Source organism: Neoarius graeffei, chromosome 10 (assembly GCF_027579695.1).
Source record: "Neoarius graeffei isolate fNeoGra1 chromosome 10, fNeoGra1.pri, whole genome shotgun sequence".
Classification (NCBI taxonomy): Eukaryota; Metazoa; Chordata; class Actinopteri; order Siluriformes; family Ariidae; genus Neoarius; species Neoarius graeffei.
The window spans coordinates 90,661,300-90,723,908 of NC_083578.1; the positions used below are offsets into that span (position 1 = coordinate 90,661,300).

Here is a 62,609-nt window from a genome sequence, read left to right on the forward strand (position 1 = left end):
AGAATGAAAAAAATAAAAAGTCAAAAAGATTATCCTGAGATGAAAAGCAACCTGAATGGTATACAGTGTTATGCTGACCTTGTTTTGTTCACATAAATAAATAAATTATAAAACACTGGTAACTGAAGAGCCCTTATCTCATCTCATCTCATTATCTGTAGCCGCTTTATCCTGTTCTACAGGGTCGCAGGCAAGCTGGAGCCTATCCCAGCTGACTACGGGCGAAAGGCGGGGTTCACCCTGGACAAGTCGCCAGGTCATCACAGGGCAAGAGCCCTTATATAATAATATAATAAATTTCAGAATTTATACCACGAGGCTGCAGTTTGTTATTTCTGTTCTGTTAAGGAATTATTATTATTTTTAAAGTATAATTTGAAATCAGTTTAAAATTGTGGAAATTGTTTTTCACTCTGAATGCATACATCAGTATAAAAGAAAAATAGGTTTTATTCTATCCACATTCACTGGATATGAGCAATCGTGCACTCTGATTGGCTACTCTACTACAAGGATATCAACTCATATACAGTGAGTAGAGAAAAACAAAATGGTGGAGCGTGTTGCTGAACCAACCTAGGACGATATAAAAACTACTCGAAAACAAAACCACAAAAAATACAAAAAAAGCAACAAATTATGGAATAAAAGTATTTGATGGTAAGAACATATCTTTTTTTATTTTTCAAGAATTATTATTATCATCACATTTTTCACAAATTGCTCCTGTCATTTCACTGGTTTGTTTACATTCTAAGTGGAAATTATTTTCTCGAATGTTTTGTATAAAGTTTCTATTTATCGAATTTGCAAAAAATTAAAATAAAAATTCTCTGTTTCTCAAAATCCAGTGAATGTGAATAGAATAACACAGTTATTCCACTCAATCTCACCGTACATGGATTATAGCGCTATCAGCTCATGTATAACTCGATTTTGTGGAATAACTGTTAAATATACAGTAAATGACAGGGTTTATATATAATATGTGTAAGGAACATGATGGGGCACTCTGTTCTAGGAAAATAATCAACCCCAACCAGAGTGGTGTGATGAAGTAGATTTACCATTACCACCCTGAAATTTACATCAAGAAATAATTTTCCTATAACAGCACATCCTAAACTGTTTTATTCCTCTTATACCACAACAAATGCCAATGATTACAAATTGTTATATAATAAAGAACAAGAGGAGACAGCGGGGAAACTTGGGCTGGGGGAGACTTGGGACAGTTTGTATTTCCATAAATTAATTTCACCCAATCAGGTTTTAGACGACGTCAGAAGTTAGATGTTTCTCTTTAGAGTAACCGACTTCCTTTGGAGACACGAAGCTGGACACTGCAGTACGGTTTGTGCAGTGAGATATTTTATCAACTAAAACTTCAAAGTATTTTCTCCTTCGCCTCCACCTTCATTCTATGGTGTAATGTACACTGGAGAATTAGGGATTTGTTAGGAATTAAAGTTTGTAGCCAAGAGTTACCAGATATATATGTTATTTACCAGCTGGGAGGTCCATATCGTGAAATACCGTGACCGAGGTCTTGAAAGTACTGAGCGAGGCCCTCTGGGCCGAGGTCAGTATTCAAGGCCGAGGTCACGGTATTTCACGATATGGACCTCCCAGCTGGTAAATAACATATATATCTGGTAACTCTTGGCTACAAACTTTAATTCCTAACAAATCCCTAATTCTCCAGTGTACATTACACCATAGAATGAAGGTGGAGGCGAAGGAGAAAATACTTTGAAGTTTTAGTTGATAAAATATCTCACTGCACAAACCGTACTGCAGTGTCCAGCTTCGTGTCTCCAAAGGAAGTCGGTTGTACCCCGCCTTTCGCCCGTAGTCAGCTGGGATAGGCTCCAGCTCGCCTGCGACCCTGTAGAAGGATAAAGCGGCTAGAGATAATGAGATGAGATGAGAAATTCTAACAGGAAACGAGAGCGTCCGAAAGGGAAAACCGAGCCGAGCCGCCAATTTGAATCCTCATTCACGGCTGTAATGCAAATGGCTTCCTCCTCGGTATATAAGTGCACTTCCATGGCAGGAAAAAAAACTACATTTTGCCACCTATGTAGTCCCCTATTTATACAAAATTGAGTCATTCAGGATTCAGCCATGTTTTTACTCGGCGTTAGCAACAGTTACAGGTTTTTAGCTTTCTCCTGAAATGTTTTATTTTATTTCTTCTTCCTCAGGGTAGTAAAACTCACTTTCGCTGTGATCACTGTCGTTATCGCTATCCATGCTGTAAAATTAATGCTATTTTGAATCCTCATTCACGGCTGTAATGCAAATTGCTTCCTCCTCGGTATATAAGTGCACTTCCATGGCAGGAAAAAAACTAGATTTTGCCACCTATGTCATCCCCTATTTATACAAAATTGAGTCATTCAGGATTCAGCCATGTTTTTGCTCAGCGTTACAAGTTAGAGGTTTTTAGCTTTCTCCTGAAATGTTTTCTTTTATTTCTTCTTCCTCAGGGTAGTAAAACTCGCTTTCGCTGTGAACACTGTCGTTATCGCTATCCATGCTGTAAAATTAATGCTATTCTCCTGAGAAATGCTGGCAAAAATTTATAAGATTTCTGATAATCTTATAAATAAATCTTCAAAAAAAAAGATAAATGTTGACAAAAAAATGCTACTATGTTTGTTGTTGTTGTGAACAAGGGAGTCGCCAGAGGTCCGTAACCGGGGTCCATACCGTAGGATACGGACCCGCTCGCCAGCCAATCAGAGTGCAGGATTTGATGGAAACCGCACCACGAAAAAAATAAATAGTATTATTTATTAAAATTAAACTCTGGGGAAAAATATGGCATGATTATTATTATTTTTTTGGATAAAATGTCCAGATGGGGAGAGTTGGGACAGTTCATCATGTTACAGGTTTTTTTTTTGCTTTGTTTTGTTGTTTGTTTGTTTGGTTGGTTTTGTGGTTTACAAAAATAAAATTGCTTAAAATGTATGTTAAAAATGTGTGCGTGTCCCTGCATGAGATTTAATCTTATTTCATTCCTTCTTGAGAATGGAACTGTTTTGTCGAGTCAGGTTTTGGGGAAAGTGACATTTTTCTATCGCTGTACCAGCATTGTGTGTTCATACAGTTCATATGGTACAAGTTTTGATAATAAATAAAAATTAAACATGTAGGATTAAGCTAGGGATTTTATTTTGTGTTCCAAGTCTCCCAAAATAATGTCCCATGTCTCTCCTCAGTGTCTCATGTCTCCTATGACAGAAAAGGTGAAGTCTGAAGGCCAGTATGTGTGATGAGCTGAGAAACTCATGTTGTTGTAAGAGAGTACAGTAAATTCTCTCTAATGCAATATGAATGTGAAGCGACCTGCAAAGAATTTCACACCGTTTACAAAAGCTGAAAACATGTCCCAAGTCTCCCTGCTCTCCTCTCTCTCTCTCTCTCTCTATATATATATATATATATATATATATTTTTTTTTTTTTTTTTTTATCCATTAATAGCTACATTTAATGTTAAGGATCATCTCACCAGCCTGTCTTTTTAACCTCTTCTGTCCTGAAGATGTTAAACTTAAAGTTATCGTCATGTAACCTGTTCTCAATAGAACCATGTTCTTGATAACATTCTATTTAATTAGGGCGGCACGGTGGTGTAGTGGTTAGCACGGTCGCCTCACAGCAAGAAGGTTCCGGGTTCGAACCCAGTGGCCGGCGAGGGCCTTTCTGTGTGGAGTTTGCATGTTCTCCCCGTGTCTGCATGGGTTTCCTCCGGGTGTTCCAGTTTCCCCCACAGTCCAAAGACATGCAGTTAGGTTAAAGTGGTGCGGCCTTGGGCTGAGGTGCCCTTGAGCGAGGTACTGAACCCCTGACTGCTCCCCGGGCGCTCTGGTGTGGCTGCCCACTGCTCTGGGTGTGTGTGTGTTCACTGCTTCAGATGGGTTAAATGCAGAGGATGAATTTTACTGTGCTTGAAGTGTGCATGTGACAAATCAAGGTTTCTATTCTATTCTATTCTATTTCAGTTCTGTTTCCAATTGTTTGACATCACAGATTAACCCTGCACTGGCCGGGGTACTTTACATCTCCAATCATAAAAACAATGCTTCTTATGAAAAACATTCTGTGTGAAAGTGAGTTTTTTCACTGAACTCAGGTTTCGATGAAGACATTTCGCTTTTCCACTATTTCTTTTTTTTGGCTACCAACAAAAACGTGTATTATATCTTTGTTCAAAGTGATTCATCACCGCAGTGTGTGTCGTCTGAAAGTTTTCAAACGTTTTCAATTTTTCTTCCACTGAACTGAACTGAACTTGGAAAACTGATCACCAACAAAAGTGACTGAAGCTGGAAAATGAAATGATTTCAGAAAAAAACTTTCACCAAAAAATGTATTGATAAACTTCATTCCATTTAAAATAGATCCACACTTCTTCATCTAACCCATGAAAACAGCCATGCCTGGATGGAAGGTAAGCTACTGAAATTAAATTACAATAATTATTAGGCTTAATCACATGAAAATGTAGAGTTTTTCCTTTTTTAGCAAAAAATCATCATAAAATGTCAACTACATTCAATATAAAAAAAATCCTATGTGGCATTTTTTGTCCCTGTTTAGATGTATAGTAGTAACATGGAATAGAACACTCCAATATGTGGGAAATCCTATTTCTCGGAAAATCCCCTCAGCTATGATGTCATATTTGGAACTATCAAAAACTCAGGATGCCATTTTCTTAGCTACTGGAAAAAGAGTGTGTGGATAGATGGCAATATCACTTTCAAATATCACCAGAATTTGCAGAAATTTGGTCAGTTCACCCATCTAAACATTAATTATACATGATGAGAAACAGGGGTACAGGAGGAGTCCATTTCTGTCCCCCAAGGTACAATCTACACTAATGTACCCCCTAAAGCTCATTATTGGACCTTAAGGTAACTATGTGTACCTTTTTAGGGCAAAAAAGGTTCAAATATGTTCCCAAGCAATACATAAAGTGTACAAATTAATACTTTAGAGGGAACTGCCCCAGTGACAAGCTGGTGGACCCCTAAAGGTATAATAATTAAATAGTATTGGCTGGCATTGAGTGGTCTATCAGATTTCTTCCGTTCAGCTAGTATGATACTGAACAAGTTGAAAACAATTAGCTGAATGGAATATATCTGATATACCATCAAAAAAGCCATTATTATTATTATTATTATTATTATTATTATACATACAGATTCCTTTTGGGTGTTCAGCATGTCTTTTCTCTTTCAAAATTCTCTCAAAATCTTCCGTATTTAACAAATTAAACCTGGCGGCCATGTTTGTTTAGAAATTGTTCCAGTCACTCCCTAGCGCGGAAGTTTTATGTCTCCGTCGTGTGACGTCATGTTGTGTTGACAACCGTGCAATATCGTAAACCATATTCAACATTCATTCTCCAGTGGGTACAGTGACATAATACACGTAGGATAAGCGATATGCTAACAATATTGCATGCTATCAAACCAAATGAATGAAACCTGTTAGAAGGGAACAGAACACGTTTTTATTCCATTGAAAAAGCGTCTTGTATGGATAATGAGGGTGTATTGTGTCTGAATATAAACCCAAAAGTCGGTGGAACGCCTTTACTGTTAACAAAACACGACACTGACACTGGAGACTCCTTCCTTCAGTGTTACATAAACATCAGCGCTGCTGTTACAGAAGATGAATCAGCACCTTCTGGCCAATCAGAAACATGAACTCAAGATTAGTGTATGGAATATATGTTTTTTTTTTTAATAAAATACATGTCTGGTTTTTTGATGTAGTGGCATGACTGAATTAGTGCACAAACACCATGGTGTTTTTTTGCATCGCTGCGCCAATCCGCCTGGCCTGCACTGCGCATGCGTTAATTTGGTGCGCATGCGCGGTGTCTGTCTGTCTGTCAGTCAGGCAGGACGGGGGGTTGGGGGGGGGGGGGGAGCGCAGTGCCAAAATGAAGCTGAACATTGACTCCAGTGCTCGGGTTTTTCTCGGTAACCTTCAGAAACGCGCCAGTTCACCTTGATCCCGGTTCACACACAGAAAGAAAAAGCGTCATTCTACATTTAAATTCGGTTTAACTTTAACGAGACGGTAGATTTAATCTCATTTAAGACGTGACACTGAAATGAACGTCACATATCCATATAGACGGGTTATTTATTATTCCTCTCTAATGCATCCACATGGAGAACATCACTGGGTGGAAATCCGTCCCTGCATCAGTACCATGTGCTCATCACGTGCAGGAGTGTGTCACTGCTTTATTATCATCATTATTATCATCATCTGCACTTGTTGACTCTGATTTTTCTCCTCTTTTCTTTGCAAACACTTATTTATCATCATTCTACACCCTCATTCGAGTCTCTGCTGCAGCGCTGGGACTGAAACACAAAATCATCACAGCTGTCACAAACAGCTGGATTTCACTGCATTGTGAAGGGAAGAGCTGATATGATCCGAGCGCGCGCGGATAAGTGTGTGTGTGTGTGTGTGTGTGTGTGTGTGTGTGTGTTACTCACCGGACAGGCCATTCGTTCCAAGGACATTTTTTTACCCACCGTATAATAAAAAATGTGAAATAACACAAACAAACAAGTTCAGAATAATTAGGAGGAAAAAAAAAAAAACTACCGCAGCCTTTTTCACGATCAGACGCGCGCGACCTCCGTGCGGTATTCCGGCAGCTCACGTGCGCACTGTAGAGCGGAACCGGCAGGGAGAGGCGGACCCGGAGCGCGAGGAGGATGCGGATGAACGTGCCCGCGCGCGCAGCCGAACTCCGGTTTTGGGTTTCTGGGTAAGAACGGGGAGATTCTGCAGCTGAGCATCACGGAGAGAGAGAGAGAGAGAGAGAGAGGGACCGGAAGGCGCGAGACACCAATCAGGATGATGATGATGGTGGTGGCGGCGGCTGCATCTAAGCCCAAGGGGAGGGAGATGAGATGAGATGATCTCTCTCTCTCTCTCTCTCTCTCTCTCTCTCTCTCTCTCTCAAAGGTTCCTTCAGGTTCTCCCTCTGATGTAGTCCTTAAAGGTTCCACATTGTAAGTAGAACCTGTTTAGGAATCCAAAGAACACCTGAGGAACCCTTTTTTTCCCATCTGTTGCTCCAGGACCACCATCAGGACCACCACGTTCTCTGTTCTTCAGTTCTCCATTTTGTACAAGAACATCCATATAAAATGTTTGTCGTATTCACAGCCTCACACTGTAAAACATTTCAGCCGTGTTTAGTTCTGTCCACTTACTTTTTCTCTTTAACTCAAGCTCTCATCTCAAGCCGCTTTATCCTGTTCTACAGGGTCGCAGGCGAGCTGGAGCCTATCCCAGCTGACTACGGGTGAAAGGCGGGGTACACCCTGGACAAGTCGCCAGGTCATCACAGGGCTGACACATAGACACAGACAACCATTCACACTCACATTCACACCTACGCTCAATTTAGAGTCACCAGTTAACCTAACCTGCATGTCTTTGGACTGTGGGGGAAACCGGAGCACCCGGAGGAAACCCACGCGGACACGGGGAGAACATGCACTCAATGAGCTCTGAAAAGCGTTTTAATTTGAACTAATCTGTGCAAGTTTTCAAAGGTTAGACTTGAATTATTTAGTTGTCTTGACCAATTGAGACTTTTTCTGAGTTGAAACAAAGATAATCGTCAAATTGAGTTAACTTGCATTTTCAAGGCAGCAGGTGAACTTGCATTTCTAAGTTAAACCAATTTGAAATGTTTTACAGTGCAGTAGCTCCAAGCTCATGAGTCATGATGCAATGTTGATGATTCTCAATAAGGACCTTCAACTTCTCCCTCTAATGCAAGCCTTTGTCGGAACTCCAACAAAGAACCACTGAGGAACGCTTTTTTGTTGATCTGTTGCTCTCATCAAGTGACATCAACCACCAATAGAAATGGACCACAGCTGAGCAGATATTATGGCATGTTCTATATTCTTTGTGTTTACCAGAAGATCCACAAAAAGATCCATGGTTCTCTCTAGCGCTATTAACAACCTCATCAAACAACTGATTTTTTTTTTAATGCAAACTATGACACAACATTGTTGTCTGCCTTTTTACAGTTTCTGCTCTACTTTACCCTTTCCATCAACCACCATGTAGGACCACTGCTGAGCAGATGTTACGTCCCATTTAAGAAAAAAAAGCACATTCTCAACATTCACAAGAAGATCCTTGAGAGCAGTTCTTGTGATCCAAAGAAACCCTAAGGAACCCTTTTCCCCCCAACCTTTTTCACTGACAGTAATGATCCACCATCACAAGGATCTCTGCTTTGCAGATATTCTGGACCATTTAAACACCTCCGTGCATCCTCTGTTCTGTATGTTCCACAAGAACAGAAGATCCACAAGAACGGTTCTTTCTGGTGGAATTCATGATCGTGAAGGCGAAATTTTTTCAGACCACTTTGTTATTATGAGGCAAAGTTGATGTTTCCTGATAGGGACCTTCTTCCTCTGCTGAAGACCTTAAAAGTTCGATATAGAACCCTATGTGTCCTAAGATAACTCAAGAACTTTGTGGTCATGTGCACAAGCTTAACTGTTTGCTGGTTCCTTGTGCAGGTGCTGCATTAGAGAATAAAAATATTTTTAAAATAATAAATAAAATAACAATCCTGCTTAACTGTTGTCATACAAACCTCTTTAGGAACTTTAACTACACAAAGAACCTTCAAGGAACCTTGTTTTTCATCTGTTGCTCCACTTTACGCTGTTGATTAATAGAAATGATGGTGAGGAGATACCACTCATTTATCTTCAGGAAGCACTTCATTCTGGTCAGAGTTGCAGTCTATCCAGAGTGGAATACACTTTGAATGGAGCACATGCATGTTTTTTGGGAAGTAGGAGAAACTGGAGAACCTGAAAGGAACCCGTGCAGACACAAGGAGAACCTACAAAGCTCGACGCAGACAGTAACCATGGGAACCCTGGAGCTGCGAGGTGGGAACAGCTCACTCTGGTGGTATTCCTGACCTCGGAAGCTGGAAATTTCCGACAGCTTCACCTTCACAAGTCATGACATCAAGGTGATGTTTCTTGACATGGTGTAGCCCCTGGAATTTGGGTTTGCGATCGATGATCATTGGAATTACAGATGTGTGGAGTTTCACTGACACATCTGAGGGAAAGGCTGACGTTCCAGATGGTTTTATCTGTGAGCATTTTCATGATTTTAACCATAATGCAGGAATTTATGCTCTGTCTGTGTGTGTGTGTGTGTGTGTGTGTGTGTGTGTGTGTGTGTTATAAGTGTATCAGCTACAGCAGGTTAATAAACGCTGCACTTTATTACAAGGACAAATATTTTATTTAGTATTCGCTTTATGAATCATTCTCTCTCTCTCTCTCTCTCTCTCTCACACACACACACATACACACACACATCTGAGCATTAATTATGCAACATGGAGCCATAGTGTGTGCTCCAGGCTTCTTCTGTCATTAATAAAACCTCACTTACTGTAAAGGAGAAAATGTGTGTTTATATGCGTGTGTGTGTGTGTGTGTGTGTGTGTGTGGTGATCTTTAACTTAATTAAACTCATTATAACCTGTAAAGTGTGTCAGTGACATCAAATGATCTTGGCTTTCAACCACAGTTTCCTCAGACACACACACGTGCACACACACACACACTGACTCAGCTCTGCTCATTAACACACTCCTCACCAGGGCTCTGTGTGTGTGTGTGTGTGTGTGTGTGTGTGTGTGTGTGTGTGTGTGTGTGTGAGATAGAGTGTGTTAGTGTGTGTGTGTGTGTGTGTGTGATAGAGTGTTAGTGCGTGTGTGTGAGTGTGTTAGTGTGTGATAGAGTGTTAGTGCGTGTGTGTGTGAGAGTGTGTTAGAGTGTGTGTTAGAGTGTGTGTGTGTTAGAGTGTGTGTGTGTGTGTGTGATAGAGTGTGTTAGAGTGTGTGTGTGTGTGTGTGTGTGTGTGTGTGTGTGAGATAGAGTGTGTTAGTGTGTGTGTGTGTGTGTGTGTGTGTGTGTGTGATAGAGTGTGTTAGAGTGTGTGTATGTGTGTGTGATAGAGTGTGTGTGTGTGTGTGTGATAGTGTGTGTGTGTGTGTGTGTGTGTGTGTGTGTGTGTGTGTGTGTGTGATAGAGTGTGTTAGAGTGTGTGTGTGTGTGTGTGTGTGTGTGTGTGTGAGATAGAGTGTGTTAGAGTGTGTGTGAAGGTGTGTGTGTGTGATAGAGTGTGTTAGTGTGTGTATGTGTGTGTGATAGAGTGTGTGTGTGTGTGTGTGTGTGTGTGTGTGTGTGTGTGTGTGATAGAGTGTGTTAGTGTGTGTGTGTGTGTGTGTGTGTGTGTGTGCAGGGGCGCCGCCAGAAATTTTGGGCCCCATGAAAGATTAGAATTTTGGGCCCCCCAACTTTGCCCACCCTCGTCACAATTGCACTATTGTCATTATTTGACTTTTGATAGCCCATGGACCTTGAGTTTGTGACTTTATTACATTTTATGTATTAACCAATGGTTGAAACCAATGGTTTAGAACGTGTGAACATTCCACACACGTAACCATGTCAAACACTTGACTGGTGTCCGTTATTAGTGTAACGGCTTTATTTTTTCCACTTGCCATTGTGTGTAGTGGTGGGGAAATTCTGCGCTGGCCCTTTAAGAGCGCAGGGAGTTATGGGAACGAGGCGCTGCCTCTTTCAGTTGGGTTTGGAAATAAAGCGCCAGTGCCACTGGCCGGCTGCAGCCCGTCCTCAGCAGTGCGTTTGGGTCTCATTTCTTCAGAATAAACAGACTGGTGACCAACACAACGCCACGCAACGCCTGTTACATCAGCAACACTTTAATCTAGCAAACTGTCTCTGGCGCTCGCTCATTAAACACTTCAATCCTAAAGCATTATGGGTTGTACTGCTGCTCACCTCCTTCTCCAAAGCGGGGTTCAGTGGTTTGGTAGGGCGGAGGCCCCCCTGAGGCTCAATCTCTGCATATTTAGGGCACCCCATTAGTTATGAAACTGGTTATTAGCACCAGCATAACGGAATATTTCATCTTGTTTATCACACAAGTCAGTTCAGTTATTAAAATGGGAAAAATGTCACTGTATAAACTGTAAAAGTGTTCTGTTGATAGGCTAATCCAACCACGCTCATACTGTTCATTTACCATTCGCTAATATTTTGAACACATGTGAGCGATAGCTAGCTTTCTTTGGGAAAAACTGAGTGACCGTTGGCTGCCTCGCCTCTCCGGTCCCGCTCACGGACCGAACTGGACCGTACCATTTCGCAAAAGGGGTAGGGTTAAATGACAATATGTTGAAGAACTCAAGAAATAGACAACCTTGTTCAATTAGCTCATTTTACCAGATGGAATATTACATTGTTGTTATTTCAAAAGTCTTATTAAAATCATTAAAAGCATATTATCAGCCCCTTAAAGGGCCCCATGGCAGTGCTGGGCCCCTAGAATTGTTCTAGCCTTCCCCCCCCTGGCGGCGCCCGTGTGTGTGTGTGTGTGTGTGTGTGTAATACCGACACTGTCTGTGTCCTCTGATTAGGTCAAGTTAACGTGTTCCTGATGAACCTGTGCTGCCCCCTGGTGGCGAGATAGAGTTCAAGTCATGTATTCAATAACCTCCTGTTAAATGTACACAGTCCGATCTTCACATGTTTATCCCAAAGTGCTGCTGAATCCTGGGCTCTGATTGGCCAGAACGTGGGTGTTGATTAATTTTCTGTAAAAGCAGCTCTGATAGTAGTGCAGCTGCACATCACAGGATTATTTATAATTAATTTTCTGTGAGTGATAGCGATAGTTCTTTGGCATGCTTGCAGCTTGTGTTCTTGACCTTGCTTAATCTTTGCTCCTCAGGCTAGTTTCAGTTAAATCCGTGAAACTTGTCTTTGCTTGCTTATGTCACATGTGCTCCCTGTCTTTCATAAGGCTACCTGCTCAGTAATTTTCCATCACCCTCTGAAGCTACCCTACCACACTCCGCTAACTCTGCTTCCTGATATTATATTTTCAGTCATATTGCTACACCACACTGCTGAATGTGGATATATGAGGGTACTTCAAAAAGTTCTGGGCCCTACCCAGAAACACGGGGCGTGCGGAACTCCCATTTTGGGGTGTAGCTGTATACTATAAAGCCTTCTATCACTGTCCACAAAAACTCAAATGAAAGAAGCCATCAAAGAAAAAAGGAAAGGAACGCTTTGAGCTGGTGTACTGTTGCTCCAGGACAATGCGCCTGTACACACAGCACAGGGGGCAGAAGAAACCAAACGTGGCTTTGAACTGTTGCTCCGTGTACTTTACTCACCCGTCCTGGCACCATCTGACCTCTGTCCTCTACTCCCCAAACTGAAATCCCACTTGCATGGTCACCATTTTCAGAGTGATGATGATGATGATGATGATGAAGTCATCCATGCTGTTGAGGAGAATCTGGAGGCTCAGGATGTGTGTGACCTTCTTCCACAGAGAGATAGTGAAACTTGAACATCAGTGGACCAAGTGCAGTGAAGTTAAAGGAGACTATGTTGAAAAATAATGCAAGAACAATCTTTCTCCTGTGACATTTTCTGGGTGAGGTCAAGAACTTTTTGAAGTACCCTCAAATGCTCGTGTTTGTCCTTCAGTAAACTGAGAAATATCTCTGAACCGCTGCGTGTCAGTGACAGTTTATGTCGCTCCTGGATCCGTGAGGCAGAATTTGCCGGGAGGCAGAAGACTTATATTTCTAGATCACTCATACTTTATCAATTCAACCTTCTTCAGTAAAGACAAATCAAAAGCTACCAGTAAGGAGATGTCAAATTAATAGTTATGGAAGGAGTCTCCAGTGTCAGCACTGTGTCTTAGTATCTTAACGAGTAAGAGAAAAATGAGACATTGGTGAAAGAACACAAACAACAAAACCATGTTCCTTGATCATCCAAATGTCCCCACAAAGTCAAAACTGTCCGATTTCACTATCTTTGTTGGAACATTTGGACCTCAGTAGTATACATCACACACACACACACACACACACACACACACACACACACACACAGAGAGAATGTCCTTTGTAAACGCATGTAAGCAGTAAAGGTCAATGTTCAATCTAACACAGGCAAACACACTCACGCACAACGCACACTCAATCTCACTGATGAAAAAAAACAAAAACACACTCCTCTTTGCCTCAGGAGATCAGAGTGTCAGAACACACCTTCACACACACACACACACACACACAGAGGTACGTTCTCGTCTCGCTACAAAAATACAATCCAGCATAAACGTTTATGGAAATTTGTAACCATACACATTTAGAGCTAAGAGGGAAAACTTTTTAATTATTAATTCATAGAATGGCTAAAGTTTGTAAATATAAAGCAGAAAAATGTCATATTTCATCCTTATTCTTCCGGAAGAGAGGAGAGAAGCGTTTCTCCTGTTTTATCAGGACTGAGATGAAGGAAAGAGAGAATAAGGATTTAATCCTAAATGATTTGAGGCTTAAAGATTGAGACAGAACAAGACAGAGATGTTCGACGACCGATACAGAATGATAACGTATCTTTGGAAGGGTTGATTTGAGAGAAAAAAAAAGTTATATATAAGTGAGTTGCATTGTAATTTGACCCAGTTTCCTGTTCTGAGATATCGCCACATCATGAATGATCAGGCCCGGCTTCATAGGTGGGTCAGGCCCGCCCAATCACACCCGTTAGCTTTTAGTGCTTAATTATTGATGATTACTTCACAGTGATATTGAACCTGAAGTGGTGAGAATACACACTTTTTTATTCTATTCATCTTTAAACTTTATTTCAGTATTTCCACTGACCATCAATAATCAGCCAGGAGAAGGTAAATGAAATGAAAATTCTCTCTTTTCTGGTCTTTGGCCATGTAGTGAGTCTCAGGTCCAATCTGCTGCCTTCAGCAAAATAATTTCTATAAAATGAGTTAACTGACCAGAACACAGGATCCACTACAGAACCTGAACTGGTTCAATCATTCATTTTCTATAGCACTTATTCAGTGCGAGTCACAGTGAAGCCGGAGTCAATCACCTCCGACATCAGGTGAGAGGCAGAGCACATCCTGGACAGGCCGCCAATCCATCAGAGTACCAACGCAGACAGACAGACAGACAGACATTCACACTCACATGCACATCTCTGGGAGAAGCCGTGGTCTAAAGGTTAGAGAAGCAGCTTTGGGACCAAAAAGGTTGCCAGTTTAATTCCCTGGACCAGCAGGAATGGCTGAAGTGTCCTTGAGCAAGGAACCAAACCCCAGCCTGCTCCCCAGGCTGCTCTGGGTGTGGTGTACATCACTCTGGGTGAGAGCGTCTGCTAAATGCCTGTAACAGAATAGAATCGGTTCACGAACCCGTTCCCTGTTGGTCGAAAAGTAGCTTCTCAGACTGACGTGTTGTCTTTAGATGTACGAGTGGATCAGCCTTTCGTCTTTTCACAGCCTTTTCTCTTAGTGGATGTTTAGCATTAGTGCGTATAACAGGACACCAAAACACAGCCAGAGAAACGGTCCATCAGTATCAGAACACTGCCGTGAAGTTTGTCTAAAATCCACGAACAGGAGGACTCACATAACGGCAGCAAATACAGTAGTGACCATGGCGACACACAAAAAGAAAACATGCTAATAGAGTGGAAAAATCCCCTTAACTCCTCTAACTCACTTTATGTTCGTGCAAACTTGATTTCTACACAAACTGATTTCTGAATCACATCGATTGGTCACACGAACGCAGTCTGAAACCGGTCGAGGTGCCGTTTGAAGGTGTGCTGGCTGCATTTTGAACGAGCGCCAAGGTGGAATCCATGACACCAAACTCTGGCCATGTTGTAGTTTCACAGCGTTACGTTCGCGCTCAGATTAGCCGTGATGAAATAAATGTACAAATTACACCGAAAGGGAACAAAAAGAAGAGAACAAGAGACAGAATTCACTATTGTAACAATCTGTTTTATTGATTTTGTACACTTAGTTCATCAGTCAGCTACTACGCATGTAGACGCATCACTGAACACAATCGTTGCCGTGGGAACCAGAAAGAAATCTTCATCAACAACAAAACAAATTGTCATATTGCAGCACTTTATTCGGATTCGGAATGACAGTCCTTATAGGGTGTGAAACACTCGATATAAAAACAAACTGTACTGGCATGGAGGAGCGTGGTGATCCCCTGCACCATCATTGTTCACGACTGAGGTTCTGGAGGTGACCTTTAGCTACTTCAATGTAACACTCGCTAGCTTATTTGACACAGCTAGCTAACTTTTTTTTTCCTTTTTACGTAACAACCGTAGCCAATGGAAGGACGTCAGGGGACCAACACGCTCGACAGGTCAGTTTTACCAGCAACAGTGATCTGCAAATGCCGTAGAAAAAAACCCTTTATCTGCTATAGGCATGTGCCGATATTACCGATATTTTCATAATGCGATTTTTTTTTAAATCGCAGTATTTTATCCCAGTTTACAATACTGTACCTTTTACATACTACGTTCCAAAATGCCATAATGAATGAAATTATGGGATTGCACACTCGGACGGGATGCAGCAGGCCGTAATACAACACCACCGCTGTATGTCAAACGTTGCAACGTGAGCTATAATTGATTATCGGCACATGCCTAGCTTACCGTGACGTTAGCGAATCGTTGGCATGCAGGTTTAATGGACAAGCACTCAAAACATCACCAGAACATACAGCCTATATAATAGATACCACGTTTTGTAACGTTGTTTAATTCCGATAGGAAAACCGTACAAAATCTTTTTCCCACCCACTTCATCAGCCATGGAATCTTCTGGAACAGTCACTGAGGATCTTCTCCACATGACTGATTCCATACTTCTTTCAGGGGTTAAACACAGAGAGAGAGAGAGAAAGAGAGAGAGAAAGGAGGCGTGGCATAACCTGGGATTTGAGCCTTATTTGTGCAACAAACTGCGTTCTCCACAAGGGGGCGCTGCCTTAAAGGAACAATCTGCCAAAAGGTGAAATGTACCTGCTTTAATGATTTTCCCTGAAACGCAGTCAACCACCAAAGACGTGTTCGGTTCAGATTTTCAAGGCAACCTGGAGCTCCAAGGTTAATGTGGCTTATAACTAAAGGAAGTCTCTCTCACACAAAATGTCTTCCTCAAACCTACATCCAACTTCCTGTTCAACTTCCTGTCATCGCCAGGAAAAACAGGAACTAAACATCAGAGCAACAGCTCGACTCTCGAACATTATGATTGCGTCCATCTTGTACAACGGGAATCACTTATTTTACCTCGTAAAATAGTATTCTCTCACCTTTGTTAGAAATTCCTTGGCTTTAAAATTTAAAAACATATTTTCAGAAAACATTCTGTGTGAGAAAAACTACTTTAGCTCATTAGCTACGTTAGCCTCGAGTGCAAAACTATAGAAAATAAACACGTCTTGGCTGATCAACGACATTCACGTTTCACTTTTGGACAACTTGATAATTTTTAAATTTATTTTAAAAGCTTTTCAGTGCTTCGTTGGCACACTGATGGAAATCTAAAACACCATGATCTCGATATGCATCACTCCGCCCAAGATTATTTTTGTTTTCATATTTTTAAAATCCTCTTTCCCCAGACACTCCAGGTCCATCTCTCTCCTTCGTGATCTGTTCATCAGGTCCTTGTAACTCGGCTTGGCTCCACCCACATTCCACAACACAACAAGCTTACAGTCAAAATTTCACTTTGACATTATGAAGTCCCCGCCCCCTGGCCAGCTGACCCCGATCCTGACCCGGACCCCAGCCCTCCCCCCATCATCAGGTTCCTCAGGAGCTTCCTCCTGCCTGCCTGGTAGTCCTCCTCGTCGACGTTGACGAGCAGTTTGATGGCCTCGTGGCCGACGGCCTGCTTCAGCGAGTCTGTGATGAACACGCCCTTCAGCGCTTCCAGCAGCGAGCCGTTGATGTAGTCACGCCAGAACGCGTCCAGGTAGGTGAGCTCTGAAAACTTGATGTCACAGATGATGGATCCAAGGTCACGAGATTTCAGGATGGTGTTGGCCTGGTTGAAGCGCTCAAACTGGCGCTCCAGCGCCTCCTGCTTGTTGGAGAAGACGTTGCCTTGGAGGGCCGAGTCGTGTTGGCAGTACTCCGCCCGTACGCGCAGACGGATATCTGAGAAAGGAGACAGATATTAGACATTGGCGTACAGGTATGGACGTGTGTGTGAGTGAATGAGAGAGAGAGAGAGAGAGTGTACGTACCGCAGGTCTGTTTCTCCCGGCAGTCCGCCGCACTGTAAGTTCTCTTCCTCTTTCTGCTTGGAGTGGGCGTGGCTGGTTTTGGGCGTGGCTGACACACCTCAGGAGAGGGGCAACAAATCACAGGCTGTGGACCTGTTGAGAAACTTGCATCAGGGTGTGTTTTCACCTGGCTTCATGAACACAAACGAACACACACACTAGAGCCCTGCACTCCCGCGGGAGTCCCGCGGGACCCGCCGCAAAGCAGTGCGGGACAAATTTTGAAAGCTCATTGCGGGCGCGGGCGGGACCGGAAGTGCACATATGCACGCGCGGGCGGGAGCGCACATATGCGGCGCGGGCGGGAGCAGTGATAAGCTGCAGTCCCGCTAACTAAAAACGTGTTTGAAATAAAATTTATAAATTATTAATTTATGTCTATCATATATAATTTGTGCTGGATATTTTATTTGGCATTAATAAAAACATTTTAAGATGCCTAAATTTGCAGAGATAGTCAGATTGCCAGATTGAGTGAGGAATGGCATCTTAAATTTGCCATTGATCACCCTAACAGACAATCCTTTGATCACTCTAATGACTCGCAGTTCACACCCAGCTAGCAAGAGAACCATGAGTGAAGTGATTTACTGCTTGAGTTAGTCTACAACTCTAATCAGAGAGACAGGTTACACAGTGAGGGTAGGCTTGACTCAATGCTATCCCAGAAATCCTTCCTGTAATATGCAAATTTAGCTGTCCAATCAGAGGCGGACAAATTTGCATATTACAGGAAGGATTTCTGGGATAGCATTGAGTCAAGCCTACCGGCACTGTGTAACCTGTCTCTCTGATTAGAGTTGTAGACTAACGCAAGCAGTAAATCAATTCACTTCTCTTACTAGCTCTGCTTTGCAATAAAAAAAGAAAAAAAAAAAAAAAAAACACCATTGGTACAAAGCAAGCCCATTCACTTTTTTATGCTGATCAGAGAATTACAATGGTTTCTCATGTGATAAAAATGTGCGATTTGTGATTAAATATTTTAATCACTTGACAGCACTAATTATTATTATTATTAGAGACACTACATGCTGAATTCAGAAACAAGGTAAATAATAACAAACGGGAATGTGAGCTGTAGATATTTATGCTCAAATCCACTCAAAGTAGGGGGCGGGGCACCATCACGCTGTGTCAAGACAAGAACTTTCCTGAGAAATAACGCGAACGTCTGCATCATGCGGGATTTGCGGGCGGGAGTGGGACAAAATATGGCAGGTGCGGGCGGGAGCGGGACTGAAAATCATCATTTTTTTGTGGGCGCGGGCGAGAGCGGGACTGAAAATCATAATTCTTTGCGGGCGGGAGCGGGACTGCACAATGCGGGCGGGAGCGGGACTGAAAAATCCAACCCGCGCAGACCTCTAACACACACCTACCTGCGCATCTGTGCGGTGTGACCTGTGGACTCTCTGTTCTGTTTCCTCGTGGAAAAATGTAGCGCACTGATGTCTCCTCTAAGTACTGATCCACTGGGTCTGGACACACTGCGAAATACACACGTCAGCATGATGCACCATATGAACCTGATTACTAATAGATCAATCAGTGTGGTCATGTGATCACCTGTCTGTCTCTTGCGCAGTGTGACATAAGGCAGAAGGTCATGTCTGGTGATGATGCGCAGCAGCTGCAGAAGGTGCCGGAAGTTTGTTTCATCGCATCGTCCCTGTCTCTCCAGCGCCAGCAAGAAGTCTCGCCCATCCCGTATTCCGCCACGCTCGTACTCGTCAATGACGTCCACGAACAGGAAGGAGAGCACGCGCACATCGCGGTGTGTGAGGTGAGTGCCAACGATGTCGAACATGCGGTGCAGCGAGTACAGACCGTACGCGTCGTCCACCGCCTCCTCCGGCCACGTGCGAGAGGAAGACGGTGCGGATTGGGATGCGCCCTGCACACCGCCGTGTGAAGTCGAGGGTCCTGAGCGTGAGCTCGAGCTCCTCCAGGAGGAGGAGGAGGAGGTCTGTGGAGCGGGAACAGCACGTGCAGCATGCCTTTGCCGCTGTGATGTCATCACTCTGCGCCACGAGGACGGAGACGCAGGATGATGGAATTTCAGGGCTGGATTGTGCACACGGTGTGCCCGACTCTCACCTCCAGCTTCACTCTGTGATCACAAGCACAACTCTTTAGATAAAGCACAGATTCAGAATTTTACTGATGACTGCTGTGAGCAATGAAAAGAATATCAGCACATACACATGCAAGCCATAAATACACTCAAATCAATTATATACAACATAATACAATATTAAAGTTATTCAAGTTCAACGTTACAATTATAACACAAAGCACCAAAAACACATCCACTGTAGCTCTAACCTCCCATCTGGGTTTAACTGTTAGCCAGTCAGCTAGCAAAGTAGCGCTACTAACCCATATAACATCACACTACTGGAGAAAAGAACAGAAAAATAATATAACCAGTTAAGCTCAGTACCTTTCTCCTGTTTAATTGAGACAGTCGACATTATTTTATCTCTTCTGATACCATAGCAACGCAGTAAGCTATCCGACTAGCTGGATAGTTTTGCTATGTAAGCTAGCATTGTTGATATAATAAAGTAGATTGACTGACATTCATGTATATTATTTTTCTAGTCACTAATAATTCGGGTGATGAATAAACAATTCGAGAGATTTATAAAATAACCTTTACACGTTAACAGTTTTGAGACAAAATCCTGTTATAGCTATGCTAAACTATGCTATGCTATGCTATAATCAACCTGCTGGCGTTTATTTTACACTGCGCTTGCGCACTTTGCGTGTCTGACGGCCGGGTTTTACACCACGCATGCGCACAATTCCAGATACTGACAGCTCAGAGTCAAGCTAAGCTAAGCTAAGCTAGCTACGCCTTTCACACTCTTGTCCGGTAGCTAGCATACAGCAACTGTAAATGTTTCCCAATTCTTACCTGATGGAGATCATTAATTAGCTCAAGATCGTTCTGATGTTGAAAGCGAACTCTTTACAAGCGATAAATAAACGTATATAAATGTGAAATTATGTAAATTCACTGCTTTTGTGAATGAAGCGTACAAAAACTAAAAAGCATATCCATGTTTTGTGAAACATCCGGGGTATTTCCCAGAGCTGGGAACATCCGGGCTATTTCTGACAGGAGCCTGGAAATGGCGGATTCTCAAGATTATTTCGTTTATTTACAGCTACAAAAAGAAATAAAAATTAATAATAATAATAATAATAATAATAATAAAACAATCCAAAAGACTTAACAGCAAGACAGTATATAGAAAACTTTTACACAAACATTCACAAGTGTATAAAAAAGGCACATTTTTTTCCTGGTCCTTCAGTGTGTGGAGGACATCAAAGCACTTACTAATTACAGTAGTTTAAATTCTTCAGCGGCTTTAATTAGTTTAATTAGTGGCCAATCAAGATCCAGATGTATTCCAGAACCTCCTCAGAATACACCACTCTGTCGGCTTCCTTTGAGTAATACCACTACATGTAGGGATCGCAAAACAGGCCTTCAAGATACACTACTGTATATGGTCAAAAGTATGTGCACCCCGACCATCACCATACGACCATATGTGCTTCTTCTCCAAACTGTTACCACAAAGTTAGAAGCGCACAATTGTACAGAATGTCTCTGTATGCCATAATGTATGGTGGTGTAGTGGTTAGCATGGTCGCTTCACAGCAAGAAGGTCCAGGTTCGAGCCCCGTGGCCGGCGAGGGCCTTTCTGTGCGGAGTTTGCATGTTCTCCCCGTGTCCGCGTGGGTTTCCTCCGGGTGCTCCGGTTTCCCCCACAGTCCAAAGACATGCAGGTTAGGTTAACTGGTGACTCTAAATTGACCGTAGGTGTGAATGTGAGTATGAATGGTTGTCTGTGTCTATGTGTCAGCCCTGTGATGACCTGGCGACTTGTCCAGGGTGTACCCCGCCTTTCACCCGTAGTCAGCTGGGATAGGCTCCAGCTCACCTGTGACCCTGTAGAAGGATAAAGCGGCTAGAGATAATGAGATGAGATGAGATGATGCCCTCTTGTGGTTAAACAGCAGACACCAGGTTCAAAGTTTAAATATCATTTTCTCTTTCTACAGATGTGTCTGTAAACTTTGTCACTTTGCTCTGTCTTACTTTCCTCTCTCTATCTTTTTTTGTTCATTTGTAAATTAGGCTGAGTCTTGGGTCGAATCATATCCTGCATATTGAACGTGGTGCGCTGTCTTACCTGCCCAGCCTGAGGGAGCTCCACCTGGACCACAACCGCCTCTCCAGCGTCCCCAGTGGCCTGTCCAACATGAAATACCTGCAGGTGTGTCTGTGTGTTACTATAAGCCACGAGATGTTCACTAACTGAACTTCATTTATCACATGACAGCAACTAAGAAAACTGAAGTAAATGAAAGTCTGGTGAAAATAATGATTCGCTTTGTTTTGTACAGAAAGAATAGACCACACACCCCCACATGCCCCACCCTTTTGCATTAAGCCAGCTTTATGCTTTACAGGTTTTGACCCAAAAATCACACACTATAAAAGAACATGAGTTGACATTGGTGATCTTATGGCACCTACAGACTGAGATTTCAGCGATCATATTTAAGTTTATTGCAATCCTCATTGTGCGACACAAATCTAATAAACTTGGGTATGACATCAAGTTTGATGTATGTAGGCTGTACAATTATAACACCTACTGAATTGTAGGCTACGACGCAAGTCAGGATACAAGAATAAAACGCCATCAGTGTATATACTGGTAAACAATGAAACTAAGCAAGAATCGAACCCTTGATGGTTTGGTGTCAGTGTCGTGCTCATCAGTGCATCATTTCATGCTGCGTTCCTCTTGGTTGGTTAGGCGTGGGTTGTAGCAGCAGTCACATTGTTAAATGGTCATCCAGGTTGTCTTTGGTCACAAGACCATACTAACGGTCATCTTTGAGCCTCCCATACAGTGCGATGTAGGACTCCTGGACTTTTGGAGCCATGACCCAAAATATCACCATGTTTCTTTTATGCTGGTCATCTTTCGTCTGGGACAGCCCGAAATCACAAAGTGTATACTCACCATTAGAAAACAGAACGTGCTCATCAGTGGGTGAGTCCGCAAACCTGCAGGGTTAAAAATCACCTTTGTGAACTCGTAAGGTGAAATGAGCTGCTATTTTTTAGTATCCCATAACACACATGAAGCCACCTCGTCTTTCCAAACTGCCCCATATAACAGCCACAGTACAATTTATATCTAAATATATTAAAATAATATGGGACGGCCTTGGGCTGAGGTGCCCTTGAGCGAGGCATCGAACTCCCAACTGCTCCCCGGGCGCTGTTAGCATGGCTGCCCACTCCTCTGGGTATGTGTGTGTGTTCACTGCTTCAGATGGGTTAAATGCAGAGATGAAATTTCACAATTGTGTGATGAATAAAAATTGTGCTTTCTTTCCTTTTGTGTTCCAGCATGATGATGACACTGCCCCTGTGCACAAAGCGAGCTCCATGAAGACATGGTGTAAGGTTAAGGTCGGAGTGAAGAACTCGAGTGTTTTGCACAGAGCCCTGATTGAACTCAACCCCACTGAACACCTTTGAGATGAACTGGAACACAGACTGCATCCCAAACCTCCTCACCCAACATCAGTACCTGATCTCACTAATATTCTTGTAGCGGAATGAACACAAATCCCCAAAGCCACACCTCAAAATCTAGTGGAACGCCTTCCCAGAAGAGAAGAGAAGAGAAGAGAAGAGAAGAGAAGAGAAGAGAAGAGAAGAGAAGAGAAGAGAAGAGAAGAGAAGAGAAGAGAAGAGAAGAGAAGAGAAGAGAAGAGAAGAGAAGAGAAGAGAAGAGAAGAGAAGAGAAGAGAAGAGAAGAGCTTATAATTATAACAACAAATGGGGACCAACTCCAGATTAATGCTGTAAATGGGATGTTCAGCAAGCACAAGTGTCCACATACATTTGGCCAGCTAGTGTAAATGACACAAGAAAGTATATCAGAACCTAAAACAATTATAAGTGTTTCTTTGCAAATATTCAAAAAAAGAGGAGGACATCTATCATGACATTCAAAAGCATTTAGGAGCAGGAAAGATAGGGGTTTTTTTTAAACAGTAAAAGACACTGTACATGGCATTGTGGTTTACACCAGCTGTTAGGTAGGACTGGTAAATAAACGGCTGGAAAATGTAGATTATGTGAGCTGAGCAACCAGACAAAGTCAACATGTCCTATTATAGTGTACAGGTTATCACTGAAAGAAAAGAAACTGATTTAAGACTAAAAAGTGTGAAAGATTAATCATGAAGAATACGAGCAGGATTAACAGATTTTTAAAAGCGCTATATGACTGTTTATTAGGGTCATCTTTTTATGCCTCCGCCACCGTAAGGTGCAGGAGGCATTATGTTTTCAGGTTGTCCGTCTGTCTGTCCGTGCATGCGTCCGTCCCGAAACCTTGTGAACACGATATCTCAAAGGCTAATGAAAGGAATTTCACCAAACTTTCACTATTTGTGCGCTTTGGGAGAAACATGAACTGATTAGATTTTGAGATCAAAAGGTCTAAGGTCAAGGTCACTGTGAGGTCAAATGTCTGTCCGAAAACCTTGTGAACACAATATCTCCAAGGCTGATACAAGTGATTTCACCAGGTCATGATTACTGTGAGGTCAAACATCCATCCCCAAATCACAACTTAATAAGGCGTGTAGTCTACCAAGCGGAGGCATCCCCATCAACACCGTTGGCGTCGAGTTCTATCTAGTTAGTAAATGTTTTCCTTCACTACCTATAAAAAAGAATATAAATGTTAGAAGAAGAAGAAGAAGAAGACAGCAGGGTGATCTTTATACTCTCTCTATCTATTAGTCTGTTATAATTATTCACTAAAAGCTCGAGTTGTCATTGTTATTATTAAAATGACACATTGACCAGTCAGTGAATTAATATAACTTTTATTAGAATCACTGTGAAATACCCACACACAAATAAATAAGTTGCAATATGAGAGAAACCCAAATAATAAATATTTAGGCATAGAAATATGTCATTTCACCACTCTTCCCTTCCAGCTAGAGTCTGCCAGGGTTAATGCTTTACCTGCTCTGACACTCCTCACTTGGGTGTAGTAATGAGCTGAGGAGGTGCAGTTGGTGTGCCAGCAGGAAAAACACTACAAATCCATGTTTTTATAATATTTCTTGTGTTTTGTAATGTGTCCCTAGTTAACATGGAATATGACCGATCCGCCTTGATTAGCAGATGATATTTGCAGATCAGTCAAACTTTGAAAATATATAAAAATAATAATTATAAAAGTTTGAAGTCTGAAGACGTATGTGTTAATGGCGTGTGTATTGTTCTGGTTAGTATTTTCCCGCATCGGTCACAAGTCATGAAGTCATTTTCCACACAATGTCTTCAAACACTTTGGTTGCTTGCTCACATTCCTTGTTTTTGCTTCTTCCTGGAATCTGAGTCAAACAAACACAAATTGATTTCAAGTCAGAGAGTCCCAAATCTAAACGCAAATCTAACCCTTTATACTATGAGCTACTTATAACCAACACGAACCCAGCCGTATAATTAAAAAAAATTGTTGAATAATAACAATGATCTGATGAGGATGTGAGGAACATTTGCTCTTCTGATGAATTCACTGCGCTCTCTGTACTCACCTGATTACACACTGCTTTTCCATAGCGGACAAATGTGGCAAAGTGTTCGCAGTTCTGAGTGAACAGTTTGTAAGGAAGTTGTATGTTCAGCAGGGCGTAACGCCTTCGCTGCATATCCTCTGGTTCCGAGGGCTGGAATGTGTGCTGGGTGTTGTTCACCAGCACACGCGCTCCTTGAGGGACATTAACTTCTGCAAGACGTTGGCGTCGGATCTGCGTCTCTCCAAGCAGGAGATCACCGCATACAGGGAATATGGTCTGCAGGCAGGTACGGAACGTCTGCATCAATTCTGATTCATCTAGGAAAAGCAAATGTATACTGAACACGTTGAACCCATCTGAACCAGGTAATCAGGATCACTGAAGACTCATAACACACCTGAACCAGGTAATCAGGATCACTGAACACTCATACGTAACACACCTGAACAGGTAATCAGGATCACTGAAGACTCATAACACACCTGAACAGGTAATCAGGATCACTGAACACTCATACATAACACACCTGAACAGGTAATCAGGACCACTGAAGACTCATAACACACCTGAACAGGTAATCAGGATCACTGAACACTCATAACACACCTGAACCAGGTAATCAGGATCACTGAACACTCATACGTAACACACCTGAACAGGTAATCAGGCTCACTGAACACTCATCACACACCTGAACAGGTAATCAGGACCACTGAAGACTCATAACACACCTGATCCAGGTAATCAGGATCACTGAACACTCATACGTAACACACCTGAACAGGTAATCAGGATCACTGAAGACTCATAACACACCTGAACCAGGTAATCAGGATCACTGAACACTCATACGTAACACACCTGAACAGGTAATCAGGCTCACTGAACACTCATCACACACCTGAACAGGTAATCAGGACCACTGAAGACTCATAACACACCTGATCCAGGTAATCAGGATCACTGAACACTCATACGTAACACACCTGAACAGGTAATCAGGATCACTGAAGACTCATAACACACCTGAACAGGTAATCAGGCTCTCCTGGGCTGGTGTGTTAAATTTGGGAATCCTTCTCCACCTGCTTGGGAAACACTGCTGTAGTTTTTTTTTTTTACCTGCAACTGCAAAGTGAATGATGTATCCATCTCCATCGTACACGCCCCAGTGTGAGTAGCCAATCGGATACACAAATTCAATCAGGTCTCCGAAGTGGGCAGAGGCTTTAATTTCAGCAACCTGAGTAGCACATGCAGGTTTCAGAACAAGTTTGACCACATGCACTAACTGAAAAAGCTTCATTAACGGAACACAGGGAGAACTTTCTGAAGGACTTCCTGTTTACCAGAAATGGACACTGCAGAGGTTTACAGTTAATTTGAACATATGAATGACACAGTTTTACAATTATAATTACTTTTGCAACGTGTTTCATTTCCTCAAAAAAAAAAAATCCATCCTGAACAAAGTAGTCTGTGTGTAAATATCTGTTCCACAAGGTACAAGTCATTTTAAATTCAATTTATGTGACTTGGTTGAGTTTAAGGTAAATATGTTTAAAATAATTATGCACCTTAATAATCATTAATTACTATTTTAATAATTAATGTAGACACACTGTCAGAAAAATGTCTATCAGTCCATCTGCTTACATTCTGTTTGTTCATCTTCCTGTATAATAATAATAATAATAATAATAATAATAATAATAATAATAATAATAAATTGTAAGATAGAAATCACAAACTTTAAAATAAAGCATGAATATATATTTTTTAAATTATGAAACAAAATAGGGGCGGCACGGTGGTGTAGTGGTTAGTGCTGTCGCCTCACAGCAAGAAGGTCCGGGATCGAGCCCCGTGGCCGGCGAGGGCCTTTCTGTGCGGAGTTTGCATGTTCTCCCCGTGTCCGCGTGGGTTTCCTCCGGGTGCTCCGGTTTCCCCCACAGTCCAAAGACATGCAGGTTAGGTTAACTGGTGACTCTAAATTGAGCGTAGGTGTGAATGTGAGTGTGAATGGTTGTCTGTGTCTATGTGTCAGCCCTGTGATGACCTGGCGACTTGTCCAGGGTGAACCCCGCCTTTCGCCCGTAGTCAGCTGGGATAGGATCCAGCTTGCCTGCGACCCTGTAGAACAGGATAAAGCAGCTACAGATAATGAGATGAGATGAAACAAAATAAGCAACGTGCAAATTACAAATGGCGTCATGTTACATTCAAATAAAGGAAAATATTTTTTTAAACCCTAAAATATAAAGATAGGGTTTAAAAATGTAAGAGGGTAAATAAATAAAATTATAAAGATGTAAATATATCTGTGAAGATACTCAGTCATCCAGGTACATAGTAATCTGTGGTTGGTAGAAGAGAGCAACTGGACTTGCTTGAAAAGTCTTGAAGACGTTTCGCCTCTCGTATATGTTTCTACGCACTTTGGGATGAGTTCCCTTCGACTGGTATGGGAGTATGAAAGGAATTCCAGAAAACTGGCAGACATCTTAGCCAGAGAGGATCGTTCATTTTTGTCAACCTGGAACGACCATCACTGAACAGAGGTGGGTGTCTATGACATCTATCAGCCACCTACAATGCAGCCATCAGCATTCTGATTCGGATTCTATGATGATCCATGAGAGGATAAATACTTGATACTCCCTATTAGACAGACAGAACTGAGGATGCCTTTCGGACGAGAGGCGAAACGTCTTCAAGACTTTTCCAGCAAGTCCAGTTGCTCTCTTCTACCAACCACAGATAAAGATGTAAAAAAAATCAATTAAGAACCAGGAACATCTGCAAATGCTGAACAATAAAAATATATTTTTAAACCAGACTTAAAAATCGATGCAGAATCAGTTGACCTAATGCTTGGAGGTAAACTGTTCCAAAGTCTCGGAGCCATTACAGAGAAACCTTCATGACCTTTGGCCTTTAGTCTGGACTTTAAAGCAGCAGATGAGCCTCAGTCACATGATTGTGTGATTGCATCAGAAAGTGCGATCCTGACCAGGTACTTCAGTACAGTTTGGTTTAATTTAAATCTTGAAATGATCTTATTCCTTTGGTGCATAAATTTGCTAAAATTTGCTGGAAATAAGTGCAAAAGAATAAGATGGATAAGTTTTTGCACTGATACTACACTGTAAAAACAAAGTTACGCCAACTTAAAAATTCAAGGCAACTTACTGCACAGGATTTTTGAGTTTATGTGACAACTAAGATTTTTAAGTTTTGAAGAAAGTTGTGCCAACTTATACTTTTGGTCTCAGATAACTTAGCCTTCATATCAGAGCATTTTTTAAGGATTTTCCACTAGGAGACCAACTGGTCTGGGCAATACAATCACAGGCCCCAGAGTCCATGCGGCTGCACCGCTGCGGCATATTCTGTGATGCAAATTGCCACATTACGAATCCTCATTTCAGCCAGCATAATATCAACATAATTAATGCAGTGCCAAGTTTCCCTTGTTAAATGTATACTTACATGGTACTTGGTTAATTAATTGCAACTGATTGAACCAAATGATAAGACATAACTTGGTTTAAAATTTGGTCTCCCAGTGAAGCTGGTTTGGCATTGACTAGGAGACCAAATCTGGCCACTGGGAGACCATTTGGTCTCCTAGTAACTATGTTAAAAAATGCTCTGCTTCATATTCACACAAACTTAATTTTTTCAGTTTTACATGATAAGAATTCAACTTTAAGGCCACTAATCTTTCATCCAAGTGCACCATTGTATGCCATTTGTAGCATTTTAATTGGCTGGTACTGAATTGTTTGCACATTTCGTTTGTCAAATTAGCTTCAGGCTTAAAATAAGTGAATGTGTGACTTAACAAAAAAGCACCGCCACTACAGTTTTATAGCTGTTTTGCTACCATCATGTTAAAATAAACATGCTATTTGAACTGGATTATTATTTGTTTTATTGTGGGATAAAAAGAAAATTGAACTCAAATTTTGAAGTTTTTACTTGGATAAAAGATTAGTGGCCTTAAAGTTGAATTCTTATCATGTAAAACTGAAAAAATTAAGTTTGTGTGAATATGAAGGCTAAGTTATCTGAGACCAAAAGTATAAGTTGGCACAACTTTCTTCAAAACTTAAAAATCTTAGTTGTCACATAAACTCAAAAATCCTGTGCAGTAAGTTGCCTTGAATTTTTAAGTTGGCGTAACTTTTTTTTTTTTTACAGTGATGAGGTTGAGACCCAAATCCAGGTGTAACCAGAACCTGGCCATAACATTTATGAGTTACAGTACAACGATAGCTGTAACCCTCCAGGACAACAGGACATGAGTTGATCTAACCATGAATGTATTTATTGTCTTCTAGTCAAATGATGATTTAATATAATCTCACATAAGCATGGATCTGAATGTATATAAAAAAAACCCTCACCTGGTCTTCATATTCCATCGCTGCTGCCGATGTTGTTGTTGGTTTTTTCTCTCAATCAGAACAATGAAATTTAGAATCCTGACACAAACCTGACGAGCAGGTTGAACTGGAGAAATCAGATCTCTGTAGCTAAGAGTGTGAAGTAGGTGTGACACACAGGTATACAAGTATACAGGTATACAGGTAGGATACAAACAGAGGAGCATTATGAGTTTATTCAAATGATGATTATCTTCTCTTCTCTAAAGCTGATCCATATTTTCTTTAAAAAAAATATTTTCTTTTACTGTTGTGACATCAGTGTATACAGTACACTACTGTTCAAACACGTCATGTTTGGTTAATCGTTAATTATTTAAATCACATACACAACGTTGATCTAAATCAGGAGAGTCGAACATGCGGCCTGCGGGCCAGGACCAGCCTGATCAAGGGTCAGAATCTGTGTTCGAGAGTAAAACTATTGTGGACTTTTAAAGGTAGACTGCTTTTCAGATTTTTCAAGTGTAGGTCATAAAAAGAATTTTCCGGACACCGAATTATTTTTGTTCAGTGGACCCAAAGCTACTGAATTCGAATCACAGACTTCCAATTTTATTGTTTTTTTTTCTAATAGAACAATTAATGAATTTATCTCCACGTGTCCCTAAATTCTGCGCTATATTTTCCTGCTTCACCATGACCCAATTCAAGATACTGCGTCACTCATCACGTGGTGGGCTTTCCCCGTTCACGCAAGGCATTGTGGGATACAAATTTGAAACAGAAGAGGAAAATGGAGGACGTGAGTGTGCAAATGAAATGTGAAAGAGCGACTACAGTAACGGAAAGAAAGCAAGAAGAAAAGACGTTATGTTCTATACGAAGGAAAGGAAACGCAGGACCAAACTAATAAATATGGGCGCTCAGCGAGCACCTCGGTGTGATCAGCTGTTCGTTTAGCGACAGAATGATGGAACTGTCAGTGCACGCTCAAAGGGAAACCTGTAGATGGCAGTAATGCAACACTGTGGATGCCAGCTGCCGTAAAACCCAAAAGAAGAAGAAGAAGGTAAACCTGCGCATGCGCACACGGACTTCCTCTGTCTGCTTGACTGCGCCAAGCGAGCGATTTCATGCACATTATCTGCTTTAATCCCCTTAAATTAAATAACTTCCCAGCCACAGAATGGCCTGATATTTTGTGAGATATTACAGAAATAAACAGATATCACAATGACCACATTTCAGAGGGAACTATATTTCACAGATTTTATGAAATCGAAAGGCCGTCTCGCTTTAATGAATTGAATGATCTGAAAAAAGAGCTTCTCTGTTATTCCTTTAGGGGGCGAAAGAGATTAGTAAACTCTGCTACTGGCTAAAATATGCTAATAATATGCAGCTCATTCACATTTACATCATTCTTCATTAGAAAGATTTAAAAAATTGACACATAATCCCAATAAACTTCAGTTTTCAGTCATACCGCTACAAAATGTTGTAAAATTCAAGGTCGTGATAAGGAACTTACTTATTGAAGACACTGTCATTTGGAAAATGTGTTTATTGGTAATGAATTGCAGTGTGTTCATTCATCTGTTTTGTAAGAAATTTACAGTATGTATATGTTTTATATTTAAAAGCGCTGCAGCAGATGAAGGCTAGCGTGAAAGCAGCCGAACACTCCTAATATACAAGATTAATTGTCACGAAAATGCCCAGATATGAGACATGATTAATCAGATCAAATCAGTCACTGTTTGTTACAAAATCTGGGTGATTTTTTGACATCATTAAAGTGCTCTGGGAACTAAATTAGTGCGTAAAGTATAGTGAAGCTGTAGTGCAGTGTAATGCACGCTAACACTGAAACAGACAGACGATAACAAATTCCTTTCAATCAGTATGGACAGGAGACATGCTAGATGCTGGACCGAAGTAACAGACCGAAGTAACATCGAAATTAAAGCATTAATCAGAAACATACAACAACATCCGAAATAAGACGTTACAATGATGTTATAAAACATGGGTCGTTAAAAGAGTCTTGGTTATTTCTGTGTTTTTAAATTTAGCGTTTGTGGGTTTAGGTGTTGTTTTTAGTGTGTGTGTGTGTGTGTGTGTGTGTGTGTGTGTGTGTGTGTGTGTGTGTGTGTGGACGGTGGTGGGGGGCAGGGATAGGGGCCAGAAGGTTGGGGGGAGGGGGGTGCTGGGTATCTATTTCTTATGGTTGCCGAACTGCACGGCCATGCTGTCAGTGACGCAGCGGAAGGTGGCAGGCTGAATTTCCCAATAGTCAATAGGGTTCCCGAACAGACTGATGCCATTATAGAAGACCTTCTTCACACCGAACCCCGTCGGGCAGAAATCATTCACCTTCACTGAGGTAATGTTGTTGGAGTGAAGATAGACCACCTGCAGAGAGAAAGAGAGAGAGAGAGAGAGAGAGAGAGAGAGGCCTGATTAACTGCAAGTCCCCACTTGAAATATTTAATAATGACTTTAATGATGGATTCAGAAGGACTTCATACTTTTAAAATGAATACGTCAGTGAGATTTACTTGCATTCCAAGTAGTTAAATGTTGTAGCTAGGCAGCTGGGAAATAGCTAATATAAGTCTATCATTAGCTACCTAACCTAGAACTATGGTTCTCAAAGAGGGGTCCAGGGACCTGCAGGAAATTTTGCATGGAAACTCTCCATGCAAACTGTGAACAAAACTTTCAATGGCATTAGCAGATACATTTATCCAGTGCAACATACCAAGAGCAGAACTGCTACAACATACCATGGGGAGCAGTTGGGGGTTAGGTTCCTTGCTCAAGGGCACGTCAGTCATTCCTGCTGGTCCAGTGAATCAAACCAGCGACCTTTTGATTCCAAAGCTGCTTCTCTAACCATTAGGCCATGGCTTCCCCATGGCATCCAACCATCCCATTGGTTGGTTCGTAGTCATGGGTTGTAGCAGCAAACATATTCTCATCTCATCTCATTTCATTATCTCTAGCCGCTTTATCCTTCTACAGGGTCGCAGGCAAGCTGGATCCTATCCCAGCTGACTACGGGTGAAAGGCGGGGTACACCCTGGACAAGTCGCCAGGTCATCACAGGGCTGACACATAGACACAGACAACCATTCACACTCACATTCACACCTACGCTCAATTTAGAGTCACCAGTTAACCTAACCTGCATGTCTTTGGACTGTGGGGGAAACCGGAGCACCCGGAGGAAACCCACGCGGACATGGGGAGAACATGCAAACTCCACACAGAAAGGCCCTCGCCGGCCGTGGGGCTCGAACCTGGACCTTCTTGCTGTGAGGCGACAGCGGTAACCACTACACCACCGTGCCGCCGCAAACATATTCATAACTAACAAATTCATACCAATCACAAAGTTTTGAATACCACAAGACTGAGTCAGGGCATCTTGGAGTTTCCCGTATTTGGGAATTTACTTTTTGCCATATGTCCCGGTCCATTATGAAGCTGGGGTCAGAACCCAGGGTCATCCATGATACACTGCTCCTGGAGCAAAGACCAAGAGTGGCAGCTTGGAGATACTGTACCAAGTCTTGAAGTCATAACCTTCTGATCCACTGAGGCACCACTGCCCACACTGAATGCAGTATAAGCCACCACAACAAAGAGGCAATTTCACTAAGGATAGCAAATGAGTACTGTCCCAGTGATGACCCACACTTAGCACTTTGTCTGGTCCAAATCCAAATCTGGGTGCGAGACTTTAGCCAGGACTCAGCCTTGGTGAAACCAAACGTTTACAGCTTGGCCACTGTTGGCTTCAAACTGAAATGCCACACATGCTTTTATTTTATTTTATTTTTTGCATTTGGGCTATTTTTATTCCAGATTGCAAAAGCTCTTAGAAACTAAGCACAACCATATTTGGCCCAGTTCCTCAGCTATCCGCGTGAGAAGTACATATGGACGGCCAGATGGATTCTTCTCAAGTATTTAGATATAAACTGTACTGTGGCTGTTATATGGGGCAGTTTGGAAAGACGAGGTGGCTTCATGTGTGTTATGGTATACTAAAAAATAGCAGCTCCTTTCACCTTACGAGTTCACAAAGGTGATTTTTAACCCTGCAGGTTTGCGGAATCACCCACTGATGAGCACATTCTGTTTTCTAATGGTGAGTATACACTTTGTGATTTCGGGCTGTCCCAGACGAAAGATGACCAGCATAAAAGAAACATGGTGATATTTTGGGTCATGGCTCCAAAAGTCCAGGAGTCCTACATCACACTGTATGGGAGGCTCAAAGATGACCGTTAGTATGGTCTTGTGACCAAAGACAACCTGGATGACCATTTAACAATGTGACTGCTGCTACAACCCACGGCTAACCAAGCAAGAGGAACGCAGCATGAAATGATGCACTGATGAGCACGACACTGACACCAAACCATCAAGGGTTCGATTCTTGCTTAGTTTCATTGTTTACCAGTATATACACTGATGGCGTTTTATTCTTGTATCCTGACTTGCGTCGTAGCCTACAATTCAGTAGGTGTTATAATTGTACAGCCTACATACATCAAACTTGATGTCATACCCAAGTTTATTAGATTTGTGTCGCACAATGAGGATTGCAATAAACTTAAATATGATCACTGAAATCTCAGTCTGTAGGTGCCATAAGATCACCAATGTCAACTCATGTTCTTTTATGGTGTGTGATTTTTGGGTCAAAACCTGTAAAGCATAAAGCTGGCTTAATGCAAAAGGGTGGGGCATGTGGGGGTGTGTGGTCTATTCTTTCTGTACAAAACAAAGCGAATCATTATTTACACCAGACTTTCATTTACTTCAGTTTTCTTAGTTGCTGTCATGTGATAAATGAAGTTCAGTTAGTGAACATCTCGTGGCTTATAGTAACACACAGACACACCTGCAGGTATTTCATGTTGGACAGGCCACTGGGGACGCTGGAGAGGCGGTTGTGGTCCAGGTGGAGCTCCCTCAGGCTGGGCAGGTAAGACAGCGCACCATGTTCAATATGCAGGATATGATTCGACCCAAGACCCAGCCTAATTTACAAATGAACAAAAAAAGATAGAGAGAGGAAAGTAAGACAGAGCAAAGTGACAAAGTTTACAGACACATCTGTAGAAAGAGAAAACGATATTTAAACTTTGAACCTGGTGTCTGCTGTTTAACCACAAGAGGGCATCATCTCATCTCATCTCATTATCTCTAGCCGCTTTATCCTGTTCTTCAGGGTCGCAGGCAAGCTGGAGCCTATCCCAGCTGACTACGGGTGAAAGGCGGGGTACACCCTGGACAAGTCGCCAGGTCATCACAGGGCTGACACATAGACACAGACAACCATTCACACTCACATTCACACCTACGCTCAATTTAGAGTCACCAGTTAACCTAACCTGCATGTCTTTGGACTGTGGGGGAAACCGGAGCACCCGGAGGAAACCCACACGGACACGGGGAGAACATGCAAACTCCGCACAGAAAGGCCCTCGCCGGCCACGGGGCTTGAACCCGGACCTTCTTGCTGTGAGGCGACAACGCTAACCACTACACCACCGTGCCACCAGAGGGGATCGTTTCCAGTATTTTATACGGATCAGCCATCAACTGGATAAAAAATGGATGACACTCTCTCATTCATCCCATTCTACAGAAATGAAACCCAAAAAACCTCCGCCATGTTGTCAAATTTGCAACTAGCATCTGCGCAGTAGAGACTTTCTCCTTCTCGAGTTTGTGCAGTAGAAACGAAAGGAAAGTGAGGTACACCCCAGCGTTTTGGTAGACCCACAGAATGTATTCATGGTGGAAAGCAAACTTACATCAATCCAGAGAACTTAAATAGTTTCATCTGGAGATATTTCATTAATACAGATGTGTCTAATAAGAACATTTATTTATTTATACATTTATATTTATAAGACAGTTTGTATTAGTTGTATCATGTGTCCAGACAAGTTCAGATAAGTAGGTATATGATGGTAAATTTTGTGGTGAAGTTAGCTGGCTGGTTATAGCCAGTCTCTCCCTGGAAAGCTGTCAATCACTTCATTCCAAAGTGTAACCACGCCCTCTTACTTTACAGTAGAAAAACTAATTTCTGGAGGAAAAAAAATGTGCAGATAGCATCGGGAAAACTGTTCTAGTTACACACTGTAGGTTTAAAAAAGACGAGAAAATTGACATGGAAAAAAGGCTGTTTGGGGGATGGGCAGGGCTAAAAAAAAAATACATAAAAAAGTACTGCAACCAGCCAGCAGGGGTGCTAGACCTGTGGTGGTTTCACTTTTCAGAGATGATGCACTGTCCATTTTTTAACCAGCCTATAGGATCAATGTTTACAAGTGTAGAGAGGAATCATTGTATATTCTGCTACATTGATTAGCATTTTGTAACATGAACATTTTTGTAAGTTGTAGTATTAGGTTAAAATACGCTTCTTAATGTGAGGTGAGGTAAGTTTGCTAATTATCGATATTGTTATGCTAGCTATAATGCATCTTCTCTGTTTTCTTAGCAGTATAAGTGTAGTTATGCAGTGTATTGTCATGTTCAGTATGTGTTACATACACTATATGGCCAAAAGTATACAGTGGTGCTTGAAAGTTTGTGAACCCTTTAGAATTTTCTATATTTCTGCATAAATATGGCCTAAAATATCATCAGATAGTCACACAAGTCCTAAAAGTAGATAAAGAGAACCCAGTTAAACAAATGAGACAAAAATATTATACTTGGTCATTTATTTATTGAGGAAAATGATCCAATATTACATATCTGTGAGTGGGAAAAGTATGTGAACCTTTGCTTTCAGTATCTGGTGTGACCCCCTTGTGCAGCAATAACTGCAACTAAACATTTGCGGTAACTGTTGATCAGTCCTGCACACCGGCTTGGAGGAATTTTAGCCCATTCCTCTGTACAGAACAGCTTCAACTCTGGGATGTTGGTGGGTTTCCTCACATGAACTGCTCGCTTCAGGTCCTTCCACAACATTTCCATTGGATTAAGGTCAGAACTTTGACTTGGCCATTCCAAAACATTAACTTTATTCTTCTTTAACCATTCTTTGGTAGAACAACTTGTGTGCTTAGGGTTGTTGTCTTGCTGCATGACCCACCTTCTCTTGAGATTCAGTTCATGGACAGATGTCCTGACATTTTCCTTTAGAATTCGCTGGTATAATTCAGAATTCATTGTTCCATCGATGATGGCAAGCCGTCCTGGCCCAGATGCAGCAAAACAGGCCCAAACCATGACACTACCACCACCATGTTTCACAGATGGGATAAGGTTCTTATGCTGGAATGCAGTATTTTCCTTTCTCCAAACATAACGCTTCTCATTTAAACCAAAAAGTTCTATTTTGGTCTCATCCGTCCACAAAACATTTTTCCAATAGCCTTCTGGCTTGTCCATGTGATCTTTAGCAAACTGCAGATGAGCAGCAATGTTGTTTTTGGAGAGCAGTAGCTTTCTCCTTGCAACCCTGCCATGCACACCATTGTTGTTCAGTGTTCTCCTGATGGTGTACTCATGAACATTAACATTAGCCAATGTGGGAGAGGCCTTCAGTTGCTTAGAAGTTACCCTGGGGTCCTTTGTGACCTCGCCAACTATTACACGCCTTGCTCTTGGAGTGATCTTTGTTGGTCGACCACTCCTGGGGAGGGTAACAATGGTCTTGAATTTCCTCCATTTGTACACAATCTGTCTGACTGTGGATTGGTGGAGTCCAAACTCTTTAGAGATGGTTTTGTAACCTTTTCCAGCCTGATGAGCATCAACAACACGTTTTCTGAGGTCCTCAGAAATCTCCTTTTTTTGTGCCATGATACACTTCAGTTGTGAAGCTCAGACTTTGATAGATCCCTGTTCTTTAAATAAAACAGGGTGCCCACTCACACCTGATTGTCATCCCATTGATTGAAAACACCTGACTCTAATTTCACCTTCAAATTAACTGCTAATCCTAGAGGTTCATATACTTTTGCCACTCACAGATCTGTAATATTGGATCATTTTCCTCAATAAATAAATGACCAAGTATAATATTTTTGTCTCATTTGTTTAACTGGGTTCTCTTTATCTACTTTTAGGACTTGTGTGAAAATCTGATGATGTTTTAGGTCATATTTATGCAGAAATATAGAAAATTCTAAAGGGTTCACAAACTTTCAAGCACCACTGTATGCACCTCAACCATCACAACCATATGTAGTTCTTCCCCAAACTGTTACCACAAAGTTGGAAGTACAAATTACAGTTTCCCTTCAAGGGGCTCAAACCTGTTCCTGTTCCAGCATGACAATGGTCCTGTGCACAAAGCGAGCTCCATGAAGACATGGTGTGTTAAGGTTGGAGTGAAGAACTCAGTGTCCTGAACTCAACCCCACTGAACACCTTTGGGCTGAACTGGAACACCGACTGCACCCCAGACCTCCTCATCCAACATCAGGACCTGATCTCACTAATGCTCCTGTAGATTAATGAACAGAAATCCCCACAGCTACTCTCCAAAATCTAGTGAAGAGCCTTTCCAGAGGAGTGGAGCTCATTATAACATCAAAGATGAAATGAAGCTGGAATATGATGTTCAACAAGCTCATATGGGTGTGATGGTCAGTTGTGCACAAATTTTTGTCAATATAATGTATGTGCGCTGTAGCTAATACAAAAAACGGTATGTACTTAAATCTGGTCCATGTTGATATACAATGTGTATTGCATTTAAACTGTAGAACACAAAGAAAATGTCTTTTTACTATTGCACCATGTGTCATATTGGCATAAATCAGTCTGACCTCTGCAGCTGCTTGTATCTGCTTAGGTCCTCCAGCTCGATAGCCTGAATCTCATTATGGTCCAAATGGAGCTCATGGAGACTTGCTGGCAAATCTAACCAACACACACCAACACAATAGTGTGTTTCAGTCCACGGAAAAGATAATTACTAATGTGAGTTTGTACAGAAGACATGATTCTAAATATGCTACCTTTGGACTGTAAATTTATAACATTAACAGCACTTTCAGGCTTAATGCCCCCAAATTAGTACGAGTTCATTATTTAACACTGAGACAGGGCATTCAGTTGGTTTACCTTACTGACTAGCATGTTATATAAACATGGTATAACGGAATATAACACAGTTCTTGTTAATGGACTCGTGGACACCCTTGTGTGATCCATGTTACCTTTTGGTACACCGGTGAGTTCTGCTTCAGAGATTCGTAGGTAGCTCAGTTTGAGACCTTTGAATGCTCCTGGCTCAAATCCACTGTTGTGGATGGGATTACGGCCCATTTCTGCACACAATACCAAACACACAAACACAATTTTCACACATTAAGGCAAAGATTGCCAAGCTTTTAAAGCACAGTTATAGTTAGAACCACATTCGATCCACAGTACTGCCAAATCGGTCTCCATCTCCACACTGTACAATTAACATAATGTAAATACAGAATTATGAAAATCCAGACCAGACAGAACAAAACTGCTGAGATGTCACTGCGAGATATTTCTTGCTCAAGTATCCATGTAAAACTTTTAACTTCGATATGTTCTAGAAGTTATTAGAGCCTGGGATGTTAACCTATCATGTGGTGTCCAACACTACTTATTTTAGCAAAGTCTTGGCTAGCAGTTTTTCTCTGCAAATACTAGGTAAGTAAATGAACATTTTATATTCGACTGTTCATCCAAGTTATGTAAGTTGGCCCAGCAGTATTTAAAAGATTTACCATTATAGCTGGAATAAATTTATGACTGTATAAAATACCTAAAATTACCTAACTTTCTGTTACATTTCTTTCTATTACAGACATTAAAGAAAAAGACTTTCAAAGCAGTAGCTTTAATGGATCAACCTTCTTAGAATGTTAATGAAAATGTTTGCAATACCATCAATGACCACTGGGTGCAGCAGCCCACAGATCCAGTTCAACTTGAGGTACGTTCTGTATGTCTAAAAGGGTACATATCTCACCAATCACATGCATGTTTCCCAGGCCACTGAAGGTCCCTGCAGCTACTTTGCGGATGCGGTTGTCATGGATACGCAGCTCAACAAGGGATGCAGGCAGGTTGCGAGGAATGGAGGTGAGCAGGTTGTGGGAAAAGTAGAGCTTCTGCAAGCGCTTCAGAGGCAGGAAGGCACGAGGGTGAACTCGAGAGATCAGATTACTCCTCAAAATTAGCGCCTAGTACACACACACACACACACACACACACACACACAATTTTTAATGAATGGTATTTAAAAATGTTTAGGGAACTCTTACGGACTCATGGTCTGGGTCTTGTTACTCAGAGTTCTGGTGTTGCTCTTTGTCTTTTACTCAGAGTCTTGAGATGGGTCCAGGTCTCATTACTCAGTCTCTTGATTTGGGTCTTGTTTGAGAGATTTTCCCACTGTCATGAGCTTCATCGTGTTACTCAGTCTTGGTCTGGATCTTATTACCCCGAGTGCTGGTATAGGTTTTGTTATGCCAAATTTGGAGCTGGTGTAACTGGAATTTGGGGTTTTGGTCTTTGTCTAGGTCAAATTAATCAGACACTTGTTCTGGATCTTATTCTGTAGTACTGTATTATGGTACCATGTCTCTTTGTTTTGGTCTTGGTCTCCATACTCAGAATCTTGGAATTGGTATAATTGTGCAGGGTTAGAAATTTGTTTGGGTTTCATTTCTGGTCTATGTGTGAGTATTGTTAGTCTTTATCATAGAACGTGTGTGGGTTTTATTATCCAGAATCTTGTTCTTGCTACTCAATTTGGGGCTGGGTCTCAGTACTGAGATTTTGGGTCTTGACCTGGGGCTCAGTATTCAGACTCTGGGTCTTGGCCTGGGGATCAGTACTCAGATTCTGGGTCTTGGCCTGAGGCTCAATACTCAGAATTTGGTCTTGGCCAGGGGCTCAGTACTCAAACTCTGAGTTTTGGCCTGGGGCTCAGTATTCAGACTCTGGGTCTAGGCCTGGGGATCAGTACTCAGATTCTGGGTCTTGGCCTGGGGCTCAGTACTCAGAATATGGGTCTTGGCCTGGGGCTCAATACACAGACTTTGGTTCTTGGCCTGGGGCTCAGTACTCAGAATTTGGGTCTTGGCCTGGGGCTCAGTACTCAGATTCTGGGTCTTGGCTTGGAATTCAGTCCTCAGAATTTGGGTCTTGGCCTGGGGCTCAGTACACAGATTCCGGGTCTTGGCCTGGGGCTCAGTACTCAAATTCTGGGTCTTGGCCTGGGGCTCAGTACTCAGAATTTGGTCTTGGCCAGGGGCTCAGTACTCAAACTCTGGGTCTTGGCCTGGGACTCAGTAGTCAGATTCTGGGTCTTGGCCTGGGACTCAGTAGTCAGATTCTGGGTCTTGGCCTGGGGCTCAGTACTCAGAATATGGGTCTTGGCCTGGGGCTCACTACACAGACTTTGGTTCTTGGCTTGGGGCTCAGTACTCAGAATTTGGGTCTTGGCCTGGGGCTCAGTCCTCAGAATTTAGGTTTTGGCCTGGGACTCAATCCTCATAATTTAGGTCTTGGCCTGGGACTCAGTACTCAGAATTTGGGTCTTGGCCTGGGGCTCAGTACTCAGATTCTGGGTCTTGGCTTGGAATTCAGTCCTCAGAATTTGGGTCTTGGCCTGGGGCTCAGTACACAGATTCTGGGTCTTGGCCTGGGGCTCAGTACTCAAATTCTGGGTCTTGGCCTGGGGCTCAGTACTCAGAATTTGGTCTTGGCCAGGGGCTCAGTACTCAAACTCTGGGTCTTGGCCTGGGACTCAGTAGTCAGATTCTGGGTCTTGGCCTGGGGCTCAGTACTCAGAATATGGGTCTTGGCCTGGGGCTCACTACACAGACTTTGGTTCTTGGCTTGGGGCTCAGTACTCAGAATTTGGGTCTTGGCCTGGGGCTCAGTCCTCAGAATTTAGGTTTTGGCCTGGGACTCAATCCTCATAATTTAGGTCTTGGCCTGGGACTCAGTACTCAGAATTTAGGTCTTGGCCTGGGGCTCAGTCCTCAGAATTTAGGTTTTGGCCTGGGACTCAATCCTCATAATTTAGGTCTTGGCCTGGGACTCAGTACTCAGAATTTAGGTCTTGGCCTGGGGCTCAGTCCTCAGAATTTGGGTTCTTGGCCTGGGGCTCAGTATGTGGTGTCTTTGTCTTAGCCTGTTTCTTATCTTGGTTTTGGTCTCATTAGTCAGTCTTGGTGTGATTCTTTTTCTGAGAGACTTTGTCTTATTCCCACAGTGACATTAATCATGCAAATCAATATTTATCTGCTTAAAATAATTAATGAAACTAAATGAACAGAAGAAAATATATTTAATATTTCCTGCAAAATCTCAAAATCTCTTTGCAGTCTTAACTGTTTCCTTCTTGGTCGGCATAAAGAGAACACCTCTGGTCAGGTGGTTTGATGAGGTTTACTAATCACCAAACCTCATTCTGTTTCAGATTGCTAGTTCTTTTGAAATGATAAAATCTGCTCCTAAAAACAATGAAGCCTGATGGTAATTTTACAGTGGAGTCTTACATAGAGGTTACTGAGGCCTTTAAAATCTCCCTCTCGGATCTCTGTGATGCCGTTGCACTGCAGGTCCAACAGCAGCGTGTCGGGTGGGATGTTGGATGGCACATAAATCAGACCTGCAATGCAAATCAGACACAAAAACTATAATAATAATAATAATAATAATAATAATTCACAGTCAGCACTGTGTCGGGTGTGTCTGCTGGAATTTTGGGGACTATTGTATGCATGCATCATACACAACTCAGAAATATCAAATGTCATCAAATGTCCAATTATCAGACAGGAACAAAAGTCTGATTACGCAGTAATGAGCCACAGCCACAGCCAATAGAAAGAGAAAGACGAAGAACGTGAGAGTGGAAACAAACCCAGTGGGAATCATAGTGAAAGTTAACACAGGAAGAAAAGGGGTTCAGGAGTGATAGCTTTTTTCTTGCTGAACAGGTAAAGAATTTATTTGTTCTCTAATTTAGTGGAAAGGTAACAAATAATAGATGATAGCCATCTGATTTATCCTGCATGTTGAATGTGTGTTCTTACTCGGTTTACTCAGTTACACAGTAGGCAAAGGTGTTGGTTTGAGCCAGATGGACTGGTTTGAGTATTTCAGAAACTGCTGATCTCCTGGGGTTTTCACACACAACAGAGTTTACACGGAATGGTGCGAAAAACAAAAAACATCAAGTTTGTGAGTGAGCGATAGTTCTGTGGATGGGAAAAATGCATTGTTGATAAGAGAGTTCAGAGGAAAATGGACAGATTGGTTCAAGTTTTTTTGACAAGAAGGATATAGTAACTCATATAATCACTCTTTACAACCGTGGTGAGCAGAAAAGCATCTCAGCATGCAGCAGCAGAACAACACATTGGGTTCCACTCCTGCAGCCAAGAACAGGGATCAACAACACATTCCTATTAAAGTGGCCAGTGAGTGTACAGTGGTGCTTGAAAGTTTGTGAACCCTTCAGAATTTTCTATATTTCTGCATAAATATGACTTAAAACATCATCAGATTTTCACACAAGTCCTAAAAGTAGATAAAGAGAACCCAGTTAAACAAATGAGACAAAAATATTATACTTGGTCATTTATTTATTGAGAAAAATGATCCAATATTACATATATGTGAGTGGCAAAAGTATGTGAACCTTTGCTTTCAGTATCTGGTGTGACCCCCTTGTGCAGCAATAACTGCAACTAAACGTTTGCGGTAACTGTTGATCGGTCCTGCACACCGGCTTAGAGGAATTTTAGCCCATTCCTCCGTACAGAACAGCTTCAACTCTGGGATGTTGGTGGGTTTCCTCACATGAACTGCTCGCTTCAGGTCCTTCCACAACATTTCCATTGGATTAAGGTCAGAACTTTGACTTGGCCATTCCAAAGCATTAACTTTATTCTTCTTTAACCATTCTTTGGTAGACCAACTTGTGTGCTTAGGGTCGTTGTCTTGCTGCATGACCCACCTTCTCTTGAGATTCAGTTCATGGACAGATGTCCTGACATTTTCCTTTAGAATTCGCTGGTATAATTCAGAATTCATTGTTCTATCAATGATGGCAAGCCATCCTGGCCCAGATGCAGCAAAACAGGCCCAAATCATGATACTACCACCACCATGTTTCACAGATGGGATAAGGTTCTTATGCTGGAATGCAGTGTTTCCCTTTCTCCAAACATAACACTTCTCATTTAAACCAAAAAGTTCTATTTTGGTCTCATCTGTCCACAAAACGTTTTTCCAATAGCCTTCTGGCTTGTCCATGTGATCTTTAGCAAACTGCAGATGAGCAATGTTCTTTTTGGAGAGCAGTGGCTTTCTCCTTGCCACCCTGCCATGCACACCATTGTTGTTTAGTGTTCTCCTGATGGTGTACTCATGAGCATTAACGTTAACCAATGTGAGAGAAGCCTTCAGTTGCTTAGAAGTTACCCTGGGGTCCTTTGTGACCTCGCCAACTATTACACGCCTTGCTCTTGGAATGATCTTTGTTGGTCGACCACTTCTGGGGAGGGTAACAATGGTCTTGAATTTCTTCCATTTGTACACAATCTGTCTGACTGTGGATTGGTGGAGTCCAAACTCTTTAGAGATGGTTTTGTAACCTTTTCCAGCCTGATGAGCATCAACAACATTTTTTCTGAGGTCCTCAGAAATCTCCTTTGTTCATGCCATGATACACTTCCACAAACATGTGTTGTGAAGATCAGACTTTGATAGATCCCTGTTCTTTAAATAAAACAGGGTGCCCACTCACACCTGATTGTCATCCCATTGATTGAAAACACCTGACTCTAATTTCACCTTCAAATTAACTGCTAATCCTAGAGGTTCACATACTTTTGCCACTCACAGATATGTAATATTGGATCATTTTCCTTAATAAATAAATGACCAAGTATAATATTTGTGTCTCATTTGTTTAACTGGGTTCTCTTTATCTACTTTTAGGACTTGTGTGAAAATCTGATGATGTTTTAGGTCATATTTATGCAGAAATATAGAAAATTCTAAAGGGTTCACAAACTTTCAAGCACGACTGTAGCTAGTTGGAGATAGAAAGATTTTCCATGTCAGTTGGTGCTGGAAATGCACAGAGTCATCTCTGAAGCTCTGAGGCCCGAGTGGAGCAACCGTGACGTGTGGGTTTGGGGTTTTTTGTTGTTGTTGTTTTTGGTTTTTTTTTACATTAGGTTACAAATTGTTCTCCTGCTAGTAGCTCATAATAGGAGAACGCAATATTCCAGGCTCTTACATCTTGCAGCTTTAAGGTGAAGAATTGGAGAAAAGACTGGGGGGGGGGGGGGGGGGATTCCTGAAGAAATATTTCTTTTTTTTTCATAAAAATATAACTGAGTGAAAATTGAGCAAAGGTCAGATAAAATCTTCGGTTAACTACAAACAATTTCACCGTAATTCCACACAGGTGCAGTAAAATCATCTGTGGATTGTGCTGACCTGCAGTCTGTAAATAAACTCTAATAAAGCTCGCCGGGTTGACTGGGTTGAGAAAACATCTTTCTAACTGCTTTATTTTCACTTGTAAACTTTTCAGAAAGCAGTAATTTGGGAAATGTTGGGTAAATTGTGGAGTACTTGGCCTCTGTGTGTGTGTGTGTGTGTGTGTGTGTGTGTGTGTGTGTGTGTGTGTGTGTGTGTGTGAGAGAGAGAGAGAGAGAGAGAGAGAGAGACTCCATATAATTATGATGGAGCCTGACTATCAGAGCTCCACGTAGCACAGGACAGTGGCAGAAGGAAAAGAAAGAAAAAAGAGATGAAGAAATGGAGAAAGCGACAGAAAGAAACAGCTATATTATGAGGGAAAGAGAGAGGAATGGAAGCAGAGATAGACAGACAGACAGAAAAAGAGTGAGAGACAGGCATTTTTCTGTACATACTGCACACATCTGTGAATCAGAACCTGTCCCGTGGTCCTGATGTTACCGTGGTAACCAGTGACTTATTTTCAAATAGCTACTTTTGGACTTCATGGGTGATGGCGAGACGGGCGTCGGTGTTTATGGCACATTCACTGCCATGTAATAACACTATAAACAGTCACGTCTGTAATAAAATGCCATGTGCACAGGTGTCTGTCTCTCTCTCTCTCTCTCTCTCTCTCTCTCTCTCTCACACACACACACACACACACACACACACACACACACACACACACACACAGAGGTTATATTAATGTCTCTCTGTTAGACAGTAAAGTAACTCCTCTCTCCCCACATGACCTTTTATGTGGCGTGCCCAAATTCTTTCATGCCGTTCCATCACATTCCCACAAGCATTTTAATTTCTTTCCTCATTTTTAGACGCTGATTTTCATGCCAGTCCAAGTAAAACATACACGAGGAAATGATGGGAGAAAAGTGGGACATTACGGGAAAATAAAGAGGATATGACTGTTTTAAACGCTTCCATTCAGGCACATCCCTTGGTCCAGTCCAATGAAGTCCTGTCAGCCATCTTAAAGAAAACCAGAAACCCAGACTGATCTTTTTGATGTCAGTATATCTGTCACTTAACCAATAAACTTCCTCTGTCACTAATTATTATTTATCTTGTTTTGGTTGGGTCCTTGCCCGAACTGATAATCACATCATCAGTTTTTCTTTGGCTAATCAGACACAAGGTATACTTCCACATTTGCCGGAGCAGTTGGGGGTTAGGTGCCTTGCTCAAGGGCACTTGAGCCAATCTTGCTGGTTCAGGGAATCAAACCAGTGACCTTTTGGTCCCAAAGCTGTTTCTCTAACCATTTGGTTATGGCTTCCCCCTAATCTTCCACTGAAATGGACAGACTTTTGCCCACACTAAATTCTAAACAGCCTATTGCCAATCAAATCACTTTGTGTTTCATGTCCAGTTATGATTGAACAGAAATACCGAGTCAGTTTATGCTCCAGTCAACTCGAGGACAGGAGATTGTTATCCCTTCTAACAAGGGGCCGGTGGTATTGAGTCAAGTCAAAGTCTCTTCCCACTCCATGTGGCGTATAGGGTGGCGCCGATCTCCGTTTCCGTAGCTCTCGGCCTCTCGCCTATTACATAACTAGAGTTACAGTGGGGGGCGGGTCCTCTGGTAAACAAGAGAGTTTGACTCCCCACTCGCGTCTGTATTGCAGCGTGCCTTGCCAGACAGCAGTAGGCACCATTTTTATGATGGTCTTTGGTATGAGCCGACCGTGCGTAGAACTCGCGATTGAACATTGAGAGGCGGACACGCTAACCACTAGGCCAACTCGTGGTGGTATTGAGAGAGTCAAACAATCTTCCACAGCTGACTGCAGGCTAGTGTTTAAATCTGACTTTTCAAAAACAAGTCAAATCCCAATGGATAGGTGACATTCTGGAAGTAAAACGTATCCGTATTTCCAGTTTATGTTGGTGCAGCGGGCACCGTTGATGCCTCACACCTCCAAGATCCTTGGTTCAACCATGAGCATGGGCTACTTTGCTGTCTGTATGGACTTTCATACGTTCTCCTCGTCTTCATATCGGTTTCTTCATGTTCCTCCCACCTCTCAAAAGTGGAATGGCAATGTTAAATATCAATGAGTGTGTGTGTGTGCATGGTCCGGGGTGTATTCCTTCCTAGGAGGCTGTTACAAGACAGGTTTCACTCTTCCTCTAATCCACATCCTCTTATTTCTTTGGTCAAGTCCCATCAGCCATCTAAAGGGCCATTCCATTACTTTATCACCTTGGGGGGAGTTCTGGGCCGTGTTCCAATTTAGCGTATCTCCTCATCCACTTCCTCTGATTTGAGTTCCTTGGCCATTTTTATTATTTTGTCTGCTTGAGTGAAATTTTTGGATGCTTAAATGCTATTTAAACACTTTTCCCACTTCGATCCAGTCCAGTTGATCATCTAAAAGACAGTTTTTATATCTTATCAGCTGAGGTAATTACTCAAGCTGTGTTCCAACTCTGTCCCCTTATCCCCTTGTACACTTTTTCCTGATTCAGGTTGATTAAATTGCTCAAGCTGACATCACTGCAGACTTTAGGAGCACACTTACTTACCGAGGAGGCATTGCTCTTCAAATACATTTGACAGTAGAAAAAGGAATGTTTTTATACTGGCTGGTGTGACAAATTACCAGGCTCAAGTTAGCTAATGTGTACAGGGATGGAAACACACTTCAGAGATGTTAGGAGAAGTCGATGAGTGCAGTAATACTAACCGAGATCAGAGCACTGCACCACCTTCAGGTGACACACGCATCCGAATGGACACGTTGGCACCTCGGGCGGAAGGACATCCTCAAACCCTGAACCTTCCTCCTGGTCCTTCATCATCATCGTCATCAGATCTCTGACATCAATGTCTTCACCAAAATCCCAGAATCCTTTCTGCTGGAATGGAAGAGCAGAGGACAGGAGGAGGGATGCTGACAGCATCATCATCATGACGACCGTCGTCATGGCTGCTGGAAGAGAAAGATGGGAAGCGCGAGGCTGCAAAAGAAGAGGAAGCAACTGGTGGCAGTCATTTGGTACAGTCTCCCTTTTTCCTCATTCTCTTTTTTCCCTCCTCTCATTTCCTTCATTATCCCTTGTTTTCTTATTCCTGCTTTGTTCTACTTTTCTGTCTTTCTCCCTTTTCCTTGTTCCACCATCCTCCTTTTCCCCTTTTTCCAAATTCTGCTTGATTTCCTCACTTTTCCCTATTCTCTAGTTCTCTCTCGTTCCCTTTCCCTCATGCTCCCATCTTTCCTCATTTTCTCCTTTGGCCTTGTTACTTCTCATTGTACCTTACTTCCTGTTGTTCCTTCATTCCTTCCTCTTTCTCCTTTTTTTCCTTCCATTTCCTTTCAAGCTTGTCCTCCCTTATTCTCCCTTGGTCCCCCTTTCTCCTGTCTCCCTCATTCATTCATTCTCCCTCTTTTCCTCATTTTATTTTGTCCAAATAAGGTTTTCCTTTTTTTCATGCTACCTCATTCTTTTAGTTTTATTTATTTTCTCATTCCTTTCTTTTCCTATGGGTCTCCACACGCTCGTCTGTAATGCATGCACTGGTGTTTCTCTCCACACTGACGCTCACTGAAACAGCCGCTCTGTGATTACACGATTACAGTCCTGAAATAAAAATCTGTTTTAGAAAAGGCAAAGCTGAAAGCATGAGGTCCATTCAGGACGCAGAGACGCACCCAAACACACCCTGCACCCAACCCTGACACTGTTTCAGGTGTTCCACCCCATAATAAACACAACACTTTAAACAGACAGAAACACAAAGGTGGCTTTGACGCACCACAAATTAGAGACTTCAGACTAATAATTATTTTGTCTACAAAGAAATCAAGCCCTTGCGCTGAGAACTCAACATGTAGAACAGAAACAGAGTGACTCAGAACTGGAATGCTTTTAAAATATGAATTATCCATCGTTGGAGTTTTAACCAAAATTGCAGACTAAATAAATAAATAAACACTGGGTGAAATTTTACAGCTCCGCAGAATACACAATGTAATGAAATTGACCAAGATAATGGAGGAGAGTTTATCTGTAAATAATTAGACTTCTTACCTCCAAAAAGTGAGCAGGTGGGACAGATCCTTCTTCTGTGCGTATGAGCTTCAGTGTTTCCTCATTGCGTTGAGCCCCTGCAACCCAACACCAGGAGATGAGGGCATTTCTACACAGAGCCCAAACGGACCAGTCCCACTAACACTCACTTCCCTCCCACTGTGAGGAGAGAGAGAGAGAGAGAGAGTATGGGAGGGTACAAGGATGGATGGATGGATGGATAAAAGTGGAGTAACAGGTATGATTTTATTTCATGAGTTAATTGGACAGATCAGAGTCTTTACACACCTGTATCATTGTGACAGATGGATGGGTCATGTGATACAAAACTACAAATAAAATTAGCAAAACAAAACAGTTAAAATTATAAATGAAAGTGATTTGAAGGTATTAATTTAAACATATCTGGCTGGCTGGCTTCTCTATTGACAAGGTGCCTTGGAGCACATCAAAATAGACCTCATGTGGCTGCAAGCATATTGGCATAGATACACCCTTTTTATTTAACAATTATTCGCTGAAGGTGAAGTGAATATCGGTGAATAATGACGAAAATGAAGTCGAGGTTATTATTTAACAGTTATTCCACGAAATCGAGTCGTACAAGAACTGATAGCTGATGAGTTGCATATACTGTAGCACCGAGTTGGTTATAATCCATGTACGACAAGATTGAGTGGAATAACTGTTTTATTCTATCCACGTTCACTGGATTTTGAGAAAGAGCATTTTTATTTTTTGCAAATTCAATAAATAAAAGCTTTATACAAAATGTCCGACAAAATCATTTCTGCTTAGAATGTAAACAAACCGGTGACATGATAGGAGCAATTTGTGAAAAATGCGATGCTAATAATTCTTGAAAAATAAAAAAGATACGTTCTTACAACCCCGATTCCAAAAAAAGTTGGGACAAAGTACAAATTGTAAATAAAAACAGAATGCAATAATTTACAAATCTCAAAAACTGATATTGTATTCACAATAGAACATAGACAATATATCAAATGTCGAAAGTGAGACATTTTGAAATTTCATGCCAAATATTGGCTCATTTGAAATTTCATGACAGCAACACATCTCAAAAAAGTTGGGACAGGGACAATAATGGCCCTTTTCCACTACCCTTTTTCAGCTCACTTCAGCTCGCTTCAGCTCACTTCAGCCTGACACGGCTCGCGTTTCGACTACCAAAAAACAGCACGCCTCAGCTCGCTTCAGCCCTGCTTAGCCCCCAAAACTCGCACGGTTTTGGAGTGGGGCTGAAGCGAGCCAAACCGAGCCGAGTGAGGCTGGGGGCGTGAGCAGACACTCCCCTGTGCACTGATTGGTGAGGAAGAGTGTCCTCACATGCCCACACACGCCCCGCGAGCACGCTGGGATCTGTAAACACCGTAAACCCGGAAGAAGGAGAATTACGAATTACGAGAATTATGAAGCCTTATGCGCCTCGCCTCATCTATACGCTCTTGCCAGTATCTGTTGGCGTTGTCGGTGACAACAAGCCACAGCACCAAGACCAGCAACACTAACAACTCCATGTCCTCCATGTTTATTGTTTACTATTCGGGTTGTGAGACTACCGCTTAAAAGATCACTGATGTCAGTGTTTGCGCTGCTTAACGACATCACGTGACGTCCACCCACTTTCGCTAACTCCACCCAATGTGTCCACCCACTTCCAGCCAGCACGGTTCAGCGCGGTTGTAGTCGAAATGCAACTCCAACAGCCCCGCTCAGCTCGACTCAGCTCAGCCCGACTCAGCCGCGTTTGTAGTGGAAAAGCGGCATAAGAGGCTGGAAAAGTTAAAGGTACAAAAAAGGAACAGCTGGAGGACCAAATTGCAACTCATTAGGTCAATTGGCAATAGGTCATTAACATGACTGGGTATAAAAAGAGCATCTTGGAGTGGCAGCGGCTCTCAGAAGTAAAGATGGGAAGAGGATCACCAATCCCCCTAATTCTGCGCCGACAAATAGTGGAGCAATATCAGAAAGGAGTTCGACAGTGTAAAATTGCAAAGAGTTTGAACATATCATCATCTACAGTGCATAATATCATCAAAAGATTCAGAGAATCTGGAAGAATCTCTGTACGTAAGGGTCAAGGCCGGAAAACCATACCGGGTGCCCGTGATCTTCGGGCCCTTAGACGGCACTGCATCACATACAGGCATGCTTCTGTATTGGAAATCACAAAATGGGCTCAGGAATATTTCCAGAGAACATTATCTGTGAACACAATTCACCGTGCCATCCGCCGTCACCAGCTAAAACTCTATAGTTCAAAGAAGAAGCCGTATCTAAACATGATCCAGAAGCGCAGACGTCTTCTCTGGGCCAAGGCTCATTTAAAATGGACTGTGGCAAAGTGGAAAACTGTTCTGTGGTCAGACGAATCAAAATTTAAAGTTCTTTATGGAAATCAGGGACGCCGTGTCATTCGGACTAAAGAGGAGAAGGACGACCCAAGTTGTTATCAGCGCTCAGTTCAGAAGCCTGCATCTCTGATGGTATGGGGTTGCATTAGTGCATGTGGCATGGGCAGCTTACACATCTGGAAAGACACCATCAATGCTGAAAGGTATATCCAGGTTCTAGAGCAACATATGCTCCCATCCAGACGACGTCTCTTTCAGGGAAGACCTTGCATTTTCCAACATGACAATGCCAAACCACATACTGCATCAATTACAGCATCATGGCTGTGTAGAAGAAGGGTCCGGGTACTGAACTGGCCAGCCTGCAGTCCAGATCTTTCATCCATAGAAAACATTTGGCGCATCATAAAACGGAAGATACGACAAAAAAGACCTAAGACAGTTGAGCAACTAGAATCCTACATTAGACAAGAATGGGTTAACATTCCTATCCCTAAACTTGAGCAACTTGTCTCCTCAGTCCCCAGACGTTTACAGACTGTTGTAAAGAGAAAAGGGGATGTCTCACAGTGGGAAACATGGCCTTGTCCCAACTTTTTTGAGATGTGTTGTTGTCATGAAATTTAAAATCACCTAATTTTTCTCTTTAAATGATACATTTTCTCAGTTTAAACATTTGATATGTCATCTATGTTCTATTCTGAATAAAATATGAAATTTTGAAACTTCCACATCATTGCATTCCGTTTTTATTTACAATTTGTACTTTGTCCCAACTTCTTTGGAATCGGGGTGGAACCATCAAATACTTTTATTCCATATTTTGTTGCTTTTTTGGGGCATTTTTTGAGGTTTTTTTCCTTCTTCTTCTTTAGGGTTTTTTAGCAGTTGACCAAAAACCAACTCAAAGGTGCATTACTCCCACCAACTGGGCTGGAGTGAGGAACAGCAATATGGGGGGCACGACTATATTCTTTTAGCTATTTCTGTTTCTTTAAAATACTTAATAACAATTTTTGGGGTTTTGTTTTCAAGTAGAGTTTTTATTTCATCCTCAGTTGGTTCAGTAACACGCTCTGCCATTTTGTTTTACTCTACTCACAGTATATCAGCTGATATCCTAGTAGTAGAGTAGCCAGTCAGAGCGCACAATTGCTCATATCCAGTGAATGTGGATAGAATAATCACCGATATTCGCTGAGCCTGAGGTGGATAATTTTTTTAGTATAAATACACAGGTGATTAGCGACACGGTGGTGTAGTGGTTAGCGCTGTTGCCTCACAGCAAGAAGGTCCGGGTTCAAGCCCCGTGGCTGGTGAGGGCCTTTCTGTGCGGAGTTTGCATGTTCTCCTCGTGTCCGCGTGGGTTTCCTCCGGGTGCTCCGGTTTCCCCCACAGTCCAAAGACATGCAGGTTAGGTTAACTGGTGACTCTAAATTGACCGTAGGTGTGAATGTGAGTGTGAATGGTTGTCTGTGTCTATGTGTCAGCCCTGTGATGACCTGGCGACTTGTCCAGGGTGTACCCCGCCTTTTGCCCGTAGTCAGCTGGGATAGGCTCCAGCTTGCCTGCGACCCTGTAGAAGGATAAAGCGGCTAGAGATAATGAGAGATGAGATTTATTAAAATAATAATTTATTTCAAATTTCAAAAGCAGTATGTAAATGTAATAAAGGTGCAGCACAGACTTGTGTCACTTATCTATGCTGAGTCACATAAAATACTTTGTTTTGAAATCGATAAAATAAATCACAATCCCACCTTCCCTTTGAGTAATTTTAGACCAAACTTCGTAGCATCTTTAGTGCTTTTAAGAACAGCATCTTCTTTCATCATTTGTAATTCTTCCTCACTTACGGTGATGAAGCGATTGACCGCCATTTTGCTGAGTCGCTCGGGGTGATTATCAAGAAATAGTATGAATCTCTCGACCAATCAGTGGACATGATTTTCTTTAATGAGCTCTGTATTTATTTTAACATGGATGATACCACCCACTACCTAAAAGCAATGCTCAAAGTAAAGCTAGTTCCTCACTGCTTATGGATCCTGAGAGATATTCTGAAGGTCCCCATAAAAGGACTCATAAAAAAGAATGTGTGTAGGCTCCTACAGGGAAGCCATTTCCACACCTTGGTTTACCACAATCTGGGAGTCTTGTCAAGACTTTCACTGAAATACTATCTTCATGTGGTGATCGAAGACGCAGGCAGTTTGGACCTCCTGCCTCCCTGTGTCTTGCTTGCTGACTGTGAGATTGAGTTTGACAGATGTGAGACCTCATATCCTGAACAAGTTAGCAAAGGGTGCATTGGGGCAAGAGGGTGATAGGGCTGGCTGTTAAAAAATTAGTTGCTGCCCCTACAGTATAGTGTTGCCATCTCACAGCTCCTGACTTTGAGTCTAAGGTCTGTGTACTTTCTCTGCAGAGCTTTGCTCATTCTGCTCATGTCCATGGGGGTTATTTCAAAGTTCCCCAGGTTCATCCCAATGTCCAAAACACATTGATAGGTAGATTGACATCTTTAAATTGTCCTTAGGGACAGAAATGTCAAGCAAACATGTGTGTCTGCTATCTCGTGATGGACTGGCATCTCATCCTGGGTGTATCCCTTCTTGCAGGCAGTGTTCCCAGGATAACATCCAGGTCTACCACCACCTTAAACATGAATTATTGCATAATAAAACTTCCCAAATTCTTCAGTCACGTGTATGCAGGGTCTGGACCCTGATTCTTTGCTCACCACATTAGGAACAGTATAAATCTGGTGGCTCAGTGATGACCATCAGTTTGACACTTACCCTGTGCCCCAGAAGAACATAATGAGCACTTGAGATTGCTGTGGTATATATCTCCACCCTAGTCATTTCCCATTAGATGCGAAGAAGATTTTGCATGCCTGGTGCCTCTGGCAATGCTGTTGGACTGCTGATGGATGGTTATGCCACAATCTAACTACTGAGAACCCACTGTCCTCATAACTGCCTGGTAGATCAACCAAACCCAAAGGAATCCCTCACAACCTGCAGAATAACCCTGCAAGCTCCCCTTTTTTCTTCCTTTCTCACCAACTTTTAAATAAAAGTACTGTATTTCCAGTGTTTTGGTCTTCACGCTACGTTCTGGTTGGTACTTCATCATTTAAGTAACCCAGTATTCTCGCTACTGGGTTTGGAGAAGTTTGTTTTTGGTGTGGCTCCTAGAACAGGAGGTACTTGCCAGTATTCGCATTCTGGGACCAAATCTAGAATAAGTGAACCTTGTCCTGGATGTAGTTCAAAAGCTACACATTGTTACTGCAGAATCCTACACTGGAGAGTGATCAGTGGTTAGCCAGAACGTACACACAGGGGTGACAGTTTTCTGAAAAAGGCTTGTCTTGCATTAACAATCTACTGTTCTGTCATATTCCGCACCCAAACACTTGACACTTAATGCATCAAGACACCTCTGGGACCTCCTTTACCTAGACAAGCTTTCAGTTTAGGCAGGTTACTATATGGAAATGGACTAAAGTCAGTGTGTTTGTGTAAGTGAATGTAACAGATTTAAAGTTTGCAGTCCTGCACAAGCATCATTCCAGAAATTTGTCCACTTGTCGGCAGGGAGTTGATGAAAGACAAAAGTGAGCAAGTAGAGGCTGCCAGGAAGAGTATAAAATAAGCGTCAGTGCTGTGGCAGTGCATTACCACTTAAAGAGCAGGACAGGAATAGCTCAGCGGCGCACTGTCATGAGGAGAATAAAACTCTGAAACTCTCTCTCTGTAATCACACACTGCATGGCGGCCCGCATCCACATCCAGATCCGCCTGCCTCCACTTAACCCTTAAACCTCAACATGAGCCGGGTTAAACTGGAACTGTACTAAATACTGCATAATGACCCAAACTCTTCACTCTGATCTACACCATTCTACAATATGGGGTTTAGAAGTCCATCCTTGAATTGTCTCAACTGGACCTGGGGTGCAAGGTTACTAAGTAGTGCACACTACAGCAGGGGTAAAGTGATGGACAGTTCCTCCCAAAATAAACCTGAGATATGTTCCAAACCACACACCCTATGCAGTATATAAATCCTTTAAATACCACAGTGAGTCAAGGATTTTCTGCATATCTCATTTGGATTCTGTTGGACGGCACTATGGGATTTCAGTACAATAAATAATGTCCACATGATTGCAGAACAAAACCAAAATAGTGTAACGATGTAGTGAGGTGGTGGTTTAGTGGGAGCACAAATTGAGATGATAAGGTCACTCAGTTTGGACACATACACAAATACTATATATATATATATATATATATATATATATATATATATATATATATATATATACACACACACACAAGTTTTGTGAACCCTTTAGAATTTTCTATTTTTCTGCAAAAATATGGCCTAAAACATCATCAGATTTTCACACAAGTCCTAAAAGTAGATAAAGAGAACCCAGTTAAACAAATGAGACAAAAATATTATACTTGGTCATTTATTTATTGAGGAAAATGATCCAATATTACATATCTGTGAGTGGCAAAAGTATGTGAACCTTTGCTTTCAGTATCTGGTGTGACCCCCTTGTGCAGCAATAACTGCAACTAAACGTTTGCGGTAACTGTTGATCAGTCCTGCACACCGGCTTGGAGGAATTTTAGCCCATTCCTCTGTACACAACAGCTTCAACTCTGGGATGTTGGTGAGTTTCCTCACATGAACTGCTCGCTTCAGGTCCTTCCACAACATTTCCATTGGATTAAGGTCAGGACTTTGACTTGGCCATTCCAAAACATTCACTTTATTCTTCTTTAACCATTCTTTGGTAGAACAACTTGTGTGCTTAGGGTCGTTGTCTTGCTGCATGACCCACCTTCTCTTGAGATTCAGTTCATGGACAGATGTCCTGACATTTTCCTTTAGAATTCTCTGGTATAATTCAGAATTCATTGTTCCATCAATGATGGCAAGCCGTCCTGGCCCAGATGCAGCAAAACAGGCCCAAACCATGATGCTACCACTACCATGTTTCACAGATGGGATAAGGTTCTTATGCTGGAATGCAGTATTTTCCTTTCTCCAAACATAACGCTTCTCATTTAAACCAAAAAGTTCTATTTTGGTCTCATCCATCCACAAAACATTTTTCCAATAGCCTTCTGGCTTGTCCACGTGATTTTTAGCAAACTGCAGACGAGCAGCAATGTTCTTTTTGGAGAGCAGTGGCTTTCTCCTTGCAACCCTGCCATGCACACCATTGTTGTTCAGTGTTCTCCTGATGGTGGACTCATGAACATTAACATTAGCCAATGTGAGAGAAGCCTTCAGTTGCTTAGAAGTTACCCTGGGGTCCTTTGTGACCTCGCCAACTATTACACGTCTTGCTCTTGGAGTGATCTTTGTTGGTCGACCACTCCTGGGGAGGGTAACAATGGTCTTGAATTTCCTCCATTTGTACACAATCTGTCTGACTGTGGATTGGTGGAGTCCAAACTCTTTAGAGATGGTTTTGTAACCTTTTCCAGCCTGATGAGCATCAACAACACTTTTTCTGAGGTCCTCAGAAATCTCCTTTTTCGTGCCATGATACACTTCCACAAACATGTGTTGTGAAGATCAGACTTTGATAGATCCCTGTTCTTTAAATAAAACAGGGTGCCCACTCACACCTGATTGTCATCCCATTGATTGAAAACACCTGACTCTAATTTCACCTTCAAATTAACTGCTAATCCTAGAGGTTCACATACTTTTGCCACTCACAGATATGTAATATTGGATCATTTTCCTCAATAAATAAATGACCAAATATAATATTTTTGTCTCATTTGTTTAACTGGGTTCTCTTTATCTACTTTTAGGACTTGTATGAAAATCTGATGATGTTTTAGATCATATTTATGCAGAAATATAGAAAACTCTAAAGGGTTCACAAACTTTCAAGCAGCACTATATATATATATAGATATATACACACACACACACAGCATGAGCGGCTGTGCAGCTGAAATGAGTGTTCACTGCAGACCAAGGCTTAAAAATGTTTGTACATAAAGCCAACATATCTCCATTGTATCAGGAATAACACATGAAAACGAGACCATCGATGAGGGCGTAACTCACTCCGGCCCTGTCTAGTCCAGAAGGAACGATCTAAAGTGGACCACCTTGTGCAATAAATGTTGCAAACTCTATACACTATATGCAAAATATAAAAATAAAAATGCTCTGTTTCTCAAAATCCAGTGAATATAGATAGAATAAAAAACAGTTACTCTGTCCACATTCACTCGGTTTTGAGAAACAGAGCAATTTAATTTTATTTTTTGCAAATTTGATAAAAACTTTAAACAAAATGTCTGACAAAATAATTTCTGCTTAGAATGTAAACAAACTAGCGAAATGACAGGAGTAATTTGTGAAAAATGTGATAATTCTTGAAAAATAAAAAAATACATTCTTACCATATTTTATTGCTTTTTTTTTTTTAGAGTTTTTATTTCATCTTTGGTTGGTTCAGCAACATGCTCCGCCATTTTGTTTCTCTACTCACAGTATATGAGCTGATATCCTAGTAGTAGAGTAGCCAGAGTGCGCGATTGTTCAAATCCAGTGAATGTGGATAGAATAAGATAATGTGTATTATACTTTGTATTTTGTTTATTGTCTTCTTATCTTTGTTCTATTTTGATTATTGTTGTAAGCTTCATTACTGATTTGGCAATGTTTTGAATAGAATATTAAATATTAACGAATAGCATGTCAAGGTTAAAACTTCTGGAGCAGCATTTTGTATATAAATGTAGAGCTTTTTGTATATTTGTGTGTGTGTGTGTGTGTGTGTGTGTGTGTGTGTGTGTGTGTGTACTTTCTTAAAGTGACTAACTGCTGAACACAGCAGGAGTGGAAATGAAACTTTATTTAGTAAATCGTAACAACAGACTGTAGTACACACACACACACACACACACACACACACACACATAGCCAAGCCTGTGGTGTGTGTGTGTGTGTGTGTGTGTGTGTGTGTGTGTGTGTGTGTGTGTGTGTGTGTGTGTGTGTGTGTGTGTGTGTAAGACATGTTTAAGATTTATTCTAAATGCTGAAGTCGGAACATTAAAGCAGAATGTAGATTAAGTAGCTTAACTGCTAAACATTAACACACAACTGAAGATAATACTGCAATAACACACACACACACACACACACACACACACACACACACACACACAGTCTATAACTGACAAGATGTGAATAATATCTGTAATATACAGTATTCTCGATGAGAATGTTTAAAAACAGTTATAAACCACAGGTTAGAGTAAAGGAATGAAAGTGTTTGCTATGAAACAGGAAATAAACACTGCATGATCAGGAAAGATTCAACTTTTTAGGAAATTATGAAAGTGAAACATTGAAAAACAATTCACTGTTGAGTTCACATCCAAATTGTAGGTTGTACTCTTCACTTTTCAGATATTTAGTTGTTAAATACAACCCCGATTCCAAAAAAGTTGGGACAAAGTACAAATTGTAAATAAAAACGGAATGCAATGATGTGGAAGTTTCAAAATTCCATATTTTATTCAGAATAGAACATAGATGACATATCAAATGTTTAAACTGAGAAAATGTATCATTTAAAGAGAAAAATTAAGTGATTTTTAAATTTCATGACAACAACACATCTCAAAAAAGTTGGGACAAGGCCATGTTTACCACTGTGAGACATCCCCTTTTCTCTTTACAACAGTCTGTAAACGTCTGAGGACTGAGGAGACAAGTTGCTCAAGTTTAGGGATAGGAATGTTAACCCATTCTTGTCTAATGTAGGATTCTAGTTGCTCAACTGTCTTAGGTCTTTTTTGCCGTATCTTCCATTTTATGATGCGCCAAATGTTTTCTATGGGTGAAAGATCTGGACTGCAGGCTGGCCAGTTCAGTACCCGGACCCTTCTTCTACGCAGCCATGATGCTGTAATTGATGCAGTATGTGGTTTGGCATTGTCATGTTGGAAAATGCAAGGTCTTCCCTGAAAGAGACGTCGTCTGGATGGGAGCATATGTTGCTCTAGAACCTGGATATACCTTTCAGCATTGATGGTGTCTTTCCAGATGTGTAAGCTGCCCATGCCACACGCACTAATGCAACCCCATACCATCAGAGATGCAGGCTTCTGAACTGAGCGCTGATAACAACTCGGGTCGTCCTTCTCCTCTTTAGTCCGAATGACACAGCGTCCCTGATTTCCATAAAGAACTTCAAATTTTGATTCGTCTGACCACAGAAGAGTTTTCCACTTTGCCACAGTCCATTTTAAATGAGCCTTGGCCCAGAGAAGACGTCTGCGCTTCTGGATCATGTTTAGATACGGCTTCTTCTTTGAACTATAGAGTTTTAGCTGGCAATGGCGGATGGCACGGTGAATTGTGTTCACAGATAATGTTCTCTGGAAATATTCCTGAGCCCATTTTGTGATTTCCAATACAGAAGCATGCCTGTATGTGATGCAGTGCCATCTAAGGGCCCGAAAATCACGGACACCCAGTATGGTTTTCCGGCCTTGACCCTTACGCACAGAGATTCTTCCATATTCTCTGAATCTTTTGATGATATTATGCACTGTAGATGATGATATGTTCAAACTCTTTGCAATTTTACACTGTCAAACTCCTTTCTGATATTGCTCCACTATTTGCCAGCGCAGAATTAGGGGGATTGGTGATCCTCTTCCCATCTTTACTTCTGAGAGCCGCTGCCACTCCAAGATGCTCTTTTTATACCCAGTCATGTTAATGACCTATTGCCAATTGACCTAATGAGTTGCAATTTGGTCCTCCAGCTGTTCTTTTTTTGTACCTTTAACTTTTCCAGCCTCTTATTGCCCCTGTCCCAACTTTTTTGAGATGTGTTGCTGTCATGAAATTTCAAATGAGCCAATATTTGGCATGAAATTTCAAAATGTCTCACTTTCGACATTTGATATGTTGTCTATGTTCTACTGTGAATGCAATATCAGTTTTTGAGATTTGTAAATTATTGCATTCCATTTTTATTTACAATTTGTACTTTGTCCCAACTTTTTTGGAATCGGGGTTGTATGCAAAATGCGATAAAAATAACTTCTTTTCTGAGCAAGTTAAAGTGCTGATGACACGAACATGACTCTATGCAATTTCTTAAATAAACTATACAACATGGCAAACATGTTAGATTTCTGTTATAATTACGTGAAAAGAAGCTGTTGTTACGCGAATATCCAACTTTTAATTGCACAGCGCAAGAAAACTGGGTCCGTGGCTCGCGGCCATGCTGTGACGTCAGCGGGAGAACACGCTGCGGTTCACTGGCTGTTCTACTCTGGTTCTACTCAATGGAAATGGCGCATGAAAACGCCGGTGAACTCTCTAGTGCTAGCTCTTCCTCTTCTGGGAGTCTAGAATTGTGTTGATCTCTTCCGAATAGAATCTATGATAGCCTACCCTCTTTACCCTTTGCCTCTCGTTGCTAGGCGGCAGTTACATGAAAGCCGCAAGCTTTCACAAGCAAATACATGACTGATATCACGCCGATTTTATGATTACATTTATGATTATCATGTAGAATCTATAGCTCTACGTACCTTTATCTCATGTCGTTTCACAACACATGTTCTGACAGGAGGACTGTCTTTGGATCCGGCATAGCTACTAGTAGACCCCCTCCGGAATACTGGCAACAGATACTGCTGATGTTTTCCAGCCCAAAATATGTTCAAAACCCACCAAAATGCACTTGAAACCGCTCAACTGGGCGGGAAACCTCCCAATCTGGCAACACTGTGTAGGCACTGCTGTGGTAGTAACACACGTTTGTGCTGAACTGAACACCCAAGAGATTCTTTTAAGCTGGGAAGGGTGTCAAAACAATCCAAATCGAAGTGTTCAGAGCACAGGACGGGTGTTGGTGAGGGCTCCCACTTGTCACGAGTGCACCTGACTTGCTTCACCCACTTCGCATGCAGCTCGGGATCTCTGGGAAACTTGAATAAACTTACCCCATCCTTGTAGGTTTTGGAGCAAAAGCCGGAAACACAATGCGAAGGCATAATAACTAATATATATATATATATATATATATATATATATATATATAATAATGTATAATAATAATACTAATAATGATAAACTGAACACCTGTCGCATCAACAACAAACTGGTAAGTTAGGAGGAAGGTTCTTTCGCTGACGTCATATAGCTCCTCCTCCTCCTTCGTCTCCTGGGTGCTGCAGCCCCGTCAAATTTGCCCAAATAGCCACGTTTTTTATCATAACTTGTAAAATAGGCACCTTCGTGAATTAATATATGGATCATCGGGAATTACTTTTTATGTTATAAAACATCGCCAAAGATGTCAAAAACGTGTCATCAGCACTTTAAAAGACTATGACTTTTAAACCAGCTTTATGTAACTTCTAATAACATTAAACATGTAAATAGACCAGTAAATTTAAAAAAAAAAGTGTTTATTGACTTTAAACTTCAGTGAACAGATGCTGAGTCTCTGTAGCTTCAGTGCTCATATCTGTGACCTTCAGGAGTATAGAAGTTACGTTTTACTGAATGACTTTAAATGAGGAACAAACACATCATCATCTCACACACATCATCATCATCATCATCTCACACACATCACTCACATCTCACACACACATCATCATCATCTCACACACATCATCATCATCATCTCACACACATCATCATCATCATCTCACACACATCATCTCACACACATCATCATCATCATCTCACACACATCATCATCATCATCTCACACACATCACTCACATCTCACACACACATCATCATCATCATCATCTCACACACATCACTCACATCTCACACACACATCATCATCATCATCATCTCACACACATCATCATCATCATCATCTCACACACATCATCATCATCATCATCATCATCATCATCATCATCTCACACACATCATCATCATCATCTCACACACATCATCATCATCTCACACACACATCATCATCATCATCATCATCATCTCACACACATCACTCACATCTCACACACATCATCATCATCATCTCACACACATCATCGTCATCATCATCATCATCTCACACACATCACTCACATCTCACACACATCATCATCATCATCATCATCTCACACACATCATCATCATCATCATCTCACACACATCATCGTCATCATCATCATCATCTCACACACATCACTCACATCTCACACACATC

At 41.7% G+C, this 62,609-nt stretch overlaps 3 protein-coding genes across 4 annotated transcripts; all 3 read right to left on the reverse strand.

Annotated features, from left to right (window-relative positions):
- Positions 1 to 14,984: 14,984 nt before the first annotated feature.
- dedd (death effector domain containing) lies at positions 14,985 to 20,406 on the reverse strand. Of its 2 annotated transcripts, none has more exons than XM_060930957.1 (5): positions 20,258 to 20,406; positions 18,901 to 19,444; positions 18,714 to 18,821; positions 17,293 to 17,424; positions 14,985 to 17,203 (listed from the first exon to the last, which is right to left on the reverse strand). In XM_060930957.1, exons 2-5 carry the CDS (start codon positions 19,349 to 19,351, stop codon positions 16,779 to 16,781), a joined length of 1,116 nt encoding a protein of 371 aa, XP_060786940.1. In that variant the 5' UTR covers positions 19,352 to 19,444; positions 20,258 to 20,406; the 3' UTR covers positions 14,985 to 16,778. The 2 variants fall into 2 exon arrangements, with proteins under 2 accessions (XP_060786940.1, XP_060786939.1); XM_060930956.1 differs by lacking the exon at positions 20,258 to 20,406 and adding an exon at positions 19,778 to 20,096.
- Positions 20,407 to 24,263: 3,857 nt separating this feature from the next.
- LOC132892652 (phospholipase A and acyltransferase 4-like) lies at positions 24,264 to 29,503 on the reverse strand. The gene is made up of 4 exons (XM_060930958.1): positions 29,397 to 29,503; positions 26,107 to 26,227; positions 25,003 to 25,301; positions 24,264 to 24,798 (listed from the first exon to the last, which is right to left on the reverse strand). The coding sequence occupies exons 1-4, from the start codon at positions 29,412 to 29,414 to the stop codon at positions 24,718 to 24,720; spliced, it is 519 nt and encodes a 172-aa protein (XP_060786941.1). The 5' UTR covers positions 29,415 to 29,503; the 3' UTR covers positions 24,264 to 24,717.
- A 1,421-nt stretch (positions 29,504 to 30,924) lies between these two features.
- On the reverse strand, positions 30,925 to 49,051 carry bgna (biglycan a). The gene is made up of 8 exons (XM_060930959.1): positions 48,969 to 49,051; positions 47,624 to 47,897; positions 41,927 to 42,039; positions 39,385 to 39,598; positions 38,591 to 38,701; positions 38,198 to 38,291; positions 34,297 to 34,435; positions 30,925 to 31,793 (listed from the first exon to the last, which is right to left on the reverse strand). The coding sequence occupies exons 2-8, from the start codon at positions 47,862 to 47,864 to the stop codon at positions 31,596 to 31,598; spliced, it is 1,110 nt and encodes a 369-aa protein (XP_060786942.1). The 5' UTR covers positions 47,865 to 47,897; positions 48,969 to 49,051; the 3' UTR covers positions 30,925 to 31,595.
- Between the last annotated feature and the right edge of the window lie 13,558 nt (positions 49,052 to 62,609).

Coding starts and splice junctions, on each gene's coding strand:
- bgna (XM_060930959.1), bottom strand. CDS start 47,864: ATGACGACGGTCGTCATGATGATGATGCTGTCAGCATCCCTCCTCCTG. Junction 38,702..39,384: donor GGGAAACATGCATGTGATTG/GTGAGATATGTA, acceptor TATTGTGTGCAG/AAATGGGCCGTAATCCCATC. Junction 38,292..38,590: donor ACTCACCGGTGTACCAAAAG/GTAACATGGATC, acceptor TGTGTTGGTTAG/ATTTGCCAGCAAGTCTCCAT.
- LOC132892652 (XM_060930958.1), bottom strand. Junction 25,302..26,106: donor CATTCACTTTGCAGTTGCAG/GTAAAAAAAAAA, acceptor TGCTTTTCCTAG/ATGAATCAGAATTGATGCAG. Junction 24,799..25,002: donor GAAAAGCAGTGTGTAATCAG/GTGAGTACAGAG, acceptor TGTTTGACTCAG/ATTCCAGGAAGAAGCAAAAA.
- dedd (XM_060930957.1), bottom strand. CDS start 19,351: ATGACATCACAGCGGCAAAGGCATGCTGCACGTGCTGTTCCCGCTCCA. Junction 17,425..18,713: donor CACACCGCACAGATGCGCAG/GTAGGTGTGTGT, acceptor GTTTCTCAACAG/GTCCACAGCCTGTGATTTGT. Junction 17,204..17,292: donor CCGGGAGAAACAGACCTGCG/GTACGTACACTC, acceptor CTCCTTTCTCAG/ATATCCGTCTGCGCGTACGG.